The sequence below is a fragment of the Phoxinus phoxinus genome, assembly GCF_949152265.1.
Source record: "Phoxinus phoxinus genome assembly, chromosome: 18".
Classification (NCBI taxonomy): domain Eukaryota; kingdom Metazoa; phylum Chordata; class Actinopteri; order Cypriniformes; family Leuciscidae; genus Phoxinus; species Phoxinus phoxinus.
Window position 1 is genome coordinate 31,226,885 of NC_136893.1, and position 72,089 is coordinate 31,298,973.

The window sequence follows — 72,089 nt, forward strand, 5'->3', positions numbered from 1 at the left end:
TACCAATTTTGCCATAGTCAGTCAAACTTCCTGTCCGCCATCTTTATTTTCTTTTAAAACCTACTTTTTCGAACTCCTCCTAGACCGAACGTCCGATTTTCACCAAAATCGGATCGTGTCATCTCCAGACAGTGCCGAGTAAAAGTTATGGATTTCGTGTCGATAGACAAAACCGTTTTCGTATACCGCAGTGGCAAAGTTGAGGCATGATGCCAAAATGACTATTCAGTCTTTATATCTGCAATGCCTTGACATATTGACACCAAACTTTGTATGTGTCATTGTCACTTCACTCTGACCACATCACATCAGTTTCGTAACTGCGCCACCTATTGGTCGAAAGTGATAATCATATTTTTAGTTATTGTATGTGATTTTTCAACCATTTTGCCAAAATTCATCTTTAAATGTCTTCAATTGCTCCTTGCTGCAGTTGGTCTCACACTCGCAGCCACTTTGGCATGTCTTGTCGTCTTGCTTGCGCTTGGCCCCGGTGATTGCTGCTTGCAGCTATATTTATTATTATTCTGCTTCTTCCGACTGGGCGTCTATGGCAGCCCATAGAAGCGTATGCGGGAAAGTTGTTCCGGTTTGACATTCTGATAGAGGACATTCCCAACAGTAATTGCACCAATTTTGGTGTCTCTAACTCATTCCCTCTAGCGCCACCACCTGTCCAAAGTTTCACTTATATTATGCTAATAACTTTTAAACCGTAAGGCCTATCAACAAAATTCTTTTTTCCTCTGATTCCTGAGCTCACGACGATTCGACTGGACCCTATGACGTCATTTTCCGTCATAAAAATATGGCCGCCATTTTGAATTGTCCAAAAAACCTTCTTTTGCGAACTCGTCCTAGACGGTTTGTCCGATTTGCACCAAAATTGCACCAGATCATCTTCAGGCTGTGGGGACAAAAAGTTATGGAATTCAAGTTGATTCGTCAAACCGTTTTCGATAAACGCGCAAACAAATTTTACGTAGCGCTTGCGAAAACAGACATAAGGCTGTATCTCCGCATCGCTTAATCGTATTCAAACCAAACTTCCTACATGTCATCACAAGCATGACCTGAGGCTACATGCTGCGTTTCGGCGCAGCGCCACCTACTGGTCTGGAGATATGAAAAAAGGCTATTTTTGCTTATAACTTCTGAACGGTTTGTCCAAAAATCACAAAAGTGGTCTCGATAGATTCAGGGCGTCATGTTGAGTTGACTGATATCCAATTTTTCCATATCGGCCATTTTGGCTGTCGGCCATTTTGAATTATGTGCTAAAATGCTGTATTTTATGAACGCATGAACGTATCGTTACGAAACTCAGTATGGGTCATCAGTACAAAGCCCTAAAGGTACTCAAAAGATTATGAGACAGCGCCACCTTTTGGTCAAAAGTTATAATGAAATTTCCAAAAATGCTAATAACTTTTGAATAAATTTGCCTATAGTAATGACACTGATCTCAATAGATTCCTTGGGTTATGCTGAAAACATAGATACCAATTTTGCCATAGTCAGCCAAACTTCCTGTCCGCCATCTTTATTTTCTTTTAAAACCTACTTTTTCGAACTCCTCCTAGACCGAACGTCCGATTTTCACCAAAATCGGATCGTGTCATCTCCAGACCGTGCCGAGTAAAAGTTATGGATTTCGTGTCGATAGACGAAACCGTTTTCGTATACCGCAGTGGCAAAGTTGAGGCATGATGCCAAAATGACTATTCAGGCTTTATATCTGCAATGCCTTGACATATTGACACCAAACTTTGTATGTGTCATTGTCACTTCACTCTGACCACATCACATCAGTTTCGTAACTGCGCCACCTATTGGTCGAAAGTGATAATCATATTTTTAGTTATTGTATGTGATTTTTCAACCATTTTGCCCAAATTCATCTTCAAATGTCTTTAATTGCTCCTTGCTGCAGTGGGTCTCACACTCCCAGCCACTTTGGCATGTCTTGTCGTCTTGCTTGCGCTTGGCCCCGGTGATTGCTGCTTGCAGCTATATTTCTTTTTCTTTTTCTTCCGACTGGGCGTCTATGGCAGCCTATAGAACCGTTTGCGGGAAACTTATGAAAATTGGCACAGTGATAGAGGACAGCCTGAACTATCACCATAGTAAATTTGGAGTCTCCAACTCATTCCCTCTAGCGCCACCAGCTGTCCAAAGTTTCACTCATGTTTATGCTAATAACTTTTGAACCACAAGGGCTAGAAACAAAATTCTTTTTTCCTCTGATTCCTGAGCTCACGATGATTCGACTGCACCCTATGACGTCATTTTCCGTCATAATAGTTTTCCCGCCATTTTGAATTTTCCGAAAAAACTACTTTTTCGAACTCCTCCTAGACCGTTGCTCCGAATTTCACGAAAAATGAACCAGATCATGTCCAGACCTTGACGACCAAAAGTTATGGAATTCAAGTTGATTCGAATTACCGTTCTCGAATACCGCGCAAATAAATTTTACGTAGCGCTTGCAAAAACAGACGTAAGGCCGTATCTCCACAACGCTTTATCGGATTCAGACCAAATTTGGTACATGTCATCACAAGCATGACTTGAGGCTACATGCTGCGTTTCGGCGCAGCGCCACCTACTGGTCCGGAGATATGAATAATTTATGTTTTTGCTTATAACTTCTGAACGGTTTGTCCAAAAATCACAAAAGTGGTCTTGTTAGATTCAGGGCGTCATGCTGAGTCGACTGATATCCAATTTTCCCAAATCGGCCATTTTGGCTGTCGGCCATTTTGAATTATGTGCTAAAATGCTGTATTTTATGAACGCATGAACGTATCGTTACGAAACTCAGTATGAGTCATCAGTACAACGCCTTAAAGGTACTCAAAAATTTATGAGACAGCGCCACCTTTTGGTCAAAAGTTATAATGAAATTTCCAAAAATGCTAATAACTTTTGAATAAATTTGCCTATAGTAATGACACTGGTCTCAATAGATTCCTTGGGTTATGCTGAAAACATAGATACCAATTTTGCCATAGTCAGCCAAACTTCCTGTCCGCCATCTTTATTTTCTTTTAAAACCTACTTTTTCGAACTCCTCCTAGACCGAACGTCCGATTTTCACCAAAATCGGATTGTGTCATCTCCAGACCGTGCAGAGTAAAAGTTATGGATTTCGTGTCGATAGACAAAACCGTTTTCGTATACCGCAGTGTCAAAGTTGAGGCATGATGCCAAAATGACTATTCAGGCTTTATATCTGCAATGCCTTGACAGATTGACACCAAACTTTGTATGTGTCATTGTCACTTCACTCTGACCACATCACATCAGTTTCGTAATTGCGCCACCTATTGGTCGAAAGTGATAATCATATTTTTAGTTAATGTATGTGATTTTTCAACCATTTTGCCAAAATTCATCTTTAAATGTCTCCAATTGCTCCTTGCTGCAGTTGGTCTCTCAATTCCAGCCACTTTGGCATGTCTTGTCGTCTTGCTTGCGCTTGGCCCCGGTGATTGCTGCTTGCAGCTATATTTCTTCTTCTTTTTCTTTTTCTTTTTTTTCTTTTTTTTCTTCCGACTGGGCGTCTATGGCAGCCTATAGAACCGTTTGCGGGAAACTTATACAAATTGGCACAGTGATAGAGGACAGCCTGAACTATCACCATAGCAAATTTGGAGTCTCCAACTCATTCCCTCTAGCGCCACCAGCTGTCCAAAGTTTCACTCATGTTTATGCTAATAACTTTTGAACCACAAGGGCTAGAAACAAAATTCTTTTTTCCTCTGATTCCTGAGCTCATGACGATTCGACTGCACCCTATGACGTCATTTTCCGTCATAATAGTTTTCCCGCCATTTTGAATTTTTCGAAAAACCTACTTTTTCGAACTCCTCCTAGGCCGTTGCTCCGAATTTCACGAAAAATTAACCAGATCATCTCCAGACCTTGCCGACAAAAAGTTATGGAATTCAAGTTGATTCGAATAACCGTTCTCGAATACCGTGCAAATACATTTTACGTAGCGCTTGCGAAAACAGACGTAAGGCCGTATCTCCACAACGCTTTATCGGATTCAGACCAAATTTGGTACATGTCATCACAAGCATGACTTGAGGCTACATGCTGCGTTTCGGCACAGCGCCACCTACTGGTCCGGAGATATGAAGAATTTATGTTTTTGCTTATAACTTCTGAACGGTTTGTCCAAAAATCATAAAAGTGGTCTCGTTAGATTCAGGGCGTCATGCTGAGTTGACTGATATCCAATTTTCCCATATCGGCCATTTTGGCTGTCGGCCATTTTGAATTATGTGCTAAAATGCTGTATTTTATGAACGCATGAACGTATCGTTACGAAACTCAGTATGGGTCATCAGTACAACGCCCTAAAGGTACTCAAAAATTTATGAGACAGCGCCACCTTTTGGTCAAAAGTTATAATGAAATTTCCAAAAATGCTAATAACTTTTGAATAAATTTGCCTATAGTAATGACACTGATCTCAATAGATTCCTTGGGTTATGCTGAAAACATAGATACCAATTTTGCCATAGTCAGCCAAACTTCCTGTCCGCCATATTTATTTTCTTTTAAAACCTACTTTTTCGAACTCCTCCTAGACCAAACGTCCGATTTTCACCAAAATCGGATCGTGTCATCTCCAGACCATGCCGAGTAAAAGTTATGGATTTCGTGTCGATAGACGAAACCGTTTTCATATACCGCAGTGGCAAAGTTGAGGCATGATGCCAAAATGACTATTCAGGCTTTATATCTGCAATGCCTTGACATATTGACACAAAACTTTGTATGTGTCATTGTCACTTCACTCTGACCACATCACATTAGTTTCGTAACTGCGCCACCTATTGGTCGAAAGTGATAATCATATTTTTAGTTATTGTATGTGATTTTTCAACCATTTTGCCAAAATTCATCTTTAAATGTCTTCAATTGCTCCTTGCTGCAGTTGGTCTCTCACTTCCAGCCACTTTGGCATGTCTTGTCGTCTTGCTTGCGCTTGGCCCCGGTGATTGCTGCTTGCAGCTATATTTCTTCTTCTTTTTCTTTTTCTTTTTTTTCTTCCGACTGGGCGTCTATGGCAGCCTATAGAACCGTTTGCGGGAAACTTATACAAATTGGCACAGTGATAGAGGACAGCCTGAACTATCACCATAGCAAATTTGGAGTCTCCAACTCATTCCCTCTAGCGCCACCAGCTGTCCAAAGTTTCACTCATGTTTATGCTAATAACTTTTGAACCACAAGGGCTAGAAACAAAATTCTTTTTTCCTCTGATTCCTGAGCTCATGACGATTCGACTGCACCCTATGACGTCATTTTCCGTCATAATAGTTTTCCCGCCATTTTGAATTTTCCGAAAAACCTACTTTTTCGAACTCCTCCTAGGCCGTTGCTCCGAATTTCACGAAAAATGAACCAGATCATCTCCAGACCTTGACGACCAAAAGTTATGGAATTCAAGTTGATTCGAATTACCGTTCTCGAATACCGCGCAAATAAATTTTACGTAGCGCTTGCGAAAACAGACGTAAGGCCGTATCTCCACAACGCTTTATCGGATTCAGACCAAATTTGGTACATGTCATCACAAGCATGACTTGAGGCTACATGCTGCGTTTCGGCACAGCGCCACCTACTGGTCCGGAGATATGAAGAATTTATGTTTTTGCTTATAACTTCTGAACGGTTTGTCCAAAAATCACAAAAGTGGTCTCGTTAGATTCAGGGCGTCGTGCTGAGTTGACTGATATCCAATTTTCCCATATCGGCCATTTTGGCTGTCGGCCATTTTGAATTATGTGCTAAAATGCTGTATTTTATGAACGCATGAACGTATCGTTACGAAACTCAGTATGGGTCATCAGTACAACGCCCTAAAGGTACTCAAAAATTTATGAGACACCGCCACCTTTTGGTCAAAAGTTATAATGAAATTTCCAAAAATGCTAATAACTTTTGAATAAATTTGCCTATAGTAATGACACTGATCTCAATAGATTCCTTGGGTTATGCTGAAAACATAGATACCAATTTTGCCATAGTCAGCCAAACTTCCTGTCCGCCATCTTTATTTTCTTTTAAAACCTACTTTTTCGAACTCCTCCTAGACCGAAGGTCCGATTTTCACCAAAATCGGATCGTGTCATCTCCAGACCGTGCCGAGTAAAAGTTATGGATTTCGTGTCGATAGACGAAACCGTTTTCGTATACCGCAGTGGCAAAGTTGAGGCATGATGCCAAAATGACTATTCAGGCTTTATATCTGCAATGCCTTGACATATTGACACCAAACTTTGTAAGTGTCATTGTCACTTCACTCTGACCACATCACATCAGTTTCGTAACTGCGCCACCTATTGGTCGAAAGTGATAATCATATTTTTAGTTAATGTATGTGATTTTTCAACCATTTTGCCAAAATTCATCTTTAAATGTCTTCAATTGCTCCTTGCTGCAGTTGGTCTCACACTCCCAGCCACTTTGGCATGTCTTGTCGTCTTGCTTGCGCTTGGCCCCGGTGATTGCTGCTTGTTCTTCTTTTTCTTTTTCTTCCGACTGGGCGTCTATGGCAGCCTATAGAACCGTTTGCGGGAAACTTATACAAATTGGCACAGTGATAGAGGACAGCCTGAACTATCAACATAGCAAATTTGGAGTCTCCAACTCATTCCCTCTAGCGCCACCAGCTGTCCAAAGTTTCACTCATGTTTATGCTAATAACTTTTGAACCACAAGGGCTAGAAACTAAATTCTTTTTTCCTCTGATTCCTGAGCTCATGACGATTCGACTGCACCCTATGACGTAATTTTCCGTCATAATAGTTTTCCCGCCATTTTGAATTTTCCGAAAAACCTACTTTTTCGAACTCCTCCTAGGCCGTTGCTCCGAATTTCACGAAAAATGAACCAGATCATCTCCAGACCTTGACGACCAAAAGTTATGGAATTCAAGTTGATTCGAATTACCGTTCTCGAATACCGCGCAAATAAATTTTACGTAGCGCTTGTGAAAACAGACTTAAGGCCGTATCTCCACAACGCTTTATCGGATTCAGACCAAATTTGGTACATGTCATCACAAGCATGACCTGAGGCGACATGCTGCGTTTCGGCGCAGCGCCACTTACTGGTCCGGAGATATGAATAATTTATGTTTTTGCTTATAACTTCTGAACGGTTTGTCCAAAAATCACAAATGTGGTCTCGTTAGATTCAGGGCGTCATACTGAGTTGACTAATATACAATTTTCCCATATCGGCCATTTTGGCTGTCGGCCATTTTTAATTATGTGCTAAAATGCTGTATTTTATGAACGCATAAACGTATCGTTATGAAACTCAGTATGGGTCATCAGTACAACGCCCTAAAGGTACTCAAAAATTTATGAGACAGCGCCACCTTTTGGTCAAAAGTTATAATGAAATTTCCAAAAATGCTAATAACTTTTGAATAAATTAGCCTATAGTAATGACACTGATCTCAATAGATTCCTTGGGTTATGCTGAAAACATAGATACTAATTTTGCCGTAGTCAGTCAAACTTCCTGTCCGCCATCTTTATTTTCTTTTAAAACCTACTTTTTCGAACTCCTCCTAGACCGAACGTCCGATTTTCACCAAAATCGGATCGTGTCATCTCCAGACCGTGCCGAGTAAAAGTTATGGATTTCGTGTCGATAGACGAAACCGTTTTCGTATACCGCAGTGGCAAAGTTGAGGCATGATGCCAAAATGACTATTCAGGCTTTATATCTGCAATGCCTTGACATATTGACATCAAACTTTGTATGTGTCATTCTCACTTCACTCTGACCACATCACATCAATTTTGTAACTACGCCACCTATTGGTCAAAAGTGATAATCATATTTTTAGTTATTGTATGTGATTTTTCAACCATTTTGCCAAAATTCATCTTTAAATGTCTTCAATTGCTCCTAGCTGCAGTTGGTCTCACACTCCCAGCCACTTTGGCATGTCTTGTCGTCTTGCTTGCACTTGGCCCCGGTGATTGCTGCTTGCAGCTATATTTGTGACTAGTTTTGGATAGACTATAAAGTTTTTACTGTAAAATAGACATCAAATAAGCTTTTTTTAGCCAGTTTCTGCTCATATGTTAAATATATAGTATGTTTTGTCAAAAATAAACTCATAAACTAAGATGTTATAGTGTTTGTTCCAATGTAACGTTAGGCTATATCAAACTAATGAATCCTTAACTTTGAAATATGTATGATACTTTAAAGAAAGAAAGATTACACTTTAAATATTGTTGTAATTGTTGTTTATTTACATGTGAACACTTTTTAATAAAATAGCAAAAGATATATTTACAAGGCAGATATAAAATATTATTTATAGGTCAATATAAGCCAATAAGTCAATATATTAAATTATTATTGTTTTTTATTAGTGACACATTTGGGCAGAGGATGTATTCCAAAACTTTCTGAAAATACAGTATGAGAATTAACTGCACAATTACTAGAAATGTTTACCTTGGATATTATACAATTTGCATGTATAAAAAAAAATGTGGAAAAATAAAAAGTTTCCAAATCTAACTTTGAAACATGGCTCATATAGCCTATTTGAACAAGATTTGTTTCCAGGTTTGACTATGTACTAAAATGTGCTTTTGACTTTAATTTATATTTGGATTATATATATATATATTATATATATTTATTTATTTTGTCCTCACATTCTTTCTTGTGTGACACACCTGAATGAAAGGCTCATTATGCAAGCTCATTATGCGGGGCATTGTCTTCTCAGGTGTGAAGCACTCACTATTCATGATGGTGTTGGATCGTTGACGCCCCTGCGCATATTGCCTTCCCAAACAAAAAGTGTTTTACAAAATGTAAATCAATGTATTGTTTTATGTGAACGATTAGGCAGGATGATTTTTAGATCATTTTGAAGGAAAAACTCTAGCCAACAACATCCATTAGTCAAAAGTATTGTGGGAATATGTGAAGTTGGTCGTTTGTGGTCTTATATCAGAAAATTTAAGTATGAGTTTTTTGAATAACCATGCATAAATAATATTCTCTCAAAAATGCAAACATGTTCATACATGTTGCTCACATATTATGATAGCCATGTTTGTGCTAAATAGAGTGTAATTACACCTTTGCCATTAATATGTTTATAAGCAACTGTAAAAAATACAAATATCAGGGCATGTCAAAACATCTCAAGGACCCCCAAAACACCTTGGTCCCCAGAGGGTTAAGGTCCGTACAGCAACGTAATTCTCTTTGCAGAGCCTCAAATATGCCTCGTATGCTCGAATGTGGCTCATGTCACGGCTCACATTTACGTATCCAATCTCTAGCTCTGTCCACCTTGAATTGACGCTGGCAGGAACTGTGGATGGCTGTATTCTTACAATCACCTCCTCTTCAGGTTCATCCTCAACCTCTAATGGAGCTTTTCCACTGCATGGTACGGTACGGCTCACTTATGGCGCATTTCCACTGCATGGTACGGTACGGCACGGCTCGCTTTAAATGGTACCACCTCTGTTGAGGTTCCAAGTGTACCGTACCGATACTAAATGTGACGTGAAAACACTGATTGGTCAGACAGAATCGTCACTTCAGCGTCATTGTATTTCCGACACTAGACACTTGTAACACCTCCTTTCTTTTAAAGATGTTTCTCTGAGGGGGTTCAACAGATTTTTGACATGTACTGATCAATAAACTCTTCAGCAAACAAATGTACGTTTTACACTTATTTTATTTTCCCAGTGCTCAATACATGTACCACACAGCCAACCCATAAAACTGTAAAGCACTCTCAAAAGTCTTTGTCTCTTCAATAAGGAGCCAATGAGATGAAGTAAACTTATCGTTCGAATGTCCTGTCCTTTGGAAAGTTGAAGTGATGATGAAGGTGAATTGAGTTTCAAGTCCACAAGGCTATTTGAGTGCGCTGCAATGGTTGTTATACTATAATCCACAACACGAGAAAAGATCACAGTCAACAGTGCTCAGTGAATCGTTGTCCTCAGCGCCACGTAGCCATGTGCAAGGCCATGTGCTGTAGACTCGTTGTCGGTGTGGACAACTCTTGGATTCACTGTCTCTAGTTTTAATCCGTGCTCACAAAAGCACATGTGGCAATCAAAAGTCCTTTCTAGAAAGAAAGCAAATATCTAACATCAATTAACTTTATGAAACAAACACAACGTCAAGTATATAACTCAATCCATACTCACAGTTGAGCAGAAACTCATAGAGTTCTCAACAAAGGACTTTAGAGGAGCAAGAAGGTAGCATGAGTTCAACCATTTGATTTCCCTCTACCAAACGAACTGTCTTACTCTATGGTAGGTGAGTTTATATGTCCGGTTACCTCCAGGCAACAGCGCCCTCAGGCTGCTCCTGTTCTTACTACACGCGACCCAAATACATCACACTAGGGCAGGGGTGCCCAATCCTGCTCCTGGCGATCGACTGTCCTGCACAGTTCATCTCCAACCCTAATCAAACACACCTGAAGCAACCAATTAAGGTCTTCAGAGCACGTCAGGATCACTTGAAAATTAAAGGCAGGTGTGTTTGATTAGGGTTGGAGATGAACTGTGCAGGGCAGTCGATCGCCAGGAGCAGGATTGGGCACCCCTGCACTAGGGCATCAACAATTAGCAAAAATACAATAGAACAAGTAACGTTCTGTCCGTTACATACCCCTCCCTTTGGTGTCAAAATTTGACAAATGGCACATTTTTAAGTTTTGGGTATGATAACTGTCAATCTGGGTAGGATCAGACAACATTGTCACCTTGTAATTTACTGGACCTAGCCTTTTGACTACTTTAGCTGGCCCTCGCCATTTTGGGGCAATTTTAGCCATGAAACCATCATCTGCACGAGATAAAGGATGAGTACGCACCCAAACTAGATCACCCTCCTGGAAGTCTTGGGTTCTTCTCTTGATGTTGTAATACTTTCTCTGTTTAGTTTGTGCTTTCTCAACATTTTCTCTAACAGCTTCGTACAGTAGTTTCTGGCGATCAATGGTACTGTAGCTTGGTTGATCTGGATCTGGCGGGTTCTGTAAAGCTCTTTGTAATGGTCCTTTCAATTGACGTCCCAGGGCCACTTCAGCGGGTGAAAATCCTGTGCTTTCATGCCATGCTGTATTCAAAGCAAATCTAAATTCGCAGATCCATTGATCCCAAGTACGATGATTATTATCAACATATGAGGCAATCATGGTTTTTAGATTTCGGTTAATGCGTTCAGTCAGGTTTGATTGTGGATGATAAGCAGTTTTGAGTTTTTGGGTTACTTGCCACTGCTTGCATAACTGATCCAGGAGGTTTGAGGTGAATTGAGTGCCTCTATCAGAAACAATGAAGGCTGGTGTTCCCCACCTTGTAAATATCTCTTCGATGAGAATACGAACGATGATGTTAGATTTGGCAGATCTCATGGGGAAGACCTCTACCCATTTAGAGAAGTAGTCTACCACCACTAGAAGATATTCATTTTGTCGGGTACTCCGTGGGAACGGTCCCATAATATCCATGCCGAGCATGTATCCGGGCTCAACAATGGGCACACTTTGGAGACCTCCTGCTGGCTTCAAGTTGGTAGCCTTATGCTGTTGACATCTTTCACACTGTTTGCAGTGTGGCCAGACGTCAGTACGCATGGAAGGCCAATAAGCAAATTCTAGGAGTCTCATTAGAGTTTTAAACTTGCCTAAATGTCCACTGAGGGGGCTGTCATGGGCATACGTTAAAAACACTTCCTTCAAGCTAGCAGGTACCATAATCTGGAATCTTTGACCTCCTTTGGAGACTGGGACACTCCTGAACAAAATATCATTTCTCAAGACATAGTGAGTTCTCATAAGGTCAGTGGGATTTCGGTTTTTGACTCTTACCATGATCTCATGGCACTCTGTGTCTTCCTTCTGCTCAGCAGCAATCTGAGACAAGTCCATTGGCAGTTCACAAGTGATAGGATTAAGAACATGTTTTGCAGGTGTGTGCATCAGCATGGCTGTTGGTTCAGCTAGATATCTCCTTGACAAAACACCAGCAACCACATTACATTGTCCTTTTCTATAACGTACTACGAAGTGATAGCCTTGAAGTCTGATAGTCCATCTTTCCAACCTAGACGAAGGCTTTGGGTGTTGGAAAAGCCAAACCAAGGAAGCATGGTCAGTGATTACTTCAAATGCTCTGCCCTCAAGATAATGATGCCACTTTTCCACAGCCCAGACTACTGCTAGACATTCTTTCTCTGATGCGGAATATGATCTCTCAGCACCTCTCAGTAATCTAGATGCATAAGCAATCACTTTCTCTTGTCCATCCACCTCTTGTGTCAGCACTGCTCCCAAACCAACTCCGCTTGCGTCTGTTTGCACTTTAAAAGAAGAATCAAAATTGGGTGTGTTTAAAACAGGGGCTTTAGTCAGGTCATCTTTGAGGAGTTCAAACGATCTCTGGCACACGTCCGTCCACATCCATTTAGCTCCTATTTTCTTTAGTGCATGCAAGGGTGCTGCTTTAGTGGAGAAATCTGAAATGAAGCGGTGGTACCAAGCCGCAAGACCTAGGAACCGTTGTAATTCTTTTATGGAAGTTGGTGTATGGAATGATTTGATCGCATCTACCTTGTCAGAATTCACTTTGACTCCATCCGCAGTGATTGTGTGACCCAAGTAGTCCAGTGATGAACAGATAAATGTACACTTCTTCAGATTGAGAGTGAGACCGGCGTTGTACAAACTGTTGAATACTTGATTAAGATGTTGCAGATGTGTTTGAATGTCTGGTGAGTACACAATGATGTCGTCTATGTATACCATACAAAATCTGTTCTTGTGCTCTCTGAGAACTTGTTCCATTAAACGTTGGAAAGAGGCAGCTGCATTTTTAAGGCCAAAGGGAAGACACAAAAATTCATATAACCCTGAAGCGGTTACAAATGCAGTCTTCTCCACACCTGCAGCATTCATCTCTACTTGCCAGTAGCCACTCTTCAAGTCCAAAGTGCTGAACACCTTAGCTCCTTGCAAAGAATCCAGTATATCTGTAATTTGGGGCATCGGATAAGCATCGAGGTGAGTTTTAGAATTAACACCACGATAGTCAACGCATAACCGAGATCCACCATCCTTCTTATCTACTACCACAACAGGGGAAGCCCATGGTGACGTGGAAGGTCTAATGATTTTTTGTTGGAGCAATTCTTTGATTTGTTCTTCAATAAAATCATTCTTGACTCTGGATACTCGATAAGGTCTCTTTCTTAGGGGAAGTTCATCAATTGTTTTTATTTCATGTTTGATGCAGTTTGTATGTCCTAGCTTGTGAGTGCACACTGATGGCCAATCATACATGAGAGATTTCAGCTGATTCTTTACCTTGAGGGATGCATGAGAATTTTCCACCGCTTGTTCAATGAGCTTCAAGTCTTCCTTTTTTGAGATCAATTCGACATCATCTTGTGCAGCATAAAACTGGATGACAGAATTCTTGTGAAGTTCATTAAAACAAATGGGGTGACTGGCATTGGAATCAGGCAAGTAAACACGTGAAGAATTAAAATCAATGGTTACTTTGGCTTCCCTTAGGAAATCCAGTCCCAAGATGACAGGAACAGCCAAGTCTTCATCATTCATCACGTACAATGTGACGGCAAGTTTCACTCCATATATCTCACATTTCCAGAGAACCTTTCCCTGAGTCCTCTGACTCTGACCATTAGCAAGCATAAAAGTTTGAGTACTTTTGGTCAAATGCTCATCATCTTTTCTCAGCCTCTGCCAAACTTTCTGCTGCATCAAAGAGAAGGTGCTTCCAGTGTCAATTACAGCATTAAAGTAAGAGTGATTTAAAATGATAGGAGTTTGCAGCACTTTATTATATTGAGAGTTGGGAGTTGGATCAACGAGCATAAGGTGATTTTGTTGCCCTCTTCCACCAGAAGATTTCTTCCTCTGTTCCTCCTCTTTTCCTTGATTCCATCTCTTTTTACTCTCAACCCAATCCTTTTCTATCTGAGTACCAAGACGGACCAGATCATCAACCGTCTTCACTGTTCCCCTTAACAACGAAGCCAATCGAGGGTTGCAGTTTCTTAAAGTCGCTTGAACTATCTCAGTTTCAGTCATTCCAGGATTATTCTTCAGACACAGGGCTCTGTAATTGAAAACAAAGTCTCTAAGATTCTCATCAACCCCTTGACGATAGTTGGCTAATTTCTGGGCAGCAACTTCTTTATGATCTTCATTTAAAAACGAAAAGAAAAACTTTTCTTTGAAAGAAGACCAGTCTCTTATATTGTGTTTCTCCGCTCTCCACCAGCTCTTAGCGGTACCTTTCAGACTCACAGACAATGATGCTAACAGCTCTTCAGGATACAGAGGTCTCAGCTCATTATATTCTTCGAATCGATCAATAAAATCAATTGGGTCCTCAGAATCAAGATTACTGAAGGTAGGCAGTTCAAGTTTAACTGGGGGATTAGGCGATGAAGAAAGACAAGTTACTTGCTTTGAGCTGTTATGTGTAGCTGGGTCAATCTTGGATGGGAATTGAGACATCTTAGGAGTAGTAGTAGTACTAGTGTGCATGGGAGTAGACATAAAAGGTTTGAAGGTTTTAAATTGTTGCTCTAATTGTCGGTCTCGTCGCTTTAAGCAATCCACAATACTTTGGCTCATATCATCGATTTTAGAAAGGAACAGCTGCTTAAGACGATCCAACTCTCTTTGCACACAATAGTTCATTTTGTCTTCAGATGCTTGAAAATTTGCATTCATAGTTTCGGTGGTCACAAGTCCACTAACACGATGCTCGAGATCAGCAAGATGCTCCTCAATGCTACACATGCGCTGGGTAGCTTCTTCATTGTCGAATTGCAGTCTATCTTCATGAAACTCAAGTGGTGGAGGCGGTAATGGCACGTCATCAGGTTTAGCTATCTGATCAGTGGCTATACCTCTACATTCTCTCTCTTCCTCAGAGTCTAAATATAACTCACTGAAGGAGATTAACTACAGGGTCTCTGTGCTTAACAAAGGCTTCATCTGAGAAATCAGCATCGGTTGCCCTCTCTGCCATTGCAGATGATGGTTTGTATTTATTTGTTTGTGAAGATTAATCAGTACCGTCAAAATTTATATTTTTAATAAAAGGGACTCCATAAAGTTCAATTCACGAGTCCCTGTTCGGGCGCCAATCTGTAACACCTCCTTTCTTTTAAAGATGTTACTCTGAGGGGGTTCAACAGATTTTTGACATGTACTGATCAATAAACTCTTCAGCAAACAAATGTACGTTTTACACTTATTTTATTTTCCCAGTGCTCAATACATGTACCACACAGCCAACCCATAAAACTGTAAAGCACTCTCAAAAGTCTTTGTCTCTTCAATAAGGAGCCAATGAGATGAAGTAAACTTATCGTTCGAATGTCCTGTCCTTTGGAAAGTTGAAGTGATGATGAAGGTGAATTGAGTTTCAAGTCCACAAGGCTATTTGAGTGCGCTGCAATGGTTGTTATACTATAATCCACAACACGAGAAAAGATCACAGTCAACAGTGCTCAGTGAATCGTTGTCCTCAGCGCCACGTAGCCATGTGCAAGGCCATGTGCTGTAGACTCGTTGTTGGTGTGGACAACTCTTGGATTCACTGTCTCTAGTTTTAATCCGTGCTCACAAAAGCACATGTGGCAATCAAAAGTCCTTTCTAGAAAGAAAGCAAATATCTAACATCAATGAACTTTATGAAACAAACACAACGTCAAGTATATAACTCAATCCATACTCACAGTTGAGCAGAAACTCATAGAGTTCTCAACAAAGGACTTTAGAGGAGCAGGAAGGTAGCATGAGTTCAACCATTTGATTTCCCTCTACCAAACGAACTGTCTTACTCTATGGTAGGTGAGTTTATATGTCCGGTTACCTCCAGGCAACAGCGCCCTCAGGCTGCTCCTGTTCTTACTACACGCGACCCAAATACATCACACTAGGGCAGGGGTGCCCAATCCTGCTCCTGGCGATCGACTGTCCTGCACAGTTCATCTCCAACCCTAATCAAACACACCTGAAGCAACCAATTAAGGTCTTCAGAGCACGTCAGGATCACTTGAAAATTAAAGGCAGGTGTGTTTGATTAGGGTTGGAGATGAACTGTGCAGGGCAGTCGATCGCCAGGAGCAGGATTGGGCACCCCTGCACTAGGGCATCAACAATTAGCAAAAATACAATAGAACAAGTAACGTTCTGTCCGTTACACACTAAACCCGCTAGATTTAAATAGCCAGACAACAGCCAACGCGGTAGCACCTGTGTTTAGAGTATTTACTTGACAAAAGAAGTAAAAAAAAAATCAAACAAGAAATGGCTGAATCGTGGTCAGTGGACGAGGTGCAGACGTTCCTCTCGTTGGTTGCCGAGGAGCGGATCCAGCGAGACCTGGGTGGGGCAACACAGAATGAAAAAGTGTTCCAAGAAGTAGCACAGCTCTTAGCCGCACACGGCTACCACCGGACCTACGAACAGTGTAGGGACAAATTAAAAAAACTAAAAAGTGACTACCGAGCCAGTAGAGGCGGCAACTATTAACGATCAGTCCCACCCACTTTGACGCGGTACTAACTGCAGTGGAAAAGCAACCGAGCTAAAGCGAACCGTGCCGTACCGAGTCGAGTCGTACCACACAGTGGAAAAGCGAAGTGAGCCGAACCGTTCCGAGTCGAACCGTACCGAGCCGTACCATGCAGTGGAAAAGCGGCATATGTCAGCCACTTCTCTTATCTCCTGGGATACAGTTGGACGTGGATGGTCTGGTCTGGGTGGAACCACTGGAGGCAGGACCAGCTTAGTTGGGACCGACTCATGAAATCTCCATATTTGTGGAGACTGAACCAAAAGAAGAGGAGAAAGGATTCGCAACTGCTTCATATGACGTTGCGTCACGGGAAGCTGCCGCTCCAACTCGGCCAGTTTCTGGAAAGAAACAAAATCCCCGTTCTGACCCAAGGAAGGCCTGGGGCCTCATTTATAAAACTTTGCGTAGGATTTGAGTCAGAAGTGGCGTACGGATGAAACATAGGACGTGCGCACGCACATCCTACGCAGTTTTCCCTTAATAAATCACAATCAATTCTAAATGTAGCGCAGCTTTTGCGGCTTCATGTCACGCCCATAGTTGCCCATAAATAGTCCGTGAAACGCCCACAAGTTAATATTCATGGCAAACACAGAGAGGAAAAAAAAAAAAGTAATTTCACTCAATGTGAAGTGGAAGTTATCGTTGGCGAGGTGGAAAAGAAGAGATGTTGTTTGGAGGGCACAGTGAGGGCATTACTAATGCCATAAAACCACTTGAGTGGCAAAAGGTTGCAGACGCCGTAAATGCTGTAGCCTCCCTCGGACCGTGGCCGAAATAAAAAAGAAATGGTCGGACAAGATCAGCCATTGTGCGTCATTACGCATTGTGATGGGGTATTTTATTTCCATCCATTTAATTGCATCTGACAAGCTACAGATGTAGGTTATAATCTACGTAGAAATGGGAAATAGTTCAGTGCAAATGTTTTTTTTTAATGGTTGAGACATACGTCATACGTTAGCTATTTTATCAAAAAATAAAACAAATTAAAGGCATATGCATGAATACCATGATTCCGTAGCTGATGAAGAAATGTTTACTATCTATCTATCTATATATATATATATATATATATATATATAATTATCTATCTATCTGTCTTATCTAATTGCATCTATCTGCTCCGCCAGACGGACACATTGACGAGAATATCAGTTTTGAACATTATTTTCGTTCTGTTTACCATATTATTTATGAGGATGAATTGAATAACATGCCAATATTATTGCAGAACATATTTCACTTTTCTTTTTGCAAATATGTGTTAATTTGCATTTCTGTTGTAATTTTCGTTTGATTTTGTTTGTTTTACACTGCAGATCGATCGAACGGGTGTTCGTGTAGGCTGTTAATTGTAAGACTTGCTTTGTGAAGTCTTCATGTTATATATGAGAGGCAGTTGCCATTTCTTTTATACAGCGGTCTACATGTTTCACACACTTTCACGTGTTTCTTCCATCTGCCGACGGTGTCGCCATTTCTCATTTCACCCGTTTTTGTGCGTACGCCTGGGTCAGAGCTTGCGTGAAGGACCGCACATTTTCCCGTGAAGTTTGCTTTTTATAAATACCAATTATTGCGTAGAGAGCGGCGTACGCCTTCTTTTGTGCGTACGCAACGTTTATAAATGAGGCCCCAGCACTGTAATTACTCTTTCTTTCGGTAAGCACTTTGGCAGCCTCTCCAGACAGGTTTCCATCCACGGCATCCCGTGCTCACGATACTTTGTCAAATTCCGGGAGTACGAAAGATCAAGCTGCTCCACCTTGGCGCAAACGTCTCCTAGTAACGCAGCTGCGCGCGATGCAGCGGATGGTATTTGCGAAGGACACTGGAGTTCTACAAAATCCTTGAAATTCCACCGTGCCCTCTTGTTGCGGTTTTCGTCCCAGTATTTTATTTTGGGGAAATACTTCGGCTTCCCTAAACCAAACCCCAAACACCGTACAGGGTCGAAACTGAAGGATGTCACAATCTCAACGGCCCTTCCAAATGTGTGGGGGTATCCAAAACCTTTGTTGTCACACACCTCGCTCGCCAACTCGCCAACCGACCGGCAATCACTTAAATGACTGATTGGGCGGTCAGGCCCTTTCCACGATGACATGGGAATCCGGTCATTCCTCTGGTAAAGATCACAAAGGAGGATGCGGACCAACTCATCCCCAACAACTTGTGGACCAGCCTGAAGGCAGTCTGTGAGAGGAAAGAGGCGCAAGACTCTCAGGCGCTGGAGTTCCTCCTTTATCCACGTTGAGAGGGGAGGAGGACCTTCACCGACACTCGCTGATCCTATAGGGCTTAGGCCTAGAAATCCCCTCATTCTTGAAAAGCTGTTTGCGTTAGTTGAACACACACCTAGGGCTGAGGCATACTGCCTGGATGTTGTACAGATGGCCTGTCCGAACATTTTTTTTTCAAACGCAAGTTCAAGCTGGAAGGCCTTCCAGCAGCTTTCGAACCCCCCCCAGCCCCTTCTGCTTGTGGAAGAGATCAAAAAGCGTTGTACTTCAGTGCCAGATCATCCATATGTTGTACGTATTCTTTGGCGTCCTTGAGAAGCATCCGACGATGCTTCTCAATATTTAGATCGCACGTGGTGATTACCCTGCTTACCGGGTCCTTAGCTGTGGTGGCCTGGTGGCAGTGTGGAGTCACTGCATATAGATGCAAAAAATTAACTGTACAATTATCGTGCCGCAACACCTGGTCGAGATCATCCCGGACATCAAGGGGCACCTGGTCGATGTTCGACTGAAAATTTACACTTTCAGACATTGAATATACGGGGAAGAGAGTGCCCCGTTGTCCTACCACCTCCTGTAGACCAGACCTAGACCACAAGAGGTCTACCGATGTGTCCTGTGCACGGATGTTGCAAGCAACATGGTAAGATACATTCACAATACCATCTGGGCTAACCAGCTTGCTCAGGTCAAATCTCCTAGCATTCTTTTGACAAAACTTGGTTATTGTCAAGAGTAGTGCCATGTCAATATCTTGATTCACAGCGAGGACAGATTGTTGCAAGTGCTGGAGCATAAATTCCTGGTCCGCGTTCAAGATGTTAATCCTGCCCAGGGTAGACAGATTTATCTTCTGAAGAGTCGGCCGCTCCAAATCTTCTGGCAAAACACTTCTCAGCCTCAATGAAAGGTTGTTGAAAACGGCATTAATGAGGCCAATGGCATGGGCCTTCACTACCATCTGACTTTTGTACATGGGGTGAGCGCTGTTTGGATTTGCTGGAACACAAGTTAGGTTTAGAAAATACCCCCCATCAACATAGCTCAGAACAACCCCCACACTTTTACGCAGAGCACTGATCCCGTCAGCACTGTACTTCTTCAGGTCCAGGTGTTTCTTTAAAATGTGCCAGTGGTTACAGACCTTAAGTCAAGTTGGACTTCGAAACTCTGGGCTTGGAGAGGGCACATGAGTACCTTACTGACCCAGGCGTCCCGAGCTCCTGGGACATTCCCTCGCAGAGATGCGGCCACTTCCTGTCTGACTTTAACCGGCTACAGCTCGGGAAGGAAGTAAAGTTGGGCCTCAAAACTCCGGGCGTGGAGAGTAGGGCTGTCAATCTTCCTCTATAATACTATTCGAATTCCATTCCTTATTTTATTTAATATTCGAATAATATTCGAATATTAAATGCTCAAATTCATCCTATTATTAATATTTGCGACATTACACAGGCTTATGGATCGTCAATGCCACTATAGCATTTGGTTGTTGTTACACGTTCTGTCCACTAGAGTGACAGCTAACATTACAATAAACATTTAGAAACGGGTGATCGCGTTTTTTTATTAACAATAAAACAGCGGAACAAAATTAATTTGGCAACTTGAATGGACATTTTTCCACTGATCAGTTGTCTGATGTTGTGTCAGAGTTTCACAACTCTGTCAGTGATTGTTGCGCGGCTAGGACAGCAGACAGCTGGTAAGCCCCGTGATGAAGAGAAGAAAATAAGTCATTCTTGCAGCGGTTCCTTGGACAGATCGCCTATAGCTTGTCATGGTGTAGCGTTGTCAGATGTGCCCTAATGGTGCGTTCACACCGAACGCGAATAGCGCGTCAGGCGCGAATGGACACAAAAGTGGTCAAGTGTATAACTAGACGCGGCAGGCGCGAATTTGACGCGCTATTCGCGTCCGGTGTGAACGCACAGTAAGGTTGCAAGTTGAGGAGTGATATTTCATTCAGACTTTATTTGTGATTTAATTTTCCCATTTATGATTTTAAATCCAAACACCTTCCACACATCGCTTCTCAAATTGTCAGAGTGGTGATCTCCGTTTCCATGGAGACATTGCTCGCCGCCATTATTGACAGTATTGTTATGACGATGCAGCGTGGATAACGCGCACAATTGTGTTACGATTAAATTTTTTTATTGTTTATCAGACGAAACAAAAGCATTTCATTTTCACATGCCTGTGTAAGCCAAGTTGGCGAGAAAGGCAAGATATCATATAATAAAATAAAAAAATAATAATAAAAAAAGCAATATTCGAATAGTAACTTCAGCATTCGAATAGTATTGATTTTTTTAATATTCGAATTATATTCGAATTTCGGAATTCGTTCCAACAGCCCTAGTGGAGAGGGGACATGAGTACCTTACTGACCCAGACATCCCGAGCTCCTGGGACATTCCCTCACAGAGATGCGGCCACTTCCTGTCTTACTTTAAACAGCTCCAGCTCGGGAAGGAAGTAAAGTTGGGCCTCAAAACTCCAGGCGTGAAGAGGGGACATTGGTACCCTACTGAACCTAGCGTCCCAAGCTCCTGGGATATTACCTCACCGAGATGCGGACACTTACTTTCTGGGTTTGGGTCTGGATCTGGGTGAGTTTTAGGAAAGATCTGGGTGAATTTTAGGAAAGTTCACAAAATAGACAAGTACTTCACACACCAAAATAAACACAAGTCCCACCTCCAAAAAACACAAGTCCCACCTCTAAAAAACACAAGTCCCACCTCCAAAAAACAAAAGTCCCACCTCTAAAAAAACACAAGTCCCACCTCCAGAAAACACAAGTCCCACCCACCCAAAAAACACAAGTCCCACCTCCAAAAAACACAAGTCCCACCTCCAGAAAACACAAGTCCCACCCACCCAAAAAACACAAGTCCCACCTCCAAAAAACACAAGTCCCACCCACCCAAAAAACACAAGTCCCACCTCTAAAAAACACAAGTTCCACCTCCAAAAAACACAAGTCCCACCCAACTCAAAGACAAGGTCCCTCCCCCCTCCATATCCCCCTTCCCCTATACACAGAAAATCCACCCAGCTGTATAGAGAAAGTCAACCCTGATCAGCTGTATAGAGAAAGTCAACCCTGATCAGCTGTATAGAGAAATAAAAAGTTTCGTTCGAGACGTTTTCTTGTTTTAGTGGACTTACACAAATAAAAGTTGTTTCTACTGATGCATTATTATTTTCTGTATGGCCAGAGATGGAGTATTTGAAGTTGTTTCCACTGTTTATAGGAAAATGCAAGTAGCCTAACTGCGCCAGCACCCCCATGTCATGCAGTGTGGACTGTGTGCTAGTTATACTCAATAAGTTTTCCATTGTTAAATCTTTCTTTACCTCTCTCTATATATTTTCCCTTTCTCTGGTGTATTGTGTACAATCTAAAAGTATGTGTTTTACATTTTCTATTACCCCACAGTTTGTGGATACTCCAGTCTGATGTTTCCCTATAATATATAATCCACTATTTAAACTTGTATGTCCCATCCTCAGTCTAGTAAACCATGTTTCCTCCTGCCTTTCCAATCCATTGATTTTACTAGCTGTAACCACTTTATGTATGTTATACAAATGCCTGCCTTTTCCCTCCTTATCCCATCTCTCCTGCCACATTCTGTTAATTTTGTCCTTAATTATACTATTAATTTCTGACCTGCTTAATTTGATATCCAGTTCAACCAGTTCTGATGTAACAGCTTCACCGCCAAATCAGACCACCACGACTCATAAATATGAATTAGGCTACGTCGAGTTGTTGTCACGACACACACACAAGACACGAAGATCCAAAAGCAGTATTCTACCCAGGTCCATGGAGGGGAACAGGAACAAGGGGGAACGGCTTAAGCGGCGGCCAGGGCAAAACAGACAGTCCATCGGGCGGCCAGGGCGAAGCAGACAGTCCATCGGGCGGCCAGGGCGAAGCAGACAGTCCATCGGGCGGCCAGGGCGAAGCAGACAGTCCATCGTGCGGCCAGGGCGAAGCAGACAGTCCATCGGGCGGCCACGGCGGTGAAGACCCCTCGGGCGGCCACGGCGGTGAAGACCCCTCGGGCGACGACCAGGACGAAGACGACCCCTCGGATGGCCACGGCAGTGAAGACCCCTCGGGCGGCCACGGCGGAGACGACCACTCGGGCGGCCACGGCGGAGACAACCAGGGTGAAGATGACCACTCGGGCGGCCACGGCAGAGATGACCGCAACAGAACACGGGCACCGGCTCAGGAACAGCAACAGACACGGGCACCGGCTCAGGAACAGCAACAGACACGGGCACCGGCTCAGGAACAGCAACAGACACGGGCACCGGCTCAGCAACAGCAACAGACACGGGCACCGGCTCAGGAACAGACACGGGCACCGGCTAAGGAACAGACATGGGCACCGGCTCAGGAACAGGCTCGGCAGGCGTGACGTGAAGCTCAAGCTCGGCGGGCGTGACGTGAAGCTCAGGCTCGGCGGGCGTGACGTGAAGCTCAAGCTCGGCGGGCGTGACGTGAAGCTCAGGCTCGGTGGGCGTGACGTGATGCTCGGGCGGGGCCGGCAGGGCGAGCAGCTCGGGCGGGGCCGGCAGAGCAGCATGCCTGACCGGCGCGTCAGGGATGGCAGTCACCTCTGGGATGGTCTCTGGGTTGGGAGCCACCTGACAAGTCGTTGAAGCGACCTTTCTCCTCCGTCTCCGGACCACCGGATTCGGAACTACCGGACTCGGGACCACCTGACTCGGGACCACCGGACTCGGGACCACCGGAACAGGAACCACCGGACTCGGGACCACCGGGCTCGGGGCGGCGTCGGCATAGCGAGGCTCTGGTACATCCCACTGGTTCCGATGATGAAGGTAGCTGGTAAACCCCCAAAAATCCAGGATTTCCAGCCCCTTTATCTCCCAGCCAGGCAATGGGTCATCCAGACAGACATTGAAGAGTTCCTTCAATGCTGAGTCATTGTAGCCCAAACCTCTAGACAGGGTCCAAAAAATTTGAGCCAGACAATCCACCGTCTGACCCTGCTGGCGTAGGTCCATTTGATTTTGGACCCGTCCCCTCCTCTCCTCCTTCATCTTAGGGGGAAGGATACGAAACCCCATACTGCTGGATCTTTAATTATGACGGAGTCCTTCTGTCACGACACACACACAAGACACGAAGATCCAAAAGCAGTATTCTTTAATAGGGTAATCCGTAATCACAAAACCAGTCCAGGCAAGGGTCAAAATCCGATAGGGCAATCCAAAGACACAAGACATGAACAAGGACAAGAAACGGGCAGCAACAGGAACGGAAGTGTGGGGACAATAAACAAGGACTCCGTGACAAACACTGAAACTGACAGGGTATATATACACAAGTGCTAAACGAGGTGACTAGAAACAGCTGAACACAATGAACAATCAGTGACAGACAGGATTATGGGAAATGTAGTGAAAATGCCTAGACACCGTGAAAACTGAGACCTCTAGTGTTAAACCCAGGGAACCACCAGACACTGTGACAGTTGTGACGTTAAGGCCAACCCCGCCTTCAGAAGTGAATAAAGAAGTCTGCTCTTTCTTGTAGTTCAGGCACAAAAAGATAAGATAAGATTCTTAATGAATAATCAGAATGGTGAAAATTGCATGTAAAAGGAAGTGAAGAGTTTTGCTTGTGTCTTGTAAACATCTTATTCTGACAGAAGTCATGGCTTATTCTAGATCATTTCTAGTCTTACTTATTTTAAAGCACACACTTGTTATATGTCTCAATTAATGCAATACTTAGATTTCAGAAACCACAGTTTGTGAGGAAAGCATAGAAGAAAGAGGAGTGTTGTGTCAGTGAGAAAGAAAAAAAAAAAACACTCATGAGGAATCCCTATAGCTACTGTGCATACTTGCCAGCCTCAGACATCCAAACATCCAAAGTGGCTTTGAGTGACTTGTTAGATCTTATCAATCTCCACATCCTGATTCAACCAATGGTGTTCTAGATAATTTATACAAGTTCATGAAATCCTTTCACTGTGACACTTTTGAAGTCCAGATTACATAGGTCAAGGACAAAGTGCAATTTACAAAATGTTAAAAACATATTTGTTGGCACTATTTACAAATCTTATGGTGAACTAAATGACCCAAAATTGACGAATATTTCAGTGTCATGGAATGTTGAATGTGTTTCAATTTTCAAATCTTTTCACATCTGGCCACATCAACTCACAATCAACAAGCTCCTCCCTAATCTGAGGGCAAAGCATGTCATTCTTGGCAGTTTGTGGTTTGGGCCAAGAAAAAAAGCTAGAAATGAACTAGTTTCTGCAATAATTTGTTAAGACATTGCGAAGACTTGAAAACCATAGGTTTCCTTGCCAGTGGAAAGGATAAAAATCAGTAGTCCTTGTTTACCGTTTGCTTTGCATTTGTGATTCAGTGCTGAGAATGTCAAACAATAATGGAGAGAATGGATGTAAATAGTGTTATCAAAAGGGCAAAAAGCTGGATTGACATATTATTTATACGGTAAAAGTGTATACAGTATACTCATACCTCTTGAATGTTGAAATGTCTTGGATGTTTGCATAAATGTATAATTTTTGGAATGGTGAGTAATCGTTATTTTTTATAACTGCCTATAATATTCTTACCCTTACTACTACTATTTATTATATATATATATATATATATATATATATATATATAGGCTATATATATAGGCCTATATACAGTATATATATATATATATATATATATATATAGTTTGTTTTATCTATTATATAAAAACAATTGTTGTACTTAAATCTAATAAACAAAAATGGTAAAATTGCAAAATATCAGACTTTTACTGTCTTTATTATCCTGTAGAATCCAAACCTGTTGGTTTATTTGTTTATTTATTTTTCATTTGCAGGAAATAACCCCTGCAGGAAGACAACTCTCCTTTTTGTACATTTGTTTTATTTCTGCATTAGGTGCACATTGGCAAGACTATTCTGTTTTGTCTTTGTTTTCATTGTGTTCACCTTCTGTTTGCTCATTTTCAGCTGACCCAGTTTTCATATGTGTTTCTTTCTCATTCATTGTTAATTAGCTTGTTACTCCTCATTTGGTTGACTATTTACAGTCCCATGTTTCCAGTTCTTTGTTCTTTGTCTTTGCAGCACAAGTTCAAAATATATAATGTAACGTCCTTCACATGTTGTCAATATGCCATGCATGATTTCATCATTCTACAGGATACCTGCAAATATCCTGGAGAAAAATAAATCTGTAGGTTATTTTAGTAAGGGTGATTTTGCTTCTGGATTTTTAGGAGTTAATTTATTTTGTGCCAGTAGATAAATAAACACAAACCTGCATCACTTTGGCTACACATTTAATTTATTAATATGTGATCTTTTAACAGATAAAAAGCCTAATCTGCAGTTCTATTTATATTCTAGGGGAAACTCTGCGAATGTGAAGTTAACATAGCACTTTATATTGCTTCAATGCAACTTATAAGCTATTCAAAAAGCAGTGCCAGTGTCTTCAATGTCCCCTATCAATAATTTTACTGTATTATTCGATTTCTGGAACTATAGCTGATTACTTTAGCTGATTTCTGCCTGGGTTCGGATAATAGGCTATAAACCATTAAAAAAAATTAAGAGTTCTTTTTTTATTTTTTATTTTTATGGTTTAGACTATATTTGAACTTGAAAGTGCTTATACACAAAATAAATAGCCAATTAATTTAAAAACGTACTTCACGTTAGGCCTTTTGTCGGCACTTGTCATTATCGGAAGTATCCATGTATGGCTGCGTTTACACTTGGCATTAACATTCGATCACCATGATCCGATCAAGCAGATCGGATCATTAGCCAATCAGGACACCGTGCGTTTACATTTGTTCATATATGTAGCCTCTGTATCTGGATAACCGATCGGATTTCTGTTTCTGCATAATATTTAAATTAGGTCTGTAGCACGACACCAATAAGAGTTAAGATTATACAAATTAATCAATGTCCCAATTGCTTTCACTCACTCACTTCACTTTCCTGTGCAATCTCCAGTCTTAGATCAAATTACGTTTTTTAAATGAAGGAATATTTCCAGAGTTGATCATACAAAAATAACCATGGTTAAGTCACATCATCGATCATCGGGGTTTAAGGTTATGGCATGCAATGACTATATTAACAGAAATGGGAGTTTAATAAACATGCTGAAACAATAAAAACATTCAACATTTAAAACATAAAACAATTAAAAGTGTATTCCTATTATTCCTCTGGCAAAGCAGCGCATGCTCTTCATTAAGATCTCATGATCACAGCTGTGATTGTACAGGCGATCGCCTCTTCAGATAATGTTGCACAATTAAAATGAAAAATGACACACACAGTATCATGTAAGTCTAAATAAACTGTTTTAAATATTGACGTTTATTTTAAGGTTCAAATTAATTGTATTTATTGTCTAAACTGCGTCTGGCCATTATTCTCTGACATCACGTGGGGAGACTGGGGGATTTATATGACGTCCACCTGTGAATGCAGACACGATGGCTGGATTACGTTTACATTACACTGAGATCCGATCACAATGCGTCCTCGACTACCTCCAAATCTGGACACGCTGATCGGATAACATTCCGATCAGAAGCGCGTTTACACTCGTCTTTTCAATGTGTATGTGGACAACATCCAGATACAGGTCGCATGTTAATGCCAAGTCTAAACGCAGCCTCAGGTCCATACAGATCCATCCGCCCCCCTCTTCCATTTGAAGAAGTGCCATCGCCCATCGCCAATTCATTGCCAGATTGGATCTCCCAAAGAAGGTTACTTACTTACTAGCAAAGATGAATTATCTTTTGTTTAAAGGTAATAAAAGAGTGTCTTTGAAACTGGAGGACATGCGGGCAGATAAAATCGCTAGGATTTTCCAGGTGTGTCTAATAAGCCAATTAGTTTAATTGGTTGTTAATGATATGCTATTAACAATAAATGCGCCTCGCCACGTGGGACGTTTGTTGAGGCCTACTTAATTTGACCATGTTTGGTTTACATTTTATAGGTGGATACGGCAAATCTTTATTTAACTGACTCGACCAACGTAGCTGTGTTTTCACTGGACAATGGCGATTTCTGCAGTGTAGACTTGGATGACAGGGGGCATTACGAGGTCCACGGAAGTGAAAGGCCAGCTCTAGCAACGCCTCAACGCAGTGCATTTATGCAAGCGCCGTCCAGTTCACCACAAGCTTTTAACTTCACCCCGCCACCGAGAGCGAGTACTTTGAGATCATATCAAAGGTATATTTCTTTAGGCTATTTTTTTTTTTTCTACTTTCCTTTCATTTCCTTTTTATTTTTCCCTCTCATTTTATCTGGATATATATGCACTTCCTCATGTCAATTTATTCATTGTCAATTTATATATTAAGTGTGCAACAATAATGAAATGGGAAGCAAATGTACCCAGCATGCTGGACAAAATTAAACTGGCAATGGGTAACAGTGAGGCTTATGTTATTACTGATGTGCACGGCAATGAGGTCTTGGAGTCAGAAGGCACAACTGGTAAATATGGGTTTGGTTTCTCATTACCTTTCTACAAGTGTGATGTTACAGACTTTAATCAGTATTGTCAAAACAGGTTCATGTTATTGGAGGCAGAATTCAAGGAAACTCCATGCTGTGGAAAGAGCTGCATTCAGGCAGTGGCAGCAGAGGAAGGCTCAAATGAGGTAATGATATTATGAAGTGTGGTGTGTATCACATGTTATATGCATGCATCACATGGTAACATTTAGGGATGTAACCATATATCATGTCACCAGGGAATACATGTAACTGCGTAATCAGGATACAAAAATCCAGTAACTATAATTCGTTACAGTTACGTCAAAAAACGTAGTAATCAGATTATAGTTATATTTTGAAAAAAGGGGGAATACTTTCAGGATTACAATGATTTAATTTAAAACTAAATAAATCAGTATTTTGGCATAATAACACTATATTAAGCGCTGCTTGATTCAGTAGTTCATGGTTCTGTTGCCAGTAATGACTCACGTGTGCCACCCGCTGCTGCACGCGCTAATAACAGCCGTCTACAGTCTCCTCGGACGCGCAGAATGAATCACTGCTTCTAGAAACGATGCTGCCCACGGGTAAAAACGCTTTCAATTCATAGATGCTAGAATCTGTAGAAATTAGGAGAGTAGTTTTTTTTTTTTTTTTTACCCAAAATGTCCCTTCTTAATCACTTCTCACTTAATGGGATGTTCGCTGTCTAGGTAACGCAGGGGAACTCCCACTGCCAACGCCCAAGTTCAGTCAGGCAAATTAAGATCACGGCTTTAGTCAACATGTTGGCCTATTTTTAAATAAACTACTGTAGATTGTGTGTAGAATTTTAAATCTTTTTATTTTTTCCTTGCAGCCTATATGCTAGTTAAGTGAGTTTTCTGAAGCAACCATGAACAGCAGCACCACAAAGTAAGTGAGGAGATCATACAGCAAAAAATGGAGAAGTGACTGGCCAAAGTGAGAGAGGAAACCATCGCAGGATTGGAATAACACACCGAGGAAAAGTTAAGTGCACCCTTCATTTGATTACCCTTTGAGAAAACACATGTAAAGCTTGTCCATCACCAGTGTGGGACTAACCTGTGTTGCGGGCAGTGTGTGTTATCCTGTTGATAGAGCGAAACGTAGTAACTGGAACAGCTGGGAGGATCGCTGATGTGCTCACGTCAATCTTCTGAAAACACTATTCCTTGGGTCATTCACCCTACAGCGAGAAGAGGAACGGGTCGATTAATCACTGTGGAGATGAAGTGAGTTTGCAGTGTCTGAAAGAGTGAAATGCACACGTGTGAGGATTTATAAGAGTGATTTATGCACAAGTGTGGTGAGATCAAACGACTGTGTTTCCTCTGAAACTGTGATGAATGAAAATTGACTTCTGAATATGAAGATCCCTTCAAATTAATCTGTCTAAAGCTGTGTCCAGGTTTCCCTTTGTGCACGGTGTGGCGAGGAGCTCAATACACCCTGAGCACCACAATTCACGAGCACTATCGCTCGCGTCAACGAAAGCCCAGTCTCACGAACTCTCCAACGACGCCGTTCTGCTGTACCCGGAACGAGAGCGCAGGCGGGTAAAGTACCGCGATCCGGCCACACAAGCCGAGCCTGAGCGCTGTCACTGTCTGTCCCTCGGAGAAGAGGAGAAACTGCTGTCCTTCCATCGGCTGTTCTACGAACACACTGTAGCAACATTGACAGCTGCTTTTCAAATTAATGAATCGTGATTCTCTAATACACTTCATTCGTTGTCTGAACAGACAAGAGGGCTGTCTCTTTCCAACATTCCTCACAGCAAGTTACGCACACACGTAATATGACACCCAACGTCTCCAGAGAGGAGCACACACACACACACACACAAGAGACTTTTCTTCAAACGAATCATATTTAAAACATTACCAAATGCATTCTGTGTTGCCATTTATATGTAATGACAGGTTTTGGGATTTAATGTAAGTTTTAATGTGTACTAATCAAAATCTAAAGGCTTCTAATCTGTATATTTTATGTAACTCTGTATCCCTATAATCTAAATCGGAAGTGTTTGATGTCTCTGTAATTCTCTAAATCTAACGGAGTTGAATCTCGATAATAGACTGTAATGGTATGATTATTTCGATATGAATTCTTTCCAGTCATAGAAATGACTAGTCCCGGAGCTCTGTCATAAACTACACAGACTGGGGTCTTGACAGGACAAAGGAAAAGTCTCCCGCTCTCAGATCACTGAAGGCTATTGGCTGATCACGCCGAACGAAGGCGTGACCCATACAGTCTTTAAAAGAGAGCCAAAGCTCTTCCTCTCTCTCGTTCCCTGCTCTTCCTGCCGTCGTCAGCATGTGAAAGTCCGCGATCGACTCCTCTCTGGAGTCCGTCTCTTTTTATTTTCTTTATAAAGTTTCTTTTGTTTCATTTTCAAAGTCTCCTTCGTTCGTTTCCACCTACGAGTCGAACGAACGAAGCCTGAATTCCTTCAGTAACATATCACTTCCACAAGAGGCCTTCTTCAAAACTCGCGCCCTGTCCGAGGAGACACGAGCGCGCGCACTCTGCTCCGAGAACACGCGCAGGCTGGACACAGCTCGTGCACACAAACGAACTTTGCAAGTATTATTCACTCCAACGAGTTTAATGTTTTAAGGTTTGTTTCGATTGTTGGCTCTCTCAAAGGTCTGTGATTTCGTTATTCTATGACCATTCTCTCTTTCTTCCCTTTCTCCCTCTCTCTACAATCTCAGCGCGTGCACGGCGCGCCCCTATCTCTCTTACTCCCTCTCTCTCTCTCTCTCTGTTCCGCATTCAAATCGAGCGCGCGACCCTGCCCTCTATCTCATTCGCTCTCTCTTATTCTCTCTCCCAAACGCACGACCAAAAAAACCTCTGTAAAGCGCTCCCCGCGCGTGCGAGGTGTGCGTTATTGCTCTAAATAGCACCAGCCTAAATCAGAGCAATCTCTCTCTCTCTCTCTCTCTCTCACTTTCTCTCTCATCATCTGTTACCCGTTTTGTCTTGTTTGTTAACTGTAAGTAAATGTACATAGACATATAAAACGTGTATCTTGTGTAATAGCCTATATTCTGTAGTTTTGCATTTATTAAAACCATATATTATGACTGTTTCTGACTGTTGAAAGTTAATAAATACGAGTCAATGAGGTTCATGACCCGAGCTACCGCGCTCAATATTTACTACATTAAACCCTTCAAAGTCGACTGACGCTCTAGAGCGTCAAAGTGCGCACCCCTGACATATCTATTAATAACTTCGGAATGGATTAAGGTATTAACTTACTTTTTTTTTATGAAAAAGCTGACATTCGTCTGCATAGACAGTGTTGACTTTCGCGAATGATAAGCCTTCCGTATTTTAGTGCAAATCTATAGCATTTTACCGCAAAACAAGGAAATTGTACTTTATTCTATCTAATGATATAAAATGCTATTGGTGTGTGTGAACCAATCCCAGATCTGTGTGTGAACCAATCACAGACCAAAAACAAAAAATGACGTTGTCAGATGGGCTAGGAACGTAAAAAAGGGGAGGGGTTTGAAATCAATTCCACCTGTGATAGCCGGATTGTTTGCTGACGCAACTTTTTTATACACGGTCTTTGGACGCGCACATTTGGAGATATATCAGATACGCTTATTTGTACTTGGCAAGATTATTTTCAAAGAAAACATGGCACAACGAAGATTCTCTGCCGAGCAAGTTGCTGAAATGCTTTTTGCCGACAGCGATGAGAGTGAGAATGGATCTGATCCAGATCGGTTTGATTCGGAGGAAGAGGATCAAATCTTGGACGGAATCGATCCATTTGAGGAGTAAGTATTATGAATGCTATATTGCTGATAATATATTGTCTAATATATATTGTATCGTTTTTTTAGTAGAATTATTTTATTTTAGCTTTTCAGAAATAACGGAGCAGTAATCAAATAGTGTGTGCCATCAAATAATGTGTGCGTTTTGGCCGCATGTAACGTTAGTCCATCTTCATTTATAAGCTATTTCGTTTACTTTGCTTGTCTATTTTATTGTAATGTTTTTTAGGGAAATTTTGTTGTAGTTTTTCAGAAATAATGGTGCGGTAAGCCTTATCTAAGGCCTGTACTATTTGTCTACATGGGAGGGGGTTTGGTTGGTTTAGACATTGTATTTACTCTGTGCATATAATACTATGATGAAGGCTCCAGTAATAATTTTGTAGTTAGAAGTCCTATGACTTGGATGTAAAAAATGCACACATGATGAAGGCTAGCTAATCTTTATTTCATTATAAGAAAGGCTGTACAACTTTTGATATGTGGGAATCTAAACTAATGACAAAATCTGTGTGTTTTAGTCTAAGTCCGGAAACCACAGAGCAGCCGAGTACATCTGCTGAACCCAGGACCCCGACCGCTCGCCCTTTTCCACCCAGCACCGCTTCTGCTGCTCCTCCTGCAGCCAATATATTTTTTCACCCAATTTTTTTTGCAGGTGTTCTAAAGCCTTTGAGGAATAAATATTTGTTGTAAAATCCTTTATTAATTTATGTTTAATATTTTTATATAATAAAAACAAAAATATTTAACTTCTGTTTTTGTATTTCTTGATGATATATCACATTAGAACACATACAAGTGTCTCAAGAAGTGTGTTGTCAATGCATCCACATTGTAGCTGAGAATCTATAGAATCCAGAAATATGTCTCTCTTCACTCTGCTATGAATATTGACCATTCCAGAAGCCAAAATGTCAACATAGTGCCAGGCGGACTTAAAACCCCTTAGACTTTGAAGGGTTAAGTAGCGTTAATTTTATAAACACCGGAAAATTAATGTTCCCGGCCGGAAGTTAAGGTTTCTTGAAGTTTATAAGGAGATAGCTTTACTGAGAGATTGATGGATTGATCTTTGATGGTTTTGCGGGACAAACACCTCTTAAATCATTACATGAATTTCCCTTAAGGGTTATCTCATAATCGAAGTTAAATAAGATTATTGATATATGAATGAGGAATTATAAGACGTTGTGATCGATTATTCATATATTCATATAATCTATACATTTTCAATTTCGATAATTTAATGTAACTGTAATATGCAAAATATTAATCATATTCATGATTAGTTATTAAAATTCCCTATAGATCATTTGAGCTAATTCATACGGACCCAGGAGTCCGAAGCATAAGGTCTACAGTTTTTGGTGGAGAATTTTATGGCAATCTCAAACTTCGTTTTATAAGCAATTTTCAGTTCCAGTCAGTTTATATGGTTATTAATAATTTTTGTGCACATGTGTTATGAAATTGTGAGATAAGTCGCAAACGCGAACTCACTCCTAACTGACCAGGCAAAAAGCCTAAGTCAGTAATGTTACACTTTAACTAGTCGTTAAAATATGCCTAGACAATTTTAGCACTGTTAAACGCTATGTACACTGCAGTAGCCTATTTAATATTACAAATGTCCTGTTGAGAGATAAATAAATATCTCTGCAGTCGATACATTTCTAATATTTGTTGAAATCGCTGTGAACGAATAATTCTCACGTGCGTATTACCGGTATTAATAAATATGTTTCTAAGCGAGATTCCTTCCAAACATATTAGGCCTTGCATGCAATTGTCGTTATTGAATTCGTGGTTAACCCAGTGACATTCAGCAAAACGATAAACTCCTGGTTAACATTGACGTAGCTAATCAATCGAAAACCTAATACATTTAAATCCGTGCTATTTGGATAAATGTCTATGGGAGTAGCCCACAATTGTGTGTTTTGCAGCGAAGAAACCCTGCGTCACGCTCTTGTGCAGTATAGCACCCGAAAGATCTGTAGATCTTGTTCCTTTGTGATTTTTATTGCAGAAAATCAGCGCGTGACCGAGCTGAACGCTCTGAGCTCTCGAGAGTCACATTTAAAATTGGTTGTAATTCCGCGGACTAAACACCAGAGGTCCTTTAGGTGTTCAAGTCTCAAAATACGCGCCCCAACGACGTCACCCTGCGTGAGCACCGCTTCCCACTGACGTCAGCCTGCATGTGCGCAACTACGCCATCTCGTGGCCGTTTCAGATAATGCTCTCGTACTGCTAAATTCCAAATTCAAGTGTCATAATGAATGGTGAATTAGCTTGTCTAAAATTCTAAATAATTATTGGCAGTTACAGCTTTGCTCGTGCGAATATTATTTTGTGTTAGACAATTTTCTTGCTTGTGACTGGTACATTTACTTTGAGTTTGGTTCAAACAAGAGTTGAATTAAAACTTATATTAAATCCCAGCCCAGCCATTGAGAGCCCAGTTAGAGGGAAGTCCGCCACCCAGTGGCCGCCTCCCGCTAGAGCGGTTCATTCAACTCGCTTTTCTGTTTCCAATTCTGTGTGAATTGCTTTATTTCTGTTTTCTCGTCTGATTATTTTATAATAATTACTGATACTTTAAATGCATCTTAATTATTGTACAATATCATTCTGAGTTCTCAATTCCCTTACACGCTTATCTAAATTCGAGTTAAACCAGATTTAAATTTTGGATTTAAATTGTGTTTGGCTGTCAGCCACTGTCATCCACTAGAAGGAAACAGCGCCACCGCGTGGCCTTGTGGATACTAAGTGGGTGCCACTCTCTTTTCCTCCCTTCACTCTTTTGAAGTGTGTACTTATTTCGCATTTCCCTTCTGATTATTTCATAATAATTACTGATACTTCAATGTTATCTGGATTATTATAAAATATCACCCTGATTTTTACATTTCTGCACAGGCTTATTTAAATTTGAATTTAAACCAGTTTGAATTTAATTTGAATGAGTTTGTCTGTTCAAACAGGTTGACCGCTGAGAGGAGATACGCCCCTTTGTGGGACAGACCCACTACTGCGGCCTGTCTCTTCTTCTGGGGTCATCCTGTCTTTTCATTATTTTATTTTATTAATTTTTTTTTTATTATTAATTTTTTTTTTCTCCCAAAAAAAAATAAAAAATTATTATTACTTTTATTCCTAATTTTCTTATCTCTCTTTTAGGTTAGGTTATTCTGATAATCACCAACATTATCATAATTCCCTTTTTGTTTTATCATTATTTCAAAGCCTTTGCCTTTACTTCTACATACATAATTACTAAACTTGGTTTAAACAAGAAAGCCTTAATTGACTTTAACTTTCACCTGTTTACCCCTCTTTGTGTATCCATATGTAGTTCTCCCTAGGGCGCTGTGGTGATTTGACAGTCATCTCTGGTTGGTTTCCAGCGAGCGGGGTCACCTGGTCGTCACGACCGACACCGGCCGTGCGTGAGTCTCGGACTCTTCTGTCTCTTACCATTGGGGCGGCACGCAACTGCTACATCAGCAATTTAGCACTCCAAGGGTAAAGTCAACCACGCCAGCTGACACACAAGGCAATTTCGGGACAATTACCTGAACCAGGGCCTGCTGCAGGGGCAGGGTTCCGGGGAAAACCCAATTTTGTCGTGCTGTCTGGCGGTTGACACCTTGGCGTTGCCAGGTTGTGTTTAAGGTCGCAAGTTGTTTGAGAAGGTCGCACCGTGGTACACAGAGTAACAGAGGGCCCGGGTCCACTGCGGTCGAGTGTTTGGGACCGTCGAGAAGGTTGACCGCGCCGCCGGCTCCCACCTGAGGGACCTCATTTCACCCCAGGCAGACTAAATAAGGTAAAACCCATACACTTAGTATAAGCCACAGAATATTAGATATTCCCCGGTCGTGTAAGTGTTTGGCCCATCTCCTGTTCTCCAAGCCTCACTATCTTCCCAGGTTTTCTACCCCGATAGCCCCCACTCACCTGTAGGCCCTATCGTAAACTCTGGCAGTGGTAATAGGCTTAGGCCTCCTTATTCTCTCTAACACATACCGTGTTACTATTGTTTGATTTTATTTCACTTTGATCTGTTCTATCCTTTGTTCTGTTGTGATTTGTTTCTTTCATTTCACCTAGAAACAGTAACCTGAGAGAGCCATCAAGGAAGCTAAGCAGTAGATTGACCACCAGCAGCCGGGGCCACCACGTGACCCGCCAGGCTACTGCTCGTCACAACCTCTAGTGCAGGTCCTCAGACGACCCAAGTTAATTGGCTCCGCGAACTGTCTAACTGTTGGCATCAGTTAGCCCCAAAATTCTCATAAACGGCATAGCCGTATGATCATAGCTCATTAACCTTAAAACGAACTTGCATTGGTCTCTTTGTGTGTGTGTTCTGTGTTCTCTCTCGCCTACAGTGTGCCAAGGTCACGGCCGTCCAGTATAGCTGCCCAGTGGGACGAACTCGAGTTGTGGTTGAGAGCCATGACGACCGACTTCCTGCCAAGAGACGCCGCTGACACAGAGCCCCTGAGCCGAGAACAGCTGGACACCGACCTGGTCGAACTGATGACCCACGATCCGACACAGAGCTACAGCTACAAGGACTGGGCCAAGATCGTCGGAAGCCTCGCACACAAACTCGTCGCCCAGGCACGGCTCAGCGAAAGGAGCCACATCAACCTGGAGCAGGAAGCAGCAGCGCTAAAGCTTCAAGCAGAGGAGGCCCGGAGGAACCAGTCCCACACCCAAAGTCATCTAGACCAGCTTCTTCTCCAGACCGAGAAAGAGGACGCCACAGATCCAGAGCTACAGAAAGAAGTAGAAAAACTTCGAAAGGCCCTGCAAGATCTTCGCCTCGACACAGACCAAAGAGAACAGTCGGAGAAAGAAACCCGTAAAGAACTCGACGAAAGACTCCAACAAAGTGACGCTCTCCTCGAGAGAGCAAAGACTGAACTAAAAGACAAAAACGCTAAAGCCACAGCCTGTGAAAAACACTTACAGGTGGCCAGAGCTGAAATCCATGAGCTTACTCTGCAGAGACACGATCTCCAAGATGAACTTGACATTGTTCGCAGAGAACTGAGACATTCTTACAGACTTAACAGTGACCGGGTAGGGGAAACAAACACCACAAAGTTTCCCCTGACCAGCCGGTACACACCAGCCAGCCAACAAAAACCCCTGTCAGCAGAAAGGGGGGAGCCCTCACAGAGAACACTTACCGCTAAACGCGGCACGGCTCCCAAAGCTGAAGGGGGCGGAGCTGAAATGGGTCAGAATCCCCTCCAGACGGATTGGGCCCCCAGCAACAGCTCTTCCCCCACAAACTTTGACAAGTTGGCCAGAAACATCCCCACGTTCACTCCAAACCTTGCAGGAGGCCATGATGTACATGCTTACCTTCAAGACATTGACTTTCACCTGCAAACTGTCGCCAACGTGACAGCTTGGGACAAGTTTTACCTGCTCAGAATTACTTCTAGCCGTGACGTGCGCAGCTTCCTAGACCGTCAACCAGAGACTGTCAAAAGGGACTACCAGTAGCTGCGACAAGCTTTGATCCGTGAATTCTCTGATCCACACTCAGAACAAGGGGTCTTCACCGCCATGGACATCAAACAGGCCCGACCTGAACACCCACAGACCTACTACGGCCGACTCCGACACGCCTACTTCGGAGCACGAAACGAGCCCGGTATGGAAGAAGATGTCAACTTCAGGACGCTGTTCCTCCGAAATCTGCATCCCACAGTGAGTCATCACTTAGGCGTTCTGGCCTGTCCACGTAGCATGTCCACCCAACAGCTACGTGACTTGGTCCACAAAGCTTACACCAAGCAAGAGACTATTTCCAAAAAGACTGTAAAAGACCCCACAACCTACTCTGTCCCTGAGCGCTGTTCAGAGCTGACTCTAGAGGGCGCCCAACAGCACCACAGTCACAGACTTTACCACAGAGAGTCAAGACCGTTCCAAGCCAGCAGAGGGCAGCACAACCGTGACGGTGCTCATCCAAAGCATCGGAGCGAGCGCTCTAAGAGGTTCTGGGACCAGCATCACCCGCCGTCCAGAACTGCAAGCCCAGAAAGCCGGCCCTGGAACCCCTCTCGACATGCTACTGGTAAGCCCAAGCCTCATCGCACACCAGAAAAACACAGTGCAGCCACGTCGGAGACAGCAGAGATTGTGAGGATGCTGAAAGAGTTTCTTCACAAGAAACATCGCAAGAGAGACAAGGACGAACCAGACATCTTATGTCTCAGCATAAGAACTGAAACCAACACCCTGTCTGACTGCCATCTGACTGAGCCAAGCACCACGAACACTGCTCGTCTACAGACTACAGCCTCCTCGCCCTCCTCTCGTTCCCTCTTGGGACCTCTCAGTGGTACTAACTGCCCTGCAGAGTGCTCCCTTTGAGCCTCTGCAATCAGTGGAGCTTAAGTTCCTGTCAATTAAGACAGCGCTCCTGGTTGCTTTGGCCTCCATCAAGAGGGTAGGGGACCTGCACGCATTTTCTGTAGACGAAGCGTGCCTGGAATTCGGGCCGGCCTTTTCTCACGTGATCCTGAGACCCCGGCCTGGATATGTGCCCAAGGTTCCCACCACTCCCTTCCGGGACCAGGTGGTGAACCTGCAAGCGCTGCCCCTGGAGGAGGCAGACCCAGCCTTGGCATTGCTCTGTCCAGTACGCGCCCTCCGTGCTTTGTAACAGTATAAAACGTTACCTGTGTTTTTTATTGTTTTCCTCTGGCTGTTGAATAAAAATGAGTAGCTGGGTTTAACGTAATACAACTACAAGCCGCTAGAGGGCACTAGTGAAAAAGGGCTACCAGATATAAACCTGGAAAACCCATGAACAAGTCAGTTCAGTTTGGTAGAAGGAAACCTCATGGTTGACTTTGATGCTACCTGCTAGCTGTTGGAAGTCCATTGCTGAGAACTCATAGAGTTTATGCTCAGATGTGAGTATTGTTTAAACTGTATATTGTTTTGATATGAATAATGTCTGATGTTATATTTTGTTTTTTGGTAGAAAGGACTTTTTCATTACCGGTTATTATCATTGTTGGACCAACACAACTCTTGTGGTGATCTATTGCACTATGTTTGGAGGATCCGCAATACATCTCTGGGAAAAGAGAGTTAGGGATCTGGAGGATACCATATTGTAGCCATTGGCTAACTTCACCTCACTTTCATTTTGGATTATTGGAGTATATCATTGCGTCGTTCTCAAATAACCTTGTGGATTTAAACACAACTCATCTCATCATCATCTCTGCTCATCTAAAGACTGGTCATTGACGTTAAGTTTCATTTATTATTTTGGCACAGCAACTCAAAGATACTGTTTGTTTCATTTTATTTGTTTATGGTTGGATGAATTATCTAGTATTCAATTATGGAATAAAAGAAAAAGAAAAAGGAATATTTGTTGAGTGAAGTGGTTTTATTTTTCAGTACTAGTCGAATTTCTGTTGAACCTCCTCAGTGTAACACCTGAAAAGAAAAGGGGTTGTTACAGAATGGCGCCCGAACAGGGACCCGCTTGAGTTTTTTGTGGGATTCCTTGTGTTTAAAAATAAATTTTGACAGTACTGAAAACCCTTCACAGGCAAACATTCCTAACAATCATCTGCTATGGAAGAGAGAGAGCTTATCTCTGATTATTCTGATGAAGCTTTCATTCATCGTAGGGATCCGGTGGCAACTTTGATAGATACTTTTAGCGAATTGTACTTAGATTCAGAGGAAGAAAAGGAAGGGAGAGTAGAGCCACCAGACTATAGAGGTGAACAAGATGACAAAACTGACGGCTTACCCTTACCTCCTCTGCCTCAAGATTTTCAAGAAGATGAGTTACAATTCGGAAGTGAGGAAAATGTGCAACGAATGAGTAGTATTGAAGAGCACCTTGTGGATTTGGAACACCGAGTCAGTGACTTCGTTACTTCAGAGACATTGAGTACGAAACTGAGAGCATATGAGGACAGAATTGATTATCGTCTTAAAAGAGAGATAGAACGAGTTCACCAACAATGCTATGCTAAAATTGATGATCTAGCAAAGGGCATGGTGGATTGTTTGAAACGACGTGATAAACAGCTGGAGCAGCAGTTCAAGCATATCCAACCGGTCATGTCAACTCCTGTTCATTTCAGCACACATGCATCTAGCAGAAAATCTCACGCACCCTCTAAAATTACCTCAATACCACAAGATACGAAGAGGCAAGTGACACATCATTCTTCAGCATCTCATGCGCCTTCGGTTAAAATGGATTTACCTACCTTTAGTAATTTGATTTCAGAAGACCCCATTGAATTTACAGATCGCTTTGAAGAGTATAATGAATTGAGACCCATGTCCCACGAAGAGGTGTTGGCAGCATTATCTGTGAGTCTTAAGGGAACCGCTAAGAGCTGGTGGAGAGCAGAGAAACAGCATATTAGAGATTGGGACTCATTCAAAGAGAAGTTCCTTTTTTCATTTTTGAATGAAGACCACAAGGAAGTTGCTGCACAGAAATTGGCAAATTACCGACAGAGGGTCAATGAATCGGTGAGAGACTTTGCTTTCAACTATAGAGCGATGGCACTAAAAATTAACCCTCTGTGGCCTGAAGCCGAATTGGTGCAGGCAACATTAAGAAACTGCAATCCGCGGTTGGCATCATTGTTGAGGGGAACGGTGAAAACTATTGATGAGCTGGTTCGTCTCGGTACCCAAATAGAGAGAGACTGGACTGAGAATAAGAGAAGGTGGAGTCAAGAGAAAGGTGAGGATCAGAAGAAGAGTTCTGCTGGTGAGAAAAGTCAGTCTAATCGCCTGATGCTGATTGATCCTGCCGCTGGCTCTCAGTGGAATAATGTATTGCAGGCACCCTTGGTTTTAAATCACTCGTTCTTCAATGCTGTCATTGATACGGGAAGTACTTTTTCTTTGATGCAGCAGAAAGTATGGCAGAGACTAAAGAGAAAGGATGAGCTTTTGACCAGAAGTGATCAGACATTCATGCTTGCTAATGGCCAGAGTCAAAAAGCTCAAGGTAAAATACTCTGGGAATGTGAGATGTACGGATCAAAACATGAGGTCGCATTCTATGTGATGAATGATGAGGATTTGGCAGTACCTATCATCTTAGGTTTGAATTTCCTTAAAGAAGCCAAGGTCACCATTGATTTTAATGCTTCACGTATATCTCTGCCTGATACTAACTCTAGTCATCCCATGAGTTTTAATAAAACGCACAAGCACCCCCCTGTACGATTTTATGCTGCCCAAGGTGAAGTTGAGTTGATGTGTGATGAGAAGTCAAAGCTAATCGACCAAGTCGTCGAAAACTCTCATGCTGCAGCCAAGGTAAAGAGTCAATTGAAAGCTCTCCTGTTGGAATGGCCTTCAGTATGTACCACAAATCTTGGACGTACAAGCCTGATCAAGCATGAGATTAAAACTATTGACGAACTTCCTATAAGAAAGAGACCGTACAGAGTTTCAAAAGTCAAAAATGATTTTATTGAAGAGCAAATTAAGGAGTTACTTCAATTAAAAATCATCAAACCTTCTACGTCTCCATGGGCCTCACCGGTGGTCGTCGTAGACAAAAAAGATAAGGGATCTAGGTTATGCATTGATTACCGAGGTCTGAATTCAAAAACACACCTTGACGCCTACCCGATGCCTCAAATCACTGACATTCTGGATTCTCTCCAAGGAGCCAAAGTGTTTACCACTTTGGATTTGAAGAGTGGTTACTGGCAAGTCGAAATGGATCCTGCAAGTGTACAAAAGACTGCTTTCGTCACAGCTTCAGGTCTATATGAATTTCTATGTCTTCCTTTTGGTCTTAAAAATGCCGCAGCGTCATTCCAACGGCTTATGGAACAGGTCTTAAGGGAGCATAAGAACAAATGTTGCATGGTCTATATTGATGACATCATTATATACTCCCCAGACATCCAGTCTCACATGAACCATCTCAAGCAAGTGATCCAGAGTTTACACAACGCAGGTCTCACGCTTAATCTCACAAAATGTAAGTTCATCTGTCCTTCACTGGACTACCTTGGACACACTATCACTGCAGACGGAGTTAAGATGAATGCAGACAAAGTGGATGCGATCAAGACATTTCCTACTCCTAAGAACTTAAAGGAGATGCAGCGATTTCTGGGTCTAGCAGCTTGGTACCATCGTTTTATCCCTGATTTTTCTAGTAAAACAGCACCATTACACGCACTGAAGAAAAAAAATACAAAGTGGAAGTGGACGGAAGAGTGCCAACGTTCATTTGAGCTGATGAAAGATGAACTTGCCAAGTCACCTGTTTTAAACACACCTAACTTTGAATCTTCTTTTAAAGTACAGACTGATGCAAGCGATGTGGGGCTAGGAGCTGTGTTAACACAAGAGGTGGATGGCCAGGAGAAAGTAATTGCCTACGCGTCACGATTGCTCAGAGGTGCTGAGAAATCTTATTCAACGTCAGAAAAAGAGTGTCTTGCAGTGGTATGGGCTGTAGAGAAGTGGCACCATTACCTAGAGGGCAGAGCGTTCGAAGTGATCACAGATCATGCTTCCCTAGTATGGCTATTCCAACATCCAAAACCAACATCTAGACTGGAAAGATGGACTATAAGGCTGCAGGGGTATCATTTTGCTGTACGGTACAGAAGAGGACAATGTAATGTAGTACCTGACGTATTGTCTAGAAGGTTTGCAGTTGAGGAACCAGCGGTGGTGTTACATACACCAGCTAAGGGCAGTGTTAATCCTGTCACGTGTGATCTTCCAGTGGATTTGTCACAAATTGCAGCAGAACAGAAACTAGACCCAGAGTGCCAAGAATGGATGGTTAAAGCAGAGAACCAGAAGTCCACTGACTTGAAGAGAACTCACTATGTTTTCAAGAACGCAGTTTTATTTAGGAGTGTACCAGACTCCAAAGAAGGCCAGAGATTCCAAGTTGTCATTCCTGGAAAGTTGAAGGAAGCAATTTTAACTTATGCACATGACAATCCTCTGAGTGGACACTTGGGCAAATTTAAGACACTGATGAGACTTTTAGAGTTCGCCTATTGGCCCTCAATTCGCACAGATGTATGGCAACACTGTAGGAATTGTCAGAAATGTCAGCAACACAAGCCGACTAACTTAAAACCAGCTGGGAGCCTTCAAAGTGTACCTCTAGTCGAACCCGGTTATATGCTGGGAATGGACATCATGGGACCATTTCCCCGAAGCACCCGACAGAATGAATATCTGCTTGTTATAGTGGACTACTTCTCAAAATGGGTAGAAGTATTTCCCATGAGGGCTGCCAAGTCAGCTACCATTGTGCGAATCTTAAGAGAGGAAATCTTCACAAGATGGGGAACACCAGCTTTTATCGTGTCTGACAGAGGAACGCAATTCACCTCCAACATTCTTGACCAAGTATGTAAGCAATGGCATGTAACCCAAAAACTCACAACAGCATACCATCCTCAGTCCAACCTCACAGAAAGAGTCAACCGGAACCTAAAAACGATGATTGCCACATATGTTGAGCAAAACCACCGTACCTGGGATCATTGGATTTATGAGTTCAGATTTGCTCTAAATACTGCATGGCACGAAAGCACAGATTATTCTCCTGCAGAGATAGCTTTAGGCAGACAGCTGAAAGGTCCTCTGCAGAGAGCTTTACAGATTCCTCCAGACCCTGATCAACTGTCGTACAGTACTCTTGAACGGCAAAAAAGTTTGTATGAGTCCGTAAGGGAGAATGTTGAGAAGACTCAAGATAGACAGAAAAAGTATTATGACTTAAGAAGAAGGACTCAGAATTTCGATGAGGGAGATTTAGTATGGGTAAAAACTCATCCCCTCTCTCGAGCAGATGATGCCTTCATGGCAAAAATTTCTCCTAAATGGAAGGGCCCAGCAAGAGTGGAAAAAAAGCTAGGACCTGTTAATTACAAGGTGGCTATGCTGTCTGATCCGACTCAGATAGATACTTACCATACCCAGAATTTAAAAATTTTCCATGGGAAAATTTAAGATCACGGGGAGGGGTATGTAACAGTATAAAACGTTACCTGTGTTTTTTATTGTTTTCCTCTGGCTGTTGAATAAAAATGAGTAGCTGGGTTTAACGTAATACAACTACAAGCCGCTAGAGGGCACTAGTGAAAAAGGGCTACCAGATATAAACCTGGAAAACCCATGAACAAGTCAGTTCAGTTTGGTAGAAGGAAACCTCATGGTTGACTTTGATGCTACCTGCTAGCTGTTGGAAGTCCATTGCTGAGAACTCATAGAGTTTATGCTCAGATGTGAGTATTGTTTAAACTGTATATTGTTTTGATATGAATAATGTCTGATGTTATATTTTGTTTTTTGGTAGAAAGGACTTTTTCATTACCGGTTATTATCATTGTTGGACCAACACAACTCTTGTGGTGATCTATTGCACTATGTTTGGAGGATCCGCAATACATCTCTGGGAAAAGAGAGTTAGGGATCTGGAGGATACCATATTGTAGCCATTGGCTAACTTCACCTCACTTTCATTTTGGATTATTGGAGTATATCATTGCGTCGTTCTCAAATAACCTTGTGGATTTAAACACAACTCATCTCATCATCATCTCTGCTCATCTAAAGACTGGTCATTGACGTTAAGTTTCATTTATTATTTTGGCACAGCAACTCAAAGATACTGTTTGTTTCATTTTATTTGTTTATGGTTGGATGAATTATCTAGTATTCAATTATGGAATAAAAGAAAAAGAAAAAGGAATATTTGTTGAGTGAAGTGGTTTTATTTTTCAGTACTAGTCGAATTTCTGTTGAACCTCCTCAGTGTAACACCTGAAAAGAAAAGGGGTTGTTACAGCTTACATAGACTGAACGCAATGTTTCAGGACCTCAGACCAGCTCTTTGTCTGTTATGGTGGGAAGCTGAAGGGAAAGGCTCTCTCCAAGCAAAGGTTGTCTCACTGGATAGTGGACGCCATTGCTGTGGCTTACTAGCAGCAAGGTCGACCGTGCCCCCTTGGTGTGACGGCCCACTCCACCCGGAGTATGGCCTCCTCTTGGGCTCTAGCGCATGGCGCCTCGCTAACAGACATCTGCAGAGCTGCAGGCTGGGCGACACCCAACACATTCGCCAGATTCTACAATCTCCGAGTGGAGCCAGTGTCCTCCCGAGTACTCGCTTCAACCAGCCGGTGCTAGGACCCGCTCAGGTGTCTTCGCTTGCTCGCCATTCCACTTCGCGGACTGGATACGTGCGATATTTCGTCAGGTGAGCCTGATAAGCCCTGAGTTCCTCCAGCGCTGTTGACGTCAACGCCAGAGTTATGCCTCCGGCAGCTTCGCGTTGGCTAGGTGCCACCATGTGCATGGTTCCCCCTCTGGGCGACCCCCACGTGTGTATTTCCACTGTAAGCCTCCTTCGAGCATGTGTCTTTCCCTTGGCAAGCCAGTCTGCCACCCCTGGGGTTGAAATACTCCACCCTACGGGCTGGACACCCCAGTGTTCTCCGTATGCACCCCCTTCCGGATCATATGTGTTTTTTTAAGTCCCCCCCCTTCGGGCGGGCACTGATTGCATATTTCCACTGTGATATGCTTCCCAGTGTACCTTGGTATTCCTGTGTTAAGTAGGAGTCCTTCGTCCGTGCTAGTCTCACGACAGGGAGCTCAGACTTACGCAGGGCACTGGAAGACAGCCGAGGTGGCGTGATTGGACTGGGAACCCCATTCGTCGTCATTCGACGTAACTCGAAGTGACAACGAAAGGGAACGTCTCGGTTACGGATGTAACCCTCGTTCCCTGAGTAGGGAACGGAGACGTTACGTCTTCCTGCCACTTCCGCTGTACCGCTGGAACAGCCTGAGTTCAGCTTGGCTCCTTCAGCGAAGAAACATATCTGCATGTTGCCGGCTCACTTCCTTATATACCCACACTGTGGGGCGGAGTTACGCTATGCAAATTCAGCAGACCCATGGCATTTTCTTGCCATTGGCTCGTTTTATTACTGTTCGAAGAGGATAGGCTTCTAAGCGAACCCCATTCGTCGTCATTCGACGTAACGTCTCCGTTCCCTACTCAGGGAACGAGGGTTACATCCGTAACCGAGACGTTCTATTTATATTCTAGGGGAAACTCTGCGAATGTGAAGTTAACATAGCACTTTATATTGCTTCAATGCAACTTATAAGCTATTCAAAAAGCAGTGGCAGTGTCTTCAATGTCCCCTATCAATAATTTTACTGTATTATTCGATTTCTGGAACTATAGCTGATTACTTTAGCTGATTTCTGCCTGGGTTCGGATAATAGGCTATAAACCATTAAAAAAAATTAAGAGTTCTTTTTTTATTTTTTATTTTTATGGTTTAGACTATATTCGAACTTGAAAGTGCTTATACACAAAATAAATAGCCTATTAATTTAAAAACGTACTTCACGTTAGGTCTTTTGTCGGCACTTGTCATTATCGGAAGTATCTATGTATGGCTGCGTTTACACTTGGCATTAACATTCGATCACCATGATCCGATCAAGCAGATCGGATCATTAGCCAATCAGGACACCGTGCGTTTACATTTGTTCATATATGTAGCCTCTGTATCTGGATAACCGATCGGATTTCTGTTTTTGCATAATATTTAAATTAGGTCTGTAGCACGACACCAATAAGAGTAAAGATTATAAAAATTAAGCAATGTCCCAATTGCTTTCACTCACTCACTTTACTTTCCTGTGCAATCTCCAGTCTTAAATCAAATTACGTTTTTTAAATGAAGGAATATTTCCAGAGTTGATCACAAAAATAACCATGGTTAAGTCACATCATCGATCATCGGGGTTTAAGCTTATAGCATGCAATGACTATATTAACAGAAATGGGAGATTAATAAACATGCTGAAACAATAAAAACATTCAACATTTAAAACATAAAACAATAAAAAGTTTATTCCTATTATTCCTAGGGCTGGGTAAAAATATCGATTCATCAATGCATTGCAATTATTTGTTTCTTAATTCAATATCGATTCATCAAATCCTATGAATCGATTCAGTCCACCGGCGGCGCTGTGGGCAACACTCTAGTGAGAGCGTTCAGCGTGTAGTACAAGACGCGCTTTACCAAAACAGCAACATGGCGAATAGCAGCTGCACTCCGTTCAAGCCTGCACCATCCGCCATAGTCTTATCTGATCGGTGAGTAGCCGAATGTAGACGAACTGCTGCGCGTGTGACAGTCACAGGGCGCATGTTTAACTGAAGAACGAGCAGAGAGAGAGAGAGAGCCCCGGTCGCGCGCGCGCGCGCTCCCTCTCAGTGGAGCCAGGCGAAAGTTTAAAGGCTTTACCGTCTCCTAAGCGCTGTCTTGCTCTCTCTCCCTGGCACATATTAATCAAAATAAATCGACACGATGGTAAAAGGTCGGAAGACCATAGTTTCTTGTGGAGCATTCGGATATTTTTTTTCCCTGAATTACCGCTCGGTGTGAATTGTGCTAAAACACCTTCTTCTATGAAAAGCGTTCCGCACATTCAGCTGACATAAACCACACTTTAAATAAACGAAAAAAACTATCCAGTGATTAAATGTTTTCTGTGTTGACACAAATCTTGTGGGATGTCTCCCGGGATAATCAGATTGTTCAGAGCTAAGTTACAAAAATAACATGACGCAAAAATCGCACCGTGTAACAGTTACGCCCGCCTTAATGTTTTTCCTCCTGTAGCTAGACTAGTGTTTTTGTATGTAGTTTTTAAAGACTATTTAGCAGACGTGGGCCAGTATTGGTTATTTCTCAGATTTTGTTAAGCTTTTGGTTTACCTCAAAATAATTGTGTAAATACAGTAAAATAATAGGGCTGCTGATGCTGACATTGAGAGCTCCATGCTTTCCTATGGCTCTGTAACATTAGGTTAATGTTTGTCTTCAGATACGGTTTAAATTAATATATAGATTTTTTTTTTTATACATTTAAATTTTTGCTCTGGACAATTTTTTATGTTTGTATTGTGCTTCTGTTTACATTTCTTTTATAACTTGAATGTATAGGAAGAAAGAAATATACTTTCTGCTACTTACAGTTACATGCACTTTAAAAGTGTTAATAAAGCACCTGTTTGTTACAGTTGTGTTTTGTATTCAACTTCAACACATGTACAATATTGTACAGTTTGTTCTTCTAAATAAACCATGACAGGAAACATGCTGGGGTCAATTTGTTCTTAAACATTGGTAATACTGCACACATTATTTAAAAATATATTCAGGTACTTAATTACTTGTGTATTTACTTATTATTGAATCGATATCGAAGCTAATAAATCAATATCGAATCGAATCGAAATCGAATCGAATCGAAGCCTCAAGAATCGAAATCGAATCGAATTGTGAGATTCCTAACAATACCCAGCCCTAATTATTCCTCTGGCAAAGCAGCGCACACTCTTCATTAAGATCTCATGATCACAGCTGTGATTGTACAGGCGATCGCCTCTTCAGATAATGTTGCACAATTAAAATGTAAAATGACACACACAGTATCATGGAAGTCTAAATAAACTGTTTTAAATATTGACGTTTATTGTAAGGTTCAAATAAATTTTATTTATTGTCTCAACTGCGTCTGGCCATTATTTTCTGACAGCACGTGGGGAGACTGGGGGATTTATATGACGTCCACCTGTGAATGCAGACACGATGGCTGGATTGCGTGTACATTACACTGAGATCCGATCACAATGCGTCCTCGACTACCTCCGAAACTGGACACGCTGATCGGATAACATTCCGATGATTAGCGCGTTTACACTCATCTTTTCAATGTGTATGTGGACAACATCCAGATACAGGTCGCATGTTAATGCCAAGTCTAAACGCAGCCTCAGGTCCATACAGATCCATCCGCCCCTCTCTTCCATTTGAAGAAGTGCCATCGCCCATCGCCAATTCATTGCCAGATTGGATCTCCCAAAGAAGGTTACTTACTTACTAGCAAAGATGAATTATCTTTTGTTTAAAGGTAATAAAAGAGTGTCTTTGAAACTGGAGGACATGCGGGCAGATAAAATCGCTAGGATTTTCCAGGTGTGTCTAATAAACCAATTAGTTTAATTGGTTGTTAATGATATGCTATTAACAATAAATGCGCCTCGCCACGTGGGACGTTTGTTGAGGCCTACTTAATTTGACCATGTTTGGTTTACATTTTATAGGTGGATACGGCAAATCTTTATTTAACTGACTCGACCAACGTAGCTGTGTTTCTACTGGACAATGGAGATTTCTGCAGTGTAGACTTGGATGACAGGGGGCATTACGAGGTCCACGGGAGTGAAAGGCCAGCTCTAGCAACGCCTCAACGCAGCTTTGCATTTATGCAAGCGCCGTCCAGTTCACCACAAGCTTTTAACTTCACCCCGCCACCGAGAGCGAGTACTTTGAGATCATATCAAAGGTATATTTCTTTAGGCTATTTTTTTTTTTTCTACTTTCCTTTCATTTCCTTTTTATTTTTCCCTCTCATTTTATCTGGATATATATGCACTTCCTCATGTCAATTTATTCATTGTCAATTTATATATTAAGTGTGCAACAATAATGAAATGGGAAGCAAATGTACCCAGCATGCTGGACAAAATTAAACTGGCAATGGGTAACAGTGAGGCTTATGTTATTACTGATGTGCACGGCAATGAGGTCTTGGAGTCAGAAGGCACAACTGGTAAATATGGGTTTGGTTTCTCATTACCTTTCTACAAGTGTGATGTTACAGACTTTAATCAGTATTGTCAAAACAGGTTCATGTTATTGGAGGCAGAATTCAAGGAAACTCCATGCTGTGGAAAGAGCTGCATTCAGGCAGTGGCAGCAGAGGAAGGCTCAAATGAGGTAATGATATTATGAAGTGTGGTGTGTATCACATGTTATATGCATGCATCACATGGTAACATTTAGGGATGTAACCATATATCATGTCACCAGGGAATACATGTAACTGCGTAATCAGGATACAAAAATCCAGTAACTATAATTCGTTACAGTTACGTCAAAAAACGTAGTAATCAGATTATAGTTATATTTTGAAAAAAGGGGGAATACTTTCAGGATTACAATGATTTAATTTAAAACTAAATAAATCAGTATTTTGGCATAATAACACTATATTAAGCGCTGCTTGATTCAGTAGTTCATGGTTCTGTTGCCAGTAATGACTCACGTGTGCCACCCGCTGCTGCACGCGCTAATAACAGCCGTCTACAGTCTCCTCGGACGCGCAGAATGAATCACTGCTTCTAGAAACGATGCTGCCCACGGGTAAAAACGCTTTCAATTCATAGATGCTAGAATCTGTAGAAATTAGGAGAGTAGTTTTTTTTTTTTTTTTTACCCAAAATGTCCCTTCTTAATCACTTCTCACTTAATGGGATGTTCGCTGTCTAGGTAACGCAGGGGAACTCCCACTGCCAACGCCCAAGTTCAGTCAGGCAAATTAAGATCACGGCTTTAGTCAACATGTTGGCCTATTTTTAAATAAACTACTGTAGATTGTGTGTAGAATTTTAAATCTTTTTATTTTTTCCTTGCAGCCTATATGCTAGTTAAGTGAGTTTTCTGAAGCAACCATGAACAGCAGCACCACAAAGTAAGTGAGGAGATCATACAGCAAAAAATGGAGAAGTGACTGGCCAAAGTGAGAGAGGAAACCATCGCAGGATTGGAATAACACACCGAGGAAAAGTTAAGTGCACCCTTCATTTGATTACCCTTTGAGAAAACACATGTAAAGCTTGTCCATCACCAGTGTGGGACTAACCTGTGTTGCGGGCAGTGTGTGTTATCCTGTTGATAGAGCGAAACGTAGTAACTGGAACAGCTGGGAGGATCGCTGATGTGCTCACGTCAATCTTCTGAAAACACTATTCCTTGGGTCATTCACCCTACAGCGAGAAGAGGAACGGGTCGATTAATCACTGTGGAGATGAAGTGAGTTTGCAGTGTCTGAAAGAGTGAAATGCACACGTGTGAGGATTTATAAGAGTGATTTATGCACAAGTGTGGTGAGATCAAACGACTGTGTTTCCTCTGAAACTGTGATGAATGAAAATTGACTTCTGAATATGAAGATCCCTTCAAATTAATCTGTCTAAAGCTGTGTCCAGGTTTCCCTTTGTGCACGGTGTGGCGAGGAGCTCAATACACCCTGAGCACCACAATTCACGAGCACTATCGCTCGCGTCAACGAAAGCCCAGTCTCACGAACTCTCCAACGACGCCGTTCTGCTGTACCCGGAACGAGAGCGCAGGCGGGTAAAGTACCGCGATCCGGCCACACAAGCCGAGCCTGAGCGCTGTCACTGTCTGTCCCTCGGAGAAGAGGAGAAACTGCTGTCCTTCCATCGGCTGTTCTACGAACACACTGTAGCAACATTGACAGCTGCTTTTCAAATTAATGAATCGTGATTCTCTAATACACTTCATTCGTTGTCTGAACAGACAAGAGGGCTGTCTCTTTCCAACATTCCTCACAGCAAGTTACGCACACACGTAATATGACACCCAACGTCTCCAGAGAGGAGCACACACACACACACACACAAGAGACTTTTCTTCAAACGAATCATATTTAAAACATTACCAAATGCATTCTGTGTTGCCATTTATATGTAATGACAGGTTTTGGGATTTAATGTAAGTTTTAATGTGTACTAATCAAAATCTAAAGGCTTCTAATCTGTATATTTTATGTAACTCTGTATCCCTATAATCTAAATCGGAAGTGTTTGATGTCTCTGTAATTCTCTAAATCTAACGGAGTTGAATCTCGATAATAGACTGTAATGGTATGATTATTTCGATATGAATTCTTTCCAGTCATAGAAATGACTAGTCCCGGAGCTCTGTCATAAACTACACAGACTGGGGTCTTGACAGGACAAAGGAAAAGTCTCCCGCTCTCAGATCACTGAAGGCTATTGGCTGATCACGCCGAACGAAGGCGTGACCCATACAGTCTTTAAAAGAGAGCCAAAGCTCTTCCTCTCTCTCGTTCCCTGCTCTTCCTGCCGTCGTCAGCATGTGAAAGTCCGCGATCGACTCCTCTCTGGAGTCCGTCTCTTTTTATTTTCTTTATAAAGTTTCTTTTGTTTCATTTTCAAAGTCTCCTTCGTTCGTTTCCACCTACGAGTCGAACGAACGAAGCCTGAATTCCTTCAGTAACATATCACTTCCACAAGAGGCCTTCTTCAAAACTCGCGCCCTGTCCGAGGAGACACGAGCGCGCGCACTCTGCTCCGAGAACACGCGCAGGCTGGACACAGCTCGTGCACACAAACGAACTTTGCAAGTATTATTCACTCCAACGAGTTTAATGTTTTAAGGTTTGTTTCGATTGTTGGCTCTCTCAAAGGTCTGTGATTTCGTTATTCTATGACCATTCTCTCTTTCTTCCCTTTCTCCCTCTCTCTACAATCTCAGCGCGTGCACGGCGCGCCCCTATCTCTCTTACTCCCTCTCTCTCTCTCTCTCTGTTCCGCATTCAAATCGAGCGCGCGACCCTGCCCTCTATCTCATTCGCTCTCTCTTATTCTCTCTCCCAAACGCACGACCAAAAAAACCTCTGTAAAGCGCTCCCCGCGCGTGCGAGGTGTGCGTTATTGCTCTAAATAGCACCAGCCTAAATCAGAGCAATCTCTCTCTCTCTCTCTCACTTTCTCTCTCATCATCTGTTACCCGTTTTGTCTTGTTTGTTAACTGTAAGTAAATGTACATAGACATATAAAACGTGTATCTTGTGTAATAGCCTATATTCTGTAGTTTTGCATTTATTAAAACCATATATTATGACTGTTTCTGACTGTTGAAAGTTAATAAATACGAGTCAATGAGGTTCACGACCCGAGCTACCGCGCTCAATATTTACTACATTAAGTAGCGTTAATTTTATAAACACCGGAAAATTAATGTTCCCGGCCGGAAGTTAAGGTTTCTTGAAGTTTATAAGGAGATAGCTTTACTGAGAGATTGATGGATTGATCTTTGATGGTTTTGCGGGACAAACACCTCTTAAATCATTACATGAATTTCCCTTAAAGGTTATCTCATAATCGAAGTTAAATAAGATTATTGATATATAAATGAGGAATTATAAGACGTTGTGATCGATTATTCATATATTCATATAATCTATACATTTTCAATTTCGATAATTTAATGTAACTGTAATATGCAAAATATTAATCATATTCATGATTAGTTATTAAAATTCCCTATAGATCATTTGAGCTAATTCATACGGACCCAGGAGTCCGAAGCATAAGGTCTACAACACACACAGGCCGAGCCTGAGCACTGTCACTGTCTGTCCCTCGGAGAAGAGGAGAAACTGCTGTCCTTCCATCGGCTGTTCTACGAACACACACACAGGCCGAGCCTGAGCACTGTCACTGTCTGTTCCTTCGGAGAAGAGGAGAAGTTGCTGTCCTCCCATCGACTGTTCTACGAACACACACACCAGCTGAGTCTAAACACTGTGCTGAGTCTGAGCACTGTCATTTGCCTGTCTCACGAGCACATCTGACGGGTCGAAGAGACGAAGAAAGCCACTGTCTCACCCACGAACCAGTGAGAAGAGGAACCCCTGAAGAACCACTTACCTGCACCCCCCGTTCCTCTTCCCACGCCGGGTCCCAGCCACGAACATTCGCATCACTGCTTTTATTATTTTAAATTAATAAAATACTTACCTTTTAAAATTCACTTCTTGTTGTCCGCCTCTTGGTGTCCTCTGGTGTCTGCCTCTCCGGAGTATGGTTATTGACCCTCTGCCCTAACATCGGTTACACTATCTCCAGTTATTTTGTTATCAAGAATACATCCCAAAAATTTCACTTCTTGTTTAAAAGTAAAATACTCATCTCCCACCCTTATTTCTGAATTGGGACATTTCTTCAATTTTGCAGCAGAACCGAACAAAATAACCTCAGTTTTCCCTAAGTGCAAAAATAGCTTATTTTGAAAACACCACTTAGACACTTCTACAATGTCTTCTTAACTTGTTTTCTATTGTTTCTTTATTTTCATCAGTAACTATTATTATGGCATCGTCCGCATATAATGATAAGTGGCTAGAACAGGCCATCTTTAAATCATTTATATAAATTAAAAAAAGTAAGGGCCCTAAAACACTACCTTGTGGTACTCCACAAGAGATCGGCAAAGAATCTGAGCACACTCCATTTAAATCGACCATTTGACACCTATTCGTAAGATAGGATTTGATCCATTTACATGAATTAGAGTCAAAACCCATAGCATTTAATTTTAGCAACAGAATATTATGGTCAACTGTGTCGAAGGCTTTTCGTAAATCGAGCAGTACCGAGTAATCGAGCAGAAGGGCAATGGACATTAATCTAAACGACCTTCCCTTTGTCATCTATGCCTGTTTTGTGCTCCATAACTAGTGTGAGGCCAACAAGGAGACGATGGACGAGAACAGTCAATGAGACAATTCAGCATGACAAGGACAACCAGCCAGACACACAGACTTATTTAAGAGCCGACTGCATCACAGCAGAAGGGAAAAGGGTCAGGAGAGTCCTTACTGAATTTCTTGATCCATAAAAGGGACTTCTATCTGTTGGCCACTGTGGCTACAATCTTCTCTGCCTAGTACATGAGTGTGTGTTACATGCCAGTCAAACCTGCTTATGGTCTATAAAGTGTAATCTTGAACATGTGAAAAACTGTTAAGTGCCTTAAGTTAAAAGTTGTTGTTTTGTTGCAGGAAATCAATTAAAGCAATTTAATATGGAAATTATGTATGTGGTTGTCATATCCTTGTGAGTTTACAGCATCTACAGTTCACAGCAGTTTCTTATGTTAAATAAACACTCATTCAGACATATACAATTTTCAAACTCTTTGTATTGAATACATTCTTCACATTGTTGGGACTGAATCAGCCACTGAACAAAAAGTCACAACCTGCCTGAGTACTGTTTCAGCACAATTAAAAAAATTGTCTTTAGGAGCATTACCAGTGTCAACAAAGCTACTGGCATGACCTGACCGCATAACTAAAAAGTAGGCGGGCTACCTTTACAGAAAATATTTTGTACAATAAAACTTAAAGGATTTGACAGTCCATTAAAAACGAAACAGACCTTATTTTCCACTAATTGTTTTCTACATACAATATTGAAACCGCCTAACAACAAATGTAACACATTTAACACCTCAAAAACAGGTGTACTTTAACAGTCTTTGAACACAAACTCAAATTATAATAAAACATTAAATACATATAAAATATAAAGATGCAGCCCAAACAACAGCTTTCTAATGTTTTTTTGGTCAAGAACTTCAAATGTCATCCTGCAAAAGTGCTTGTGTGAATGAAAACTGACTGAATCCCTGCACAGGTGAAGTAGAGCCAGGTTTGTGTGGTGACAAACTTATGGTAGCGTTGTGTGGAAATGTGTTGGGTGGAAATCTGGCAGGTGTACTGTTGGGTGGTGGTGGTGCAGATGCAGACATGTGTCCATAAGGACCACTGGTTTGGTATGGTGACATGTTGAATGGTTGTGGTGGTGGATGCATTATAACTTGTCTCAGCAGTGAAAATCCATCTGCAATTGAGCTTGTCAGACTCTCAAGACTGCCAGATAATTTCCTGAAATTTTCAGATGCTTGCTTCTCTGACGTCTCCATCATGTCTAGAATTCTTTTTTTCATCTGGATGTTGTCACGGTTGATGAATTCACTGACTGTTCCTTGCGCTGTGTTTATGTGTGTGTGTGTGCACGTGTGTGGGCGTGGTCGCTGATTATCCTCCCGGAGAATCAGCGACAGGTGATACTCATTCCCAGTGCCTATTTATACTCACCTCATGCGTCTTGTGTTTGTCAGATCGTTGTTTTGTGGATGTGTCTAGCCTGTTCCAGTTCCTTGTGTCCCAGTCTGGTCTTCGTTGGATGTTCGCCTCGTTTCTTCGTCATCGTGTCTTGTCTTCACGGAGGATTCGATACACACTGACAGTGCACTTCTGAGTTGCCCACGCAAGCCTGCGCTGCCAACACTTCTGTTCCTGCACTATTCAAGTCAAGTCATCTTTATTTATATAGCGCTTTTTACAATACAGATTGTATCAAAGCAGCTTCACAGTGATAACATGAAAATAATAAAAAAAATAATTTCATCATCGACCACCTTTAAGGCAGATCTATAATATTGTTGAATATTAAATGTCCCCAACTAAGCAAGCCAGAAGGTAAGGCAACAGCGGCAAGGAACCAAAACTCCATCAGGTGACAGAATGGAGAAAAAAACCTTGGGAGAACCCAGGCTCAGTCGGGGGCCAGTTCTCCTCTGGCCAATGAGTGAACAGTGTATGAAGTTCAGAATGAATCAGAGTATTTGTCCAGTTCCGGTTGGTTGAAGTCGGAGTGGAGAGGAGGAGAGACTGGTTGACACTTCAGGTCAGCGGTGTCGTCGTCGTGTCCTGGCGCTGGTCCTTCATCAGATCTGGATACGGCCTAGTTCCGGTGGACAGCAGTAAAACCTCGGGATAGACAGAGAGACTAATATTAGCGTATCCTTCTTATGATGTACCAAGTACATCAGGATTACGGGAAGTGTTCCCGGTCCCGGCTGTTCTAAACTATGCAGCCTAATTATAAGTCTATAATGTGTTATGTGTATGCTAGGCCGAAGAGATGTGTTTTTAGTCTAGATTTGAACTGACAGAGTGTGTCTGCTTCCCGGACAATGGTAGGAAGACTGTTCCAAAGTTTTGGTGCTAAGTAGGAAAAGGATCTACCGCCAGCAGTCGATTTTGATATTCTAGGTATTATTAACTGGCCGGAATTTTGAGATCGCAGTAGACGTGAAGGACTATAATGCGTTAAGAGCTCGCTCAAGTACTGCGGAGCTAAACCATTTAGTGCTTTGTAAGTGATCAGCAATATTTAAAAATTTATACGATGTTTAGTAGGCAGCCAATGCAGTGTTGACAGAACAGGGCTAATATGGTCATACTTCCTGGTTCTGGTAAGAACTCGAGCTGCTGCGTTTTGAACTAGCTGTAGTTTGTTTATTAAGCGTGCAGGGCAACCACCCAGTAGAGCATTACAATAATCTAGCCTTGAGGTCATAAACGCATGAACTAATTGTTCTGCATTATTCATTGAGAGCATATGACGTAATTTAGATATATTTTTAAGATGGAAGAAAGCGGTTTTACAGATACTAGACACATGACTTTCAAATGAAAGATTGGTATCAAAGAGCACACCCAGGTTCCTAACCGACGACCAGGGCCGGATTAAGAGTTCAGAGGCCCCTGGGCACAATGCCTTGTAAGTGCTGGGTCACTTTTTAGCTACAGTATGTGTATTTAACAGCATGGAAGAAAGTCATTAAATTATATGAAATATGAAAATAAAACACAACAGACTTCACTTTATAAATTGTACATTGATTCTTATTAAAGCTACTATTAAAGTTCTCAGTCAAGAGTGAGGGATTTGCTCTTTGTATTTTGTTGTTTTATTAACAGGGAAATTTTTAATTGTCATCATTTAGCCTACTCTCTCAAGCCGTTTCAAACCCAAATAAGTCTCCCTCTTCTGTTGAAAATAAAAGTTATTTGGAAGAATGTGGGTAACCAAACAGTTGATGTACCCCAGTGACTTCCATAATAGTTTTTTTCCTACTATGGTCAATGGGGACCAGCAACCGCCCGGTTAGCCACACTCCTTCTTTTGTGTTCAGCACAAGAAATAAATTAATACAGTTATGGAACAACATTAGAGTGAGTGAGTAAATAATGACAGAATTTTTATTTTTGGGTAACTATCCCTTTAAGGACAAGCGGCAGCATGTTTACTATTAGGGCTACTGTCACTTTAAGATCTGCCCGCGACGAGTCTAATATACACGCATTTGACAAGCAGATTTGTTTCTTATTTTTTTCTACTGTTCTTTCACTTTAGACATAACCAACTTTGTTTATGTAAACCTTGTGTGTATTTGACAGTATTAGAGCAATAAGACTCGAAAGATAACTTATTCCAGTAACAGGCGCTGTCAGACAGGCTTTAGTGCATGTGCGCGTCGGCGGGTGTAACGTTATTGCGCTCAGAAAAGCGCTCGTTAGAACAGCGCATCAGCAGCGAATGACATGTTTAACCGGCAAGGCTTTAAAGCACATGCAAATAATTAATTTTTATAAACTACAGTGTCCCGTTCCTCTGCATTTCATGTGAATATACGTCGCGCTGTACAGTATGTTGAGACGGAGGCGCCAGAACTGCAAACCGATAGAATGCACGATCCTACGATATTTCTTCAAAAGCAGATCGTGGAGACATTTTAATCATAATATTTGACATAATATTTGACGGTGCCCAGGGCCCCTTAGATGTCCTGGGCCCCTGGGCAATTGCCCAGTTGCCCTAATGGTTAATCCGGCCCTGCCGACGACGAAGACTTAACAGAGCAGCCATCAAGTGTTAGACAGTACTCTAGGTTATTACGTGTGGAAGTTTTTTGTCCAATAATTAGAATCTCTGTTTTTTCTGAATTTAGTAGTAGGAAATTACTAGTCATCCAATTTTTTATATCAGCTATGCATTCCGTTAATTTTGTGAATTGGTAGGTTTCGTTAGGTTTTGAAGAAATATACAGCTGAGTATCGTCGGCATAACAGTGAAAGCTAATTCCATGTTTCCTAATGATATCTCCTAATGGTAGCATATACAGAGTGAACAGCAGCGGCCCTAGCACTGAGCTTTGTGGTACTCCATACTGAACTTGTGATTGATAAGACATCTCTTCATTTACTGCTACAAACTGATAACGGTCAGATAATTATGATTTAAACCATGCTAGTGCAATTCCACTAATGCCAACATAATGTTCGAGTCTATTTAAAAGGATGTTGTGGTCAATGGTGTCAAATGCAGCACTAAGATCCAGTAATACTAATAGAGAGATACAACCACGATCGGATGATAAGAGCAAATCATTTGTGACTCTAACGAGAGCTGTCTCGGTACTATGGTACGGTCTAAATCCGGACTGAAAATCCTCGCAGATATCATTTCTTTCAAGAAAGGAACACAGTTGTGAGGATACTGCTTTTTCTAATATCTTTGACAGAAATGGCAGATTAGAGATCGGCCTGTAATTGACTAGTTTTGTAGGATCAAGTTGCTGTTTTTTAACAAGCGGTTTAATCATAGCTAGCTTAAAGGTTTTTGGTACGTATCCTTGAGACAAAGATGAATTAATGATATTAAGAAGAGGATCTATGACATCTGGAAGCACCTCTTTCAGCAGCTTAGTCGGTATAGGGTCTAACATGCACGTTGTCGATTTAGATGATTTGACGAGTTTGCAAAATTCTTCCTCTCCTATAGCAATGAATGAATCAAATTTTCCCTCAGGGAGACTACAATGCACTTCCTGATGCGATACTGTATTAGACGGTTGCATAGTTATAATTTTGTCCCTGATATTATCGATCTTATAAGTGAAGAAGTTCATAAAGTCATTACTGCTGTGTTGATTGGAAGCTTCTGGGCTTGAAGCTTTCTTTTTCGTTAGTTTAGCCACTGTTTCAAATAAATACCTTGGATTATGTTTATTTTCTTCTAATAGGGTTGAAAAATAAGCAGATCTAGCAGCTTTTAAAGCCTCTCTGTAAGCAATCGAGCTCTCCTTCCATGAAATCCGAAACACCTCTAGTTTTGTTTTCTTCCAGTTGCGCTCCATTTTTCTGGCTGCTCTCTTAAGGGCCTGAGTGTGCTCGTTGTGCCACGGCGTTGGACTATGTTCTTTAATCTTCTTTAAGCGCAGCGGAGCAACTGTGTCTAAAGTGCTGGAAAAGAGAGAGTTAAAAGTTTCTGTTGCAATATCAAGTTCTTCTAAGCTATCCGGGATGCTGAGATGATGAAACTGATTAGGAAGATTATTGATAAAGCAATCTTTAGTGGCAGAAGTGATCGGTCTAACATATTTATAACACGGAGTCGGCTTTGCAGCCTTGGCTAAATGTAATTTACACGAGACTAGATAGTGATCTGAGATGTCATCGCTCTGTTGCAGTATTTCAACGGCATCAACATCTATTCCATGTGATAGTATTAGATCTAGAGTATGATTACGACAATGAGTCGGTCCTGACACGTGTTGTCTAACTCCAATTGAGTTTATAATGTCTTTAAATGCCAATCCCAATGCATCTTTTTCATTATCTATGTGTATATTAAAGTCACCAACAATTAGTACTTTATCTGCAGCCAATACTAATTCTGATAGAAAGTCCGCAAATTCTTTGATAAAGTCTGTATGGTACCCAGGTGGCCTGTATACAGTAGCCAGCAGAATTTTCAAATGTGATTTATCGTTTACACTATATATTTTTACATTAAGCACCAACACTTCAAAAGAATTATATTTACAACTAGATTTCTTAGTGGTTTGGAAAATATTACTATAAATTACAGCAACACCTCCTCCTTTGCGTTTCAGACGAGGTTCATGTTTCAATTTCAATTCAATTCCTTTTATTGTCACATCACTAACAACACATGTGCCGTAGTGAGTGAAATTCTTAAGAGCGTGCTCCAGACGGCGCAGAATACAATTTACATAGAAGACAATATACAATTACAATTAACATATATAAATAACTCAGTACAGTATGATGCGCATGATTGGTATTACGGTGATATGGATTATTGTATTGATCAATGCAGTGCACTGTGTGCTGCGTAGTGCTGCTGTGGAGTCTAGTGTTGAAAAGAGGTGTTGAGTAAGTGCAATGTATGGCAATGTATGCAGGGGATATAGTGGCGTGTGTAAGATGTATCAGTTCTGGCTGTTCATTAACCTGACAGCCTCAGGAAAGAAGCTGTCTCTCAGTCGGCTGGTACGGGATCGAATACTGCGGAAACGTCTGCCTGATGGTAACAGAGAGAACAGCCTGTGGGACGGATGGCTAAAGTCACTGATAATCTTCCGGGCTTTCCTCATACACCGCCTGGTGTAGATATCATGGAGGGAGGGAAGCTCACTTCCTACAATGTGGCTGGCAGTTCGCACGACCCTCTGCAGAGCTTTGCGATTGCCGGCAGTGCTGTTTCCAAACCAGGCAGTGATGCTGCCAGTCAGAATATTCTCCACGGTACAGGTGTAGAATGATTTGAGGATGTTGGAGGTCATTCCAAACTTCCTAAGGCGCCTAAGAAAGAAAAGGCGTTGATGTGCCTTCTTAAGCACTGCCTCTGTGTGAGCAGACCATGTAAGATCCTCAGTGATTTGGACGCCAAGGAACTTGAAGCTGTTGACCCGCTCCACAGGTGTTCCCTCAATGGTAATAGGGGTGTGTTCTCTACTCTGTCTCCTGAAATCCACCAGCAACTCCTTGGTCTTGTCGATGTTAAGAGAGAGGTGGTTCTCCTGACACCATTTTATCAGTGTGTGCACCTCCGCTCTGTAGGCCGTCTCATCATTATCAGTGATCAGGCCTACCACCGTGGTGTCATCAGCGAATTTGACGATGACGTTGGAGCTATGTGTAGCTGCACAATCATACGTGTACAGGGAGTACAGGAGTGGGCTGAGAACGCAGCCCTGAGGAGCACCAGTGTTGAGGGTCAACGAGGATGAGATGGCATTGCCGATTCTGACCACCTGACGTCTGTCTGACAAGAAGTCCAGGATCCAGCTGCACAAGGATCTGTTTAAGCCCAGTGCCTGGAGCTTCGTGATGAGTTTGGCAGGCACTATGTTGTTAAATGCTGAACTGTAGTCCACAAACAGCATTCTCACATAAGTGTTTTTATTTTCCAGGTGGGAAAGAGCGGTGTGAAGGCAAAAAGCAATAGCATCATCAGTGGAACGGTTGCTACGGTATGCAAATTGTAATGAATCCAGTGAGGCAGGCAACACAGAGCAGATGTAGTCTCTGATGAGCCTCTCAAAGCACTTGCTAAAGATGGGTGTCAGAGCAACAGGCCGCCAGTCATTCAAGCATTTGATTTTAGTTTTCTTTGGAATGGGCACAATTATGGATTTTTTGAAACATGAAGGAACCACGGACAGAGAGAGGGAGAGATTAAAGATGTCTGTAAAGACCCCGGCTAGTTGGTCTGCGCATGACCTGAGTACGCGACCTGAAATACCATCCGGACCCGCAGCCTTGCGGATATTCACCCGTCGGAACGAACGAGCTACATCCGCAACAGAGACGGAGAGTGCACTGATCTCCTCTGTGGCATGCGCGGGAGCTATCTCTGTGTGGGTGATGTTGTGAGCCTCGAAACGAGCGTAAAACTGGTTCAGCTCGTCCGGCAGAGTGGCGGCAATGTTCCCTGTGGCGGGTTTTTTCCCTTTAATGTCTGTGATGTTATTAATGCACTGCCACATGCTTCTTGTGTTGTTGGTGTTAAATTGTCCTTCAATTTTTACCTTGTATTGCTGTTTAGCAGCTTTGACGGTTTTCCTTAGATCATACGGTTTATAACCGTAATCTTGTGGGGTTGACTCATTTAAAGCAATGTAATCGTTTGGTTTTAGCCAGGTTTCTGTTAAACCCAGCACATCTAGGTTATAATCTGTAATCATATCATTAACTATTAGCGCTTTTGAAGTAAGAGATCGAATATTCAGCAACCCAAGCTTTATCATTTGCTCATTTGTATTATATCTGTTTTTTATTTGTTGAAGATCAATTAAATTTTTAACCTTAGATGGGTTTGAACGTATTTTGGATTTCCAAGTTCGGGGAACAGACACAGTCTGTTCCATTGGTTCTGAATATTCGTGAGATCCACTTCATCGGACTGAGACTGGTTCCTGTTATCTTCCTTCACGTTACTGAGGCTGGCTCATCTTATTGTTTAATAAAGACCAGTTTTACTTGCACTTGTCTCCTCTGTTCACTTTCCGTAACAGAACGATCTGACCGTCATGGAGGCAGCAAGTTTATCCGAACTCACGGATTATCTCTCTCACAACACGGCGCGGAGGGATCTGCAGGAGGAGAATCTCGCCGCCACAGGTCGCGCAGTTCAGGCGTTTGGTAGCGCAGGTGTCCGGGCTCACCCAGCAAATCCAACAACTGGCCATGCCCGCTGCGCCAAACCCACCGCCGCCCCCACCCCCCGCTCCTCCCGCACCTAACCATCCACACGAACCCCGTTTACCGACGCCGGAGAATTATTCGGGTGAGCCTAACTACTGCAGAGCCTTTTTGACCAAATGCTCTATGTTTTTTGCCCTACAGCCCCAGACATTTAGTACGGAAGAGTCAGAAGGTGGCGCTCGTACTTACCCTGCTGTCCGGGCGTGCGGCTCTGTGGGAGACGGCGGTGTGGGAAAATCAACAAACATGCTGTTCCTCGTTCGCGGCACTCTCGGAAGAGATGAAGAGGGTGTTCGACCGAGCAGTCGCAGGGAGAGAAGCGGCTCGTCGACTCGCGGACATCACTCAGGGGGAGAGATCGGTCGCTGAGTATTCCATTGAGTTTCGCACCCTTGCCGCAGAGTGCCGCTGGAACGAGGAGGCGCAGTGGGATGTCTTCCTGCATGGGCTGGCTGACCGCATTCAACATGAGATTTACTCCCTGGATCTACCCGAAGGTCTCAACGGATTAATTGACCTGGCTCTGCAAGTGGACGTTCGCCTGCATAGCCTGGAGCAGCGTAACCGTTCCCTTCCGATTCCCAGAGATTATGGATTCCCCCAAACCAGTGGTCGTGAGGCGGTCAGCCCCGTCAACGATCCGGAGCCCATGCAGGTGGGTCGAGCCCGGCTCTCCCGGGAGGAGGAGAGAAGGAGATCCCGGGGATTATGCCTCTATTGCGGAGGTTCGGGGCACTTTCTCAATAACTGCCCTGTAAAAGAGCGAGCCCGGCAGTAGAGAAGAGGATTCTGTCGGGTGGGGTCTCCATCCAGAAACCCTCTTCCACCCTCCTTCCGGTGAGATTGCAGTGGGCAACTCATCACTGCCAAGCCCTCATCGACTCCGGAGCGGAAGGTAACTTTATGGACTATACTCTAGCACACAAACTTCAGATACCCACCATACCTCTCACCAACAAGATCTCTGTCAACGCACTCAATGGACAAGAATCACCCACTATATCTCACTCCACCGTTCAGCTCACACTCATCACTTCCGGCAACCATTCCGAAGATCTGTCTTTTCTGCTCCTTGACTCCCCTACCATCCCCATTGTCCTCGGTCATCCCTGGCTCGTGCAACATAACCCCAGGGTTGACTGGGGACATAACTCCATTTCTGCCTGGAGTACTGAATGTTATGCGTCTTGTTTAATGTCTGCTGGTTCGTCTCTGTCCAGTTCTGTCTTGCAGGAGGAGCCGGTGAATTTGTCAAACGTGCCCACTGAGTACCTTGACCTGAAGGAAGTGTTCAGTAAGTCCAGAGCTGCTTCTCTTCCTCCGCATCGTCCCTATGACTGTGCCATAGATCTTCTGCCAGGTACGTCTCCGCCTAAGGGCAAGTTATACTCTCTTTCCATTCCCGAGAGGGAGGCCATGGAGAAATACATTTCTGATTCTCTGACATCCAAGTTCATTCGACATTCCTCTTCTCCAGAGGGGGCGGGGTTCTTTTTTGTGGGGAAGAAGGGCGGTTCCCTGCGACCGTGTATTGATTACCGGGGGCTGAACAACATCACGGTAAAGAATACCTATCCTTTGCCGTTGATGTCTTCAGCCTTCGAGCGGTTGCAGGGAGCCTCTGTCTTCACAAAATTGGATCTACGTAATGCTTATCATTTGGTCCGCATCAGGAAGGGAGATGAATGGAAAACCGCTTTTAACACCCCCAGGGGGCATTTTGAATATTTGGTCATGCCCTTCGGGCTGTCCAACTCCCCAGCGGTTTTTCAGGCACTCGTCAATGACTTGCTGAGAGATATGGTAGACCAGTTCATATATGTCTACCTGGGTGACATATTGATTTTTTCTTCGTCTCTCCAGGAACACGTTCAGCACGTCAGACGAGTGCTTCAGAGGTTGTTAGAGAATGGGCTTTTTGTCAAGGCGGAGAAATGCGCTTTTCATGCACAGTCTGTTCCTTTCTTAGGTCACATCGTCTTGTCGGAGGGAATGCGTATGGACCCCGACAAGGTTAAGGCCGTGGTGGATTGGCCAAGTCCAGATTCCCGTAAGGCCCTACTAAGGTTTCTGGGGTTTGCCAATTTTTACCGACGTTTCATTAGTAATTTCGGCCAACTAGCCGCGCCTCTGACAGCCTTGACCTCCCCCAGGACGACGTTCAGGTGGTCCGATGCAGCCGAGGCTGCATTCGCTAACCTGAAGAGCCGATTTGTTTCCGCTCCCATTTTGATAGCCCCTGATCCATCACGTCAGTTCGTGGTGGAGGTCGATGCGTCAGAGTTGGGGGTAAGTGCGGTACTTTCCCAACGCTCTCCCTCAGACGACAAGATGCACCCTTGCGCGTTTTTTTCTCATCGCTTGCCGCCTACCGAACGTAACTATGACATTGGTAACAGGGAGTTGTTGGCGGTCAAGCTAGCGTTGGAGGAATGGCGACATTGGTTAGAAGGGTCGGGGGTACCTTTTATAGTCTGGACTGACCACAAGAACCTGGAATACATTCAATCCGCTAAAAGACTCAACTCCAGGCAGGCTCGGTGGGCCCTTTTTTTCGGTCGTTTTGATTTTACTCTCTCGTACCGCCCGGGTTCCAAAAACATCAAACCCTATTTTTTATCTCGTACTTTTGATCCATCCGCACGCCCGTCTACTCCCGAGTGCATTTTACCCGAGACTCTATTCATCTCTACACTCACATGGGAGGTCGAATCGAAGGTCAAGACGGCCTTAGAAGGGGTAACGCCTCCGCCCGGGGGCCCACCGAATCGATTATTTGTGCCGGAGGGGTTGCGGTCCGACGTTATCCAATGGGGTCATTGTTCTAACGTGGCATGCCATCCAGGAGTAAACCGTACTAGCTTTTTGGTCAAGCAACGATTCTGGTGGCCGTTGATGGCTTGCGACATTCGAGATTTTGTTTTGGCTTGTTCGGTCTGTGCCACTGGTAAGACTTCCAATCGACCCCCAGATGGGTTACTCCAATCGCTGTCTGTCCCTTCGAGACCCTGGTCCCATATTTCGCTAGATTTTATCACCGCCCTCTCAAGGTAAGACGGTTGTTTTGACCGTAGTGGACCGGTTCTCGAAGGCGGCTCATTTCATTCCCTTGGCCAAATTACCATCTGCCAAGGAGACAGCGGTGACTTTCATTGATCACGTCTTTCGTCTACATGGCCTCCCGGAGGACGTGGTCTCTGACAGGGGGTCCCAATTTGTGTCCAAATTCTGGCAAGAATTTTGTAAATTACTGGGGGCCACTGTCAGTCTGTCCTCGGGTTACCACCTCCAGAGCAATGGTCAGACCGAGAGAGCCAAGACCTCCCGTCTACGTCGTCGGTTCCAAAGTGTGGCTTTCTACTAAGAATATTCCTCTCTGTTCCGTCTCGAATAAGTTAGCTCCTAAATTCATTGGCCCGTTTCCTGTCACCAAAGTCATTAGTCCGGTGACAGTCTGACTCAAACTGCATCCTGCGTACAGGAGAATTCATCCCGTGTTCCATGTGTCCAAATTAAAGCCCGTATTTTATTCTCCCATTAATCCGCCAGTCCCGGTTCCCCCACCGCCGCGACTCGTAGATGGGGAACCTACTTATTCGGTAAATCGTGTTCTGGACTCGAGGCGGAGGGGACGCGGATTTCAGTATCTGGTTGACTGGGAAGGTTACGGTCCGGAGGAGAGAAGTTGGGTCCCTGCTAGGAACATCCTGGATCAATCCCTTATTGATGATTACAATCAACAGGTAGGTTCTCCTGGGAGCTCCAGGAGGCGCTCCTAGGGGGAGGGGTACTGTCACGGTTGATGAATTCACTGACTGTTCCTTGCACTGTGTTTATGTGTGTGTGTGTGCACGTGTGTGGGCGTGGTCGCTGATTATCCTCCCGGAGAATCAGCGACAGGTGATACTCATTCCCAGTGCCTATTTATACTCACCTCATGCGTCTTGTGTTTGTCAGATCGTTGTTTTGTGGATGTGTCTAGCCTGTTCCAGTGCCTTGTGTCCCAGTCTGGTCTTCGTTGGATGTTCACCTCGTTTCTTCGTCATCGTGTCTCGTCTTCACGGAGGATTCGCTACACACTGACCGTGCACTTCTGAGTTGCCCACGCATGCCTGCGCTGCCAACACTTCTGTTCCTGCACTATTCCATTGGTTCTGAATATTCGTGAGATCCACTTCATCGGACTGAGACTGGTTCCTGTTATCTTCCTTCACGTTACTGAGGCTGGCTCATCTTATTGTTTAATAAAGACCAGTTTTACTTGCACTTGTCTCCTCTGTTCACTTTCCGATAACAGATGTCTTCCTCGGCAGCATTCAGCAACTGTGTCTCAGCTGGAAGCTTTCTTTTAAGTCTGTCCTGTTTGTGTCGTTTGAGTTTTGCCTGGAAAAGAGTAGATTAAAGCAAATTACTTCAAACTTACATAAAAAAAGTTTCAACTACATGATAAAATGTTACAACCAAGTTAGCCACATGACCATCACAACACACCATTGGTGGAATAAAGCTAAGTACATTCACATTGTACTTAAAAAGTTACAAAAAACTGTACCTAAGTATTTCCAATGTCTAGTACTGCAGTTTCAGATCATCAATACCCAACAGTATATAAAGTATAAGATGATCCCTGCCTCTACCAGTTGCAACATTAACATGATGAACACATTAACACATTGATAAGGTATCCAGTAATAAAATATCTGTTTTCTGAAATTAATTCAGCATTTTTTCTTTTGGTACTTAGTATAATTTCATGCTTTTCTTGAAACTTATATGCTTATGCCTTTGTACTTTTACAATTTTACAATACAGGACTTTTACTTGTAACAGTGTACATTTGTACTGTGCTATTGGTACTTTTACTTAAAGGGATACTTCACCAAAAAATGAAAATGATGTCATCATTTGAAGAACGATTAGAACCAAACAGTTGTGGGGCACCATTGACTTCCATAGTATTTTTTTTTCTACTATGAGAGTCAATGGTGCCAAACAACTGTTTGGTTCCAATCGTTCTTCAAAATACCTTCCTTTGTGTTCAGCAGAAGAAAGAAACTCATGCAGGTTGAGGATGAGTAAATGATGACAGAATTTTCATTTTTTGGTGAAGTAAAATGATTTTAAGTAAATGATTCGGTACATATTTCACCACTGCAACAGACACACCGGTACCAGTGTGTATATAAAGTTAATCTACATTCTACTTTTTATAAACAAATGCTCTTCTTAATGGTCAACGATTAAGGATACATACATTAAGTAGAGCTCTCCTCTCCTTCACCACTGAGGGGGCCAAATTGCTGCCATCAGAGTCTTGAAGTTGATCGGACAAACGAGACATTTCCGCAGCCGAGAGATCAAGTGTAGATGAAGATGCCGAATCTGATGTGCGATGAGAGGCCATATCAACATCCGTTGTTTCTATACCGGATGGAATGGTAGTCGTTGCAGGAGAACCACCCCATATCTGCTCACATAGTTCAAAGTAAAGTAGAACCACTCTGCCATGGCCGCTTTTCCGACCGGAATCCACCGCTTGCCTGTATTTACCCCGTATCGCCTTAAGCTTGTTGGTGATGATGGTCCTGGTTATATCCTCTTTACTATGAGGAAACTCTTGGGACGTCTCAGAAGGGTACTGCTCTAGCGCTAGGATGTCGGCGTGCTTGGACTGGCAAGACTCCCAATCCACGTTTTCCTGAGTTTTGCTCACTTTGTATTCACGTGTGACATTAAGGAACAATTCCACTTCATCATCAGTCCAAACATACGACTCTCCCTTTACTCTGTGCGCCATGTTGTTAGCCTACCGGAACCGGTAATAACTTTTTGTCAGGCTTCTGATTGGCCAACGTGCCTTTACGGTTAGGGTTATATCACCGCCTGTTGGTGTGGCATGCTCTTGACAGCGCTTGATAGTGTGTTTTTGCGTTTTCATGTAGACGTAGATTTTTTTTTAAACCGAGCATGTGTGGACGGGATTTTTTTTCAAAACGCAGGAGGAAAAACTCCGGTTATAAAAATACCCGTGTCTGTGTGGACATGGCCTTAGATATGGTCATGTTCTTTTTCAAGAATATAAGCATGTCGACGATTTCTGGCAGCAGTTGAGACCTTTTGGCAGTAACTATGTCTCCTGCAGTAGAAAAAACACGCTCACTTGGAACAGAGGTAGCAGGGATGGAAAGGTATGCTTTGGCAAGTGGAGACAGCAAAGGATATTTAGAGCCGTTTTCTCTCCACCACTTCAGAGGGCAGCAACTGAGTGGGATAGAGACCTCTCTTCTGTAGAGATCAATTTCCTTCTCAGTCCCTCTGCTGGACTTTTCTGTCTTGGAGAAAGAGTCCCCTAGTTGATCCTCAAGCGTTGTCTTCTTGGAAGCAGGTTCTCCCTCTTCTGACTAGACTCCCAGAGCCCGCTCTCCTCCATGTGGAGTAGCATCTGCCTGCAAAACCGGAGGCTGCATTTTCAGGACCGCATTTCTAGGACCCTAGGTTTTTAGTGACAACGCCACCTACCGAATTAGAGGACCAGCAAAGATGGATGACAATCAGAGTGTGAGTATCAAATGCGAATTAATTTTTATTAGTTTAACTTTAAAAACAATCGTGATGCATTTCTTTGGAAAGTTACGGTAGCCAACGTGATGGTGATTTGCTAAATAGTCTTGAATGCATACAGTAGCTGCTAAATAGCACATTAATTTAACGGAACTGTTGCATGATAACCCTGTGTTGATTTAATGACAGCACAATAATCTGTAGCATGTTCGTTCTGAAAGCTTGTTAATTACTCATTGTTTTTCCATTTTAATTCAGTTAAAATAATCGTAATGTTTTCACTGTCGCATGCTCACTGTCAGCCTGTTTAACGTTACCCACAATACATGTTATGAGTACGTCTCTTCAGTTTGACATGGTTTTATAATGTTGGTTGAGACATATTACATTTTAATAGTCAGACTCAGACATAACAGAGAGGCCATCATAATAATTAAATTAAATATAATTAAATAATAAAATACCATGTGTTAGATTGTGTCATTTACTGTGTACTGTACTCTATATGTGTATATAATGTTTGTTTCTAACAATGTGCCCACTTTTAACGCTGTTTTAAGAAATTTTATGTATAGATTCATGTGCAGACTGAGGGGGTCTAAGAATATGATCATTGTGTCCATAGCTGATGTTTCTAAGAGTGACACAAGGTACACATCTTGCTTTTGGAAACATTGGACCCGAAGCCTGTATGTTTTATAAATGATGTCTCATTTGATCATTCTTAAATGTTTTGTATTGTTTTTTGTTTTTTACATATATATATATATATATATATATATATATATGTATTGTGTTGTCTGTGTCTTGAATAAAGTTGATTGATTGATTGATTGATTGATTGATATATGAAGTGCTTTCAAAGGACACAGCTCAGGGTAGGCAATAGTATGACAAAAGATAAATAAATAAATTGGTTAGGTTTACATCACAATGTGTCCTTTATATATATATATATGGGTCAATATATAATTGTGGGAGATTTTGAGTTTGAATAATTCTGGGAAAAAATATATTTATTTACAAAATATTATTATCTTCCCTGATAAATCATCCCTGAAATATTTTGTTTTTAGTCATTGCCAAGCTCAGGCATAATTGATTTCAGATATTTATTTTTAAAAACAAGAAGTTTACTCATTATTTGGTCAACTATGTTACGGACAAAACCTATAAGTTTTAACTTTAACTTTAACTCTGGGGTCGGCGCGGGCGCGTTTTGCTCGTTTTTTTTTTCACATAGCAGCAAAATAGACCTAAAATACTCCGGCAGTTTTGGTCATACAGCCTTCAGAAATATGAAAAAATAAGCTGTTAAATGTCTACTTTTTTATGTGTCCACTTACAATCTAAATAAAACATTGTGCTTTTGTAAAATAAAGAAAGTAAACAGGGAGTGCTTTCTGCCTCTCCGTCTCCGTGAACTTTTTTTCTGAAGCACGTCTCTAAACTTAAACAAAACTCAGCGAATACTATTCACTCAGACATATATAATAATCATTTAAGTGTGTAGTTTTAAATTATCTAATTCAAAACTAAAAGAAATATTCTCTGTTTATGTAATCTATATATAAAGAGATCAGCCGTTCTCATTATCGTTCTGTCACCTCATTACTCTGCTAATGTGACACGCCCATCGAGAGCGCGCGCTATTCAAACGCAGATAATCTGAGGCAACACATGCAAACCAGTCAACGCCCACAACAGCTGGAAAACACACTGTAGTGAGGAATAATTGTTGTAATATAGTAATTTGCCAATAGGTGTCACTGTTGTATTGCCATCTAGTTGTGTCACTGCAGTTCTGTTGTTCATTCTTCTTCGTTGGATATAATAAAAAGCACATGCAACTTCAACAGGTTATGGGCCCAGATCTTCGCTAAAGCAAAAAAGAGGTACTTTTACACAGGATTTTTTTTGTGAAATAGACAGTGTTGTGGAACTCATAATGGAGGATAAACTGTTTATTGAAAAGCTGAGTGGACCAGAGAACTGGGCAACGTGGAAATTTCAAATGGAACATTT

General features: G+C 42.3%; 2 long non-coding RNA genes across 6 annotated transcripts; both read left to right on the top strand.

The window, feature by feature from the left end:
• Positions 1-28,152: 28,152 nt before the first annotated feature.
• On the top strand, positions 28,153-31,478 carry LOC306986112. The gene is made up of 3 exons (XR_013794908.1): positions 28,153-28,661; positions 29,360-29,756; positions 29,923-31,478. It is a non-coding gene; the product is annotated as an uncharacterized lncRNA (long non-coding RNA).
• Positions 31,479-47,413: 15,935 nt separating this feature from the next.
• Positions 47,414-54,964, top strand: LOC306986210. Of its 5 annotated transcripts, none has more exons than XR_013794930.1 (4): positions 47,414-47,547; positions 49,564-50,239; positions 50,938-51,334; positions 54,814-54,964. It is a non-coding gene; the product is annotated as an uncharacterized lncRNA (long non-coding RNA). The 5 variants fall into 5 exon arrangements; XR_013794932.1 differs by lacking the exon at positions 54,814-54,964 and adding an exon at positions 51,501-53,180; XR_013794933.1 differs by lacking the exon at positions 54,814-54,964 and adding an exon at positions 51,511-53,180.
• Positions 54,965-72,089: the final 17,125 nt, after the last annotated feature.